General features: G+C 37.8%; 1 protein-coding gene across 1 annotated transcript; it reads right to left on the bottom strand.

Annotated features, from left to right (window-relative positions):
* Positions 1-25,398: 25,398 nt before the first annotated feature.
* TES (testin LIM domain protein) lies at positions 25,399-71,472 on the bottom strand. The gene is made up of 7 exons (XM_080818436.1): positions 71,278-71,472; positions 47,886-47,971; positions 35,936-36,188; positions 34,720-35,055; positions 33,000-33,215; positions 32,423-32,581; positions 25,399-26,677 (listed from the first exon to the last, which is right to left on the bottom strand). Exons 1-7 carry the CDS (start codon positions 71,302-71,304, stop codon positions 26,489-26,491), a joined length of 1,266 nt encoding a protein of 421 aa, XP_080674562.1. The 5' UTR covers positions 71,305-71,472; the 3' UTR covers positions 25,399-26,488.
* Positions 71,473-72,089: the final 617 nt, after the last annotated feature.

The following is a 72,089-nucleotide window of genomic DNA, read 5'->3' as shown; positions in this document are numbered from 1 at the left end:
TTCAGTTTTTCAGGGATGTTTTAAAAAAGAATACAAAAGAACAAATGCAAAATTAGGAATGAGTGTGAATATTTGCTAAGAAGGTGAAAAGAAATCAGAACTAATGACAAATTTTAAAAAGCTTACAAGCGCCCTAAACTTCACAGAATTATATGCCTCCCGCACCTCTGAAATACCTTTTTCCCTATGATTTTTGGCTGCATATTCTTCAGTCTCCTCTTCATATGCCAATGATTTAGAAATGCCATTTTCAATAGATATATTAGAAAGGAATTTCAATTTCTGCTTTGTCATGGTTAATTAAAATTTCTTTTATTATTAGTTTAGAAGTTCCTTCCACCTTTATGCTTCTTTATTGGAATGGCCATATACATTTTTAGAATTCTTATAAAATGTGGGAAAACCACTATTAAGTTTCTTTCATATATGAGCTCTTTCACATATGAGCTGTAAGATTTACAGTTTTCTGGTGCAGTGAGTTAATATTAAATACTCTTTTAATGGACAGTTTTTGTTGTCTGGGGAGACACCCCTGCAAGTGAGGGGGCTTGAAGTTTAATCTTCTTGATTTTGGAGTAATCCACTGTGACCTGCTAATGTTGGGAGAATTGGTTTATAATCTCTTGGAATATATCATCTGGGTCATCCAGTCCCTTGATTTGGGGTGCTAGAACTCTCAGCACCTAATCTATTGTTCTTAGCCTTTAGAACCTCAATTGAAACAGATACTTTAAGTGGTAATACATAATAATATATGGGACCTGAATAAGAGGATTATGTTATTTAAAAGACTGAATCAAACTGTACCCTACAGGTAGAGAATAAATATCTACCTTTAAAACCATGGGAATTATAAGACATTGTATGGGTCATAATATCTGACAACGATGTAATAAAACTAGAAAGTCATTATACAGAAATATTGAAAAGGTCAACCACTCATACACTTAAAGTTGTTTTTCTCAATAACTGTTGAACCATGAAGGAAATAAAAATTTATAGTTACTTAGAAAATTGTATTAATGAAAATCATTACATATAAAGATCTATGGGATAGTGTTAGAGTTGTAACTATAGACAAATTGATGATCTCTCTGATATGAGGAATTTGAGAGGCAGGGTGGGGACTAGGGGTTAGGAATAGGGTGGTTGGGTTATGGACATTGGGGAGGGTATGTGCTACGGTTAGTACTGTGAAATGTGTAAGCCTGACAATTCACAGACCTGTACCCCTGGGGCAAATAATACATTTTATGTTAATAAAAATAATTAAAAAGAAGACAAACTGAAATTATTAAATATTTTTATTATTAAACAAAGAGAATCAAAATCAATTGTCCATTAACTAACTAATTAATTAGTAGTGACTACCTCTCACAAGGATTTTTTTTTTTTCTAAACGTACATAAGCTTTGATATCTAGGCTTGTAAGGAATAATATAATCAAGCATACGTTAGCCTATTTATGTGGTGATATTGGTTCACAGAAGAAGACTGAACTAAAAGTTAGGAGAAGCTGAGGGTGAAATGTTTGTATTTTGAACTTACTTTATTAGACATTTCCTGCTTATGACTTAGTGAGCCTGGCACATGCTGTGTATCTGTAGTTAGTACAATAGGTTCCTAACTTCATTATGTTTGGCTTACTTTATACTGAAGTGTATATGGGATTGGGGAGTTTACAGTTGCAGAGGGAAATGTGTGAGCCCTTGGACACATGACATAAAACTTCTCATGGAAATGTTTGTAATAGTTCTTGGTAGAAACTTCAAGAAATATTAAGTTATAAGAATGTTGGTTGATTTCCCATGGCTATAATATCTTTTTTCCCCTAAGCTTTTATTTTAAATGGACTGGGGCACCTGGGTGATGGAGTCAGTTAAGTGACCAACTCATGATTTTGACTGAGGTTGTGATCTAATGGGTTGTGAGCTGGAGTCCCACGGGCTGCTGCTTAAGATTCTTGCCCTCTACCCCTCCTGTCACTGGTCCATGTGCAGGCATGCTCTCTCTCAAATAAATAAACAAATCTTAAAAAATAAAATAAAATGGATAGAGGCAACATAGAGACAGAAATATTGACTATCTTTTGTTTTTCTATTTGTGTTTTGCATATATTTTTAGTGCTTTTTTGTTGTTTTATAATCTTAAACAAAGGTCCTAGATGGGTTTTGCTCGCTCAGAGAAGAAAGCACCTCATATTTTAATTTGGGGGACTTTATTTACTCATCACAAAAATGTTTTCAATAATAATGACACTTTCTTTTAAATGTAGACACAGTGTGGGGTGCCTGGATGGCATGGTCAGTTAAGCGTCTGACTCTTGGTTTTGGCTCAGGTTGTGATCTCAGGGTCATAGAATCAAGCCTGGCATTTTTTCCACTGTCTGTCCTTTAAAAATTCAGGTTGTCTTTACCATAGCCAAAAAAGTTTTATTTAAAATATGTGTAGACACAAAGTTAACTTCTTACTCCCTTAACACTTAACTGGTTTTGCTCACTACTCTATAGATAACCCATAAAACTTCGCATAATTTACATGTTGAACAAAAGTTTAATAAATCTAGTGCTATTGTTTCTACTGTGCTCAAACAATTATTTCCATTTACTCAAAGACAGTAAACATCAGGCCCAAGACCTAGACTTTTGCATGAAGAGAATTTGGAGCTCCTTTTAATGCAACAACTAAATTTGAGATACTCCAGTTTAAAAAAAAAATAAACAAGATATGGTGAATTTTTATCAGAAATCCTCTCCTTCAGATATTCAAGAAATTTTGTTTTACCTTTGGTATCAGAGATGATATATTATCTTAGTGGGTTAATAACATTTCCTTCATGCAAATGTAACATTATTCCTATAAGTTAGCATCCTCTTACCTAAGAAATTTGGGGTCATGATTATGGCTTTATTTTTTTATTTTCTAAAAGATTTTATTTACTTATTTGAAGGAGAGAGAGAGAGAGAACGAGTGAGTGCATGAGCAGGGGGAGTGGCAGAGGGACAAGCAGATTCCCTGTGGAGTGAGGAGCCCTATACTGGGCTCCATCCCAGACTCCATCCTCAGATCATGACCTGAGCCAAAAACAGATGCTTAACCAACTGAGCCCCCAAGCACACCCCATCATTATGTTTTTAAAAATTCTTGATTTAAGGTGGCAATCTGGAAAAATAAAGCTACAACTTTTTTTTTTTTTAACAAACACTTCAACTCTGAAAAAGATGAAGGCTAAACAAAGAACAATACTGTTATGAGTCATGTATTTATAAAAAAGGAACTATAAAGTACTAGTGCACAGGCACATGTTGCCTAATTACACAGGAGGTTCATTTCAGGCTAGAGCAGGCAAATGGGCTCACTGTGCTGTTCCCAGATTGCCTCAGGGTACAGTTTCCTGTGTGACGTGGCAAGTGAGTGTGAATGAGACCCTTCCTCCAAGCCACCAGAGCACAGTGGGAACAGACTTCTTCGATCTGGACTGCAGAAGTAGAATGAAGTGGGTTCACAGCCTCTCCTCCCAACATGTAACCAAGAAAAAAAAAAGAAAGTTAAAATTCAGCAGCAGCTTAACAAGAAAATTTCTACACCTTCTCTCTATAAATTTGAAAAGTAGTTACCTTAGAGGAAGCTAGGGAGAGACAGAAAGCTTCTTTCAAAACATCATGTCACTCCTCCATGCAAAACCCTTCAGTGGCTTTCCATCTTCCTCAGTGTAAAAGCCCAAGTCCTTAAAATGTTTTCCTGACTTCTCTAGATCCTGGCTCCCACTACCCTTCTGATCTCATTGCCTACCAGTCTTGATGGCCTCCTCATTCTTCTTCAAACATGCCAATCACTTTTCCAGTGCTGGGCCTTTGCATTTATAGCTCCTTGGCCTGGAGAGCTCTTCCCTCAGATAGCATGGCTCATTTCTCTACTTTTTTCAAGTCTGTAGGTCGTATGTCACCTTACCAGAGGTCCTTTCAGACCACCCTATCCAAAATACTAAGCCTGTCACTTTCTATTATGCTTACTTCATTTCTCTTCATCATACTTATATCCCCTGGCTTATGTATGTTTTGTTATTTATTCATTGTTGTCTCATTCCCACTAGAAGGTAATCTTCATGGGGTAGGTACTTGGTCTATTTTGCTCACAGCTATAAACCAAAAAATGGATTTGGCAAAGAGTTGACTCAAAAAAATATGTTGAATGAGTGAATTCTGGTGCGAACGGAGTTCTAGCCATGCTTCTGTTCTGCAGAAGCAATCCTCTGTTAATAGTGTGAATCCACAATGTAATGACATTCTCACCAACTTCTTCCACAGGAAGAGAAATGGCCTGACCAGGCATCATTGGAAGGTCAAGAGAAAAATAATAGGAAATACTTTTGAATATATAAGCTCTCCTTGTATGATCTCAGAAAAGGCAAAAAGGGTCCCAAGAACCTGCTTGTTTGTAGGGATTCATGCTGAGGTGGATAGAGAAGGGGAAGATAAGAGAAGTGAGTAGATCCCTGGCTGAATGAAGTGAACTTTCCTATAGTTTCTTTAAAAGTATTTCAGAAGGAAATAAAATATGTGTCTTTGTTTGAACACTGCCTTTCCCCCCATCTATAGCCTCAAAATACAGAAAATAGAGAATGTTACATCTCAGAATTAGACTTAAAGTCATATCAAGACATAGGGAGGGTGGCTTTCAAATAGATTTACCACACAATATCTATTGTCATGTTAAGAAGGAATAAGATGGGGGTACCTGAGTGGCTCAGTGGGTTAAAGCCTCTGCTTTCAGCTCAGGTCATGATCCCAGGGTCCTGGGATGGAGCCCCTCATCAGGCTCTTTGCTCAACAGGGAGCCTGTGTCTCTGCCTGCCTCTCTGCCTACTTGTGATCTCTGTCTGTCAAATAAATAAATAAAATCTTTAAAAAAAAAAAAAAGAAGGAACAAGATGTAGAAATATGATCCATCAATCAGTAGCTAGATAGAGTTATATGTAAATGCGGACATGGCCTAGAAGAGACAAAATGAATAACTACATCTGGAGGAAAATGCCAGAGAATAGAAGACAACCTAATGTGAGTGCTCTGAGTTTATTAAAAACAGCAAAAAAGGAGGCGCCTGGGTGGATCAGTCGGTTAAGCATCTGACTCGTGATTTTGTCTCAGGTCATAATCTCATTCATGGGTCATGAGATCGAGCCTCAGGTTGTGAGATCAAGCCTTGCATAGGGCTCTGTGCTCAGCAGGGCATCTGCTTGGGATTTTCTCTCTCCCTCTGCCGCTACCCCATGCTCTCTTTCTCTCAAATAAATAAATAAATAAATCTTTAAAAAAAACAAAAAACAAAAAACTTGTAAAATTGTGAATTCGAAAAATAAATGTGAAATATAACAATAGGATGATATCAAGAGGGTGGTTACTAAGTAAGCAAATTATTAATACCAACACTACTGTTTAATAAAGTGGAAATAACAAAATACAAAATATATATGGCTGGAAATATAAATTCTTGTACATAGGAAAAATTTAGATAACCTCAATGCCCATAGGGATTTTAAAATTATAGAAATGATGATAAGGTGAGCAAATAAAATTCACTATGAGGATTCTAGAGGTCCCTAAAGTAGAAATGCCAACAGAAGGAATAGAATTTTATTAAAAAATGTAGGGGAAATTTCCTCTGAAATGAAGGAAGAATAAAGAATGTAGATCATTTAAAAAAATCAATACATAGCAACATAGGTATATATAATTGAAATAATTAAACTTTGAGGAAAAAGAAAATAATTCTTTAGACACCCAGAAAGCAAAGGAAGTCAATAAGAGCTGGGATTAAGATAGCTTTTGTCTTCTGTAGTAACATCCAATGCCAGGAAACAGAGGAATAATGACTGCAGAGTTATGGGATCAGAGATTTTAACCAGAAACATTATAATTTGCCAAAACATTATTCGTTTATAAAAGTCATCAGCAAATTTTCCAGCATAGGAGAATGCAGGGAATATAGAGTCCATGAGTTCTGGAAAAGCCTATTTGATCTCAACTTTTTTTCCACTTTTACTGAGATATAAATAAAATCATAAAATATTTAGTGTACATCGTGGTGATTTGATATACATATGCATTGTGAAAGAATTCCTCTAACCTAGCTAATTAATGTATCTATCACCTCACATACCTATTTCTTTAAATGGTGAGACCATTTAAATTCTGTCATAGCATATTTCAATTATACAATACATTGTTATCAACTGTAGTAATTATGTTACACATTAGATCATCAGATCTTATTTATTGATAGCACTTTTTTTTTTTCGAAGATTTTACTCATATGAGAGAGGGAATCAGAGAGCTCATTAGCGAGGGGAGGAGCAGAGGGAGAGGGAGAAGCAGACTCCCTGCTGAGCAGGGAGCTGGATTTGGGACTTGATTCCTAGACCTTGGGATTCTTACCTGAGCTGAAGGCAGACACTTAACCGACTGAGCCACCCAGGAGCCCCTTGAATGGTTTTGTGAAACTAAGTTTTGAAAAACTACCCAGATTTAAAGGAGGGAAAGGAGGTTCACTAATAAGACAGGAAGTACTTACTATCTCTCGATTTTCATTTGGACAGCTATTACCTTCTAATTTCTAAAACACACAGATTCTAAGGAAACAAAAAACAAAATAGGCTAAACTAACAACAATCTGGAAAATACAACACAGTCATTGGAACAATGGTTCTCAGGCAATTTTATCTGCAACTTTTCTTAAGTACTATATTTGTGTTATCATTCCTCTTTTCCCTACATTTTTGTTTTCCTTTTTTATTCACCTCCCTCAAATATCATAGCCTGGACCACTCTTTTATAAAGAAAGAATACTTTCAGTTTATTCCTCCATTACTACAGATTCTTGACTTCATAGATCTCAACAGGGATGCCTGGGTGGCTCAGTCGGTTAAATGTCTGACTTTGGCTCAGGTCATAATCTCAGGGTCCTGGGATCGAGTCCTGCATTGGGCTCCTTGGTTAGCAGGGAGCCTGCTTCACCCTCTGCCTGTCACTGCTCCCCCCTCTCTGTCTGACAAACTAACAAATATAATCTTAAAAAATAAATAAAATTAAAAAATATATATATATAGTATATATACATATATCAACAGAGACTGAGATAGGAGGCTTAAGAAGCCAAGGAATCCATTCTGCTCCTCTGCTTGACTTCAAGGCTGTCACCTTGAGCCATACCTCAGAGCACAGCTTTGTGGGTGCCATAATAGAGTACTAGGTGAGAGGAAGTCTTATAACTCATTTCATAAAAATTTGCTCATTTTACAGATAAGAAAAGTTAGGATCAGACTTTGTAAAAAGTGTCTTACACTGGGTGCAAACTGGAGTCCAGGACTGTGATTTTCAGGTCCAGTCAACTTCACCACCAAGTGCCATGCCAACTGTTTGGCATCCTGTTGGAGCACAACCAAATCCTATATTAGCCCCTGGTATTCAAGGTTGTTGTTCCTGTTTCTTTCTTTCTTAACATGGTTTCTCCATCTGCTGATTCTTTAGCTGTGGGGTCCTCAATCTCATCCACTGAGGAGCCAGCTACATTAAATAAAAATATGGCCATGAACCAATTGGCTAGCCCTACTCTTAGCCTAGCCCCTAAGGTGAATGACCTTGTCGGGTTTTATTCTCATTCTTTACCAGGGACATCAGTATCATTTCAGCTATTCTTAAGCAAATCTAATAATTCCAGAATGTAGGGGATCTCAGAGAATGACTGATTCTCTGGGGCATGTTTCTGTGTGCATGGCTTGTTCTTTTCAGTGACCTCCCTGTGAGTTTCTGGAATATGAAGACTGCTTTCTTTTGAAGAAACCACTGGCCTACATACTTCTAGTTCTTTAAAAAATTGTTACAAGGGACACTGCTGTAACCAGCAATATAAACTCTTGGACTGTTTCCTGGTTATCTTTCTGCCTGTTCTTTATCCACCAGCCTGAAAAGAGTGGTGAAATTTTGTGAGTTAGCTAAATAAACTGAATAAATGAACAAATAAGTACACTGAAAAATAAGCACTAAACTGTGAAGCCAATGCTTCCATAATAGACTTTCTGTTCAACGACTTCCATCAAAAATATCCTTTTTCTCCTAACCACTTCTCATTTCTAACACTCTAGCCTTCCCTTAAACCTTCCTTTCTTTCCTCTACTCTTCTCCTTTCCTTCTTCCCTCCCACTGCCACATTTCCTTCTTTTAATCCTCAAAAAAAAAAAAAAATTGAAATGTACTGATGCTGGATTGCTATCTAATGCTGGGTTGCTATCAGTTAACAATCATAAATAATACTTAGATGTAAATTTTGATATTTTGGTCAAATTTCCTCATGGTTATATATATATATTTTTTGTAGTATCAACATAAATATAGAAAAGCGACGAGTATATTAGTATGTGTGTTTGTGTATGTGTGACAGTGGCATATACAGAAACAAAGACAAAAAGAGGCAGAGACATTTCAGATGAATGTTATTTGGCAACATTAAAAAAAAAAAACACCCAAACATTTGGGTACACGTGGCCCTTTGAAGCTGACATTGTGGAAAGATACACCTTGTGAGTGCGTCTTCATAGCGTGCTCAGGACACCATGCTTCTTCCACTCAGCATTATACTGAATGTATGTTATTATGTTATACTATTAGGTTGTAACTCTCATTGCTAATGTATTCCACTGTGTGAATATAGCCATACTATTAGATTTCCGTTTATCTTTTGACCACCAATCTATGCTGGCTAGAGAGTTGGAAAGAATTTTCGTAACTAATTGATATCCTGCTTCTCTTGATCAGTTTCCTGATGTCTTCTGATCACTTATGACTGCTCTCTTTTTGAGGCTTATAGTCATTGTATTTCCATGAGGGCACTGCTGGCTCTGAGGCAAATCCAATCATAGTTCTCTTTTTGTTTTCCTTGCTCATTCTTTCCTGAATTCTTCTGCTACTGCATATATATATATATATACATATATATACATATATATATGTATATATATATATATATTCCATTTATCTATCTAATGTTTTATGTAACCCACACACACCTTTTTCATGCTTATCTCATATGCCAGTTATTCCCAATTTTTTTATATTGGGCAAAATGGGAGGTAATTTGGAGACATTTATATGCGACTTGTTGAAAAAAATTATATATGTTTATTTAAATAATTACAATAAAATACAACATGTTAATGAAGAAATTAAATATTGTCTTTATATAAAGATGACAAATATTTGCAGTTTTTTAAATGAGAAACTTATGTTTGCTTTGGTGAAAGAATCTGGTATTTTTGTGTCACATTTTATAACTCAAATGTCTATAAATTTCCTATTCAAGTCTTATTAATGATGCAAAGTCTTGATAATTACCATCAATGAGACACTTTTTTGGTGCAAGTGTTAGGAGTATTAAAACCATTAAAATATTGTAATAGTTTAAATTATATTTGAAAAATTAGCAATCTCTTTATTTCTCACTGACAACTGTAACATTGAAATTTCCTTTGCTAATGAGTCTAGATTTTTAATTCAATAGAATTTTTAAAATATCAAGTATTTGAGATAATGACAAAGCTCTATTTTTGGGACACTCCTACCTACACATCAGAGAAACAATCATACAGCCAGCACATCAATTGAAAACAGAAAGAAACATTCAATATATGGGAAGCTATAAAAGTGGGGCCACTATCTATCTCTTCCCAATATCCCATCTGGCCCTCTTCCTCCTCTTTCCTAACCCTCTACCAGGTTCACCTTAAGCTATTTGGCCTCTCTGACCCCAACTCCTCCGGCAGCCTCTTGGCCTCATAATGGGTTGATTTGTGGCTCCCCAACAGATACGTCCATATATTAATTCCTAGACCTGTAAATGTTACCTTATTTGGAGAGAGTCTTTGCGTACATGATTAATTTAAGGGTCTTGAGATGAAGTAATCATTCTGGATTGTTGGGATGGTCACTAGATCCAATGACAAATGCCTTTATAAGAAGCACACAGGAGAGATTTGACATGATGAGGAAGTAATGGGACCACAGAGGCACAAATTGCAGTGATGCAGCCACAAGGCCACCATCAAAGAATGCCAGCAACCCCTGGCCTTGCAAGCTGCCCAAGGGCTGAGACAGACAGGATAGTGTAGCATGGCCAGTGAGCCCTCTTGACACACTGTCTTTGGGGTGGCCAAATAGGGCTACTAGCATTCAACTCACCCTCTAGTAGTGATGCAGTTTCTTCTCACTAGGATTATTGACGATCTGTATTGGAAAGAACAATTGTTTTCTAGAAAATAGCCATAGTTTTGGTAGGAAAAAATATAGGTTTATGGTGGATCAGTACCAGGAAAATCACCCAGCAAAAAATATCCCTGACTTTTATTTTGAATTTTATTAAAGCACTCTTTGAGCATAAAGACCCTGAAGAGGTGGTAGATGGTGGTGGAAACCCTTCTATATTCGGGTTTAGAATTATCCTAAATTCATGTGTTAGTGCATTTGAACTTCACCTTTATTAGCTCTCTGACACATTACTTTTTGAGACATAACAAAAGTTTTGAGAAATTTTCTTCAGATCACTTCACATCACAGTTTGGTCTTTGCAGTTCCTTTGCACCGACCCTCTGTCTCTGCCTCCCCTGGCCCCCACCATGTGCTTCTCCTCAGGTAACACTCCTCCTGCCTCTCCTAATAGCCTTTGTGCCAACTTTTCTGAACTTTGTACTAGGAGGAGGGTATTTTCCCACAGTGGTCAATTGTTCCAGCTTATTGAAGAATTTTATAAAGAAAACACCAAAATAGGCCATTTGGTAATTTAAAATTAGTGATTGGTTAGCTTTTTGGGGTTCCTGCACTGCAGTGATCATCTTATAGATTCCACAGTTCTTGGGGCAGAGTGGTAGAGAGGAAAGTAGATTCCCTTCTTCAAGGCCAGAACATGGGAATGTTAAACAAACACAAGCAGAACATGAGGAGTGGCTAAGAGTGGCTTCATGGGGTGAGAGAAATGACAGCAGTCACAACAGCAGTGCAGAGGACATTCATTTCTAAAATTACCATTGTGTGAACACTGCTGGTGGAGTCCTCTCATCCCAAGGAATACTGTCTGAATTGTAGTTGAGAAGTACTAGTACTGACCCTTTGGACATAAGTAGCTTCTTGATAATATGAAGGATAAGCCCCTGGAGGAAGCTGGAACCTCTAGTCTCCCTGGCAAGTATTCATTCATGATTCATTTTACTTTGGCTAACTGATAAGACACAGAGTGTGACCACAGGTCTAAGTACAGTGTTCCATTTTACAGAGAGAAAAACAGGGCACAAAGATATTTAACAACTTGTCCAACATCACAGTTAATAAGTCACAGTGAGAATCAAACACAGGCAGTCTGGCTAGACAGTCTGTTTGATAAGATTTGATTAGCATTTAAGTCCAGGAAAGAGAGTGGAAGGATTGCTCTACTGTTATTTAAATAATTGCTCCAAGAAATGGAAAGACATTGTGCATAAGGTATTTACTTGTTAGCGTAAGTTGGTGAAGTAAGAAGGTATAATCATTTTATTGCCTTGTAACCAGAGAAAACTTTGGGTCATATGTACATTCTACATTTCTGAAACATTGTTTATTCTCTATAGTTTGTGAGTTTCATACATTTAGCTTTTAGGGCAAATTCTAAGCTTATAGCCACAAATTTTCCAGGTTTTCTAGTCATTTAAAATGGATAAATTTTGAATTCACCAGCCTTTTTTTCATTTAAGCTATTTGGGCATTTTATGAGATTAAGCAGAAAAAACGATTTGGTTAGCATATCTATTTTCTTTGAAATGAAATGAAAGAATTTGATAGCTGGTCTTAATTAATTTTGCCAGATAAGTGTATGTTGCTGAAAAGTAAGCCCATTTTCTTCAACTGAGTGTAAACAAGTGAAGAAATATGGTGGGAAATAGTGTTCTTATGTCTCTTCTGACTTTCAAAACACATTTGTCTTGTAACATTCTTTAGCTTTCTTCTCGGCTTTAAAGATGTGACCTTTCAGACTTTACATTTGTTCAACAGAATTGATGCAAGTCTTTGCAGCAACTGTGTGTCTCAACCATGCATCTTTCCACTTCAGCTCACCAAAAGATGGACTACTTTTATTACCTGAACAGGAAAACTGAGTCATCTAAAAGGGTCAAAAACCAAATTCTTTCCTAATCAGAGACCTCAGAGCCCGAACGTGTGCAACTTGGGTCCTATCCCTTTGGAGACAAACTTATGGGAATAAACTTTTCCATAGCAGAAAGACATCATGACTTTTCCGTATTGCACTCCAATTTCTTGAGAATGTGCTTGAAGAAGGATGTTGAACTAAACTCTAGATTTCTGTCTTCTATTTCAGATACATTCCATGCAGATTATGGCACAGTGTAGGGTATACTACTCAGCCTCCCACACACGATGATTCATACGGAAACCCCTTTTACTGGCTGCCAACAAATCAAGAGGTTGGGCTAACAGGGTTTGAGAGGGCACGGATTCCGCGTGAGCTGGGGCTGGGCAGGAACACAGTGTGCATTCCAGGTTGGCAGAAGTGCAGGGTTTACAATTGCAAGGGAAGGCAGAGTGCTGATGCTGAAAAACAGTCCAGGAGGCTAATAAATACTCAGTAAATGAGGCCCCAAAAGCACACAATCTCTCTCTCTCTTTCTCTCTGTCTCTCCACTTTCCTTCCTTGCTTTTTTTTCCTCTCTTATTTCCCTAATATGTTTTCAAAGCTGAGATGTTAACTGTAAAATTTCCAAAGTCCCGTATTCATTGTGTTACAGGCGAGCTGCTGTGTTATCCTTAGCTATGTCTGCAGATACATACTGATCCGCCCTTAAACTCGTAATGCTGAAGTGTGTGCTGGTTTGGATCGGCATTGCCATACAAGGCAGCTTTGAATTCCACATGGTAACCTTTTATTACTCTTTTTAAGTTTCCTAAGCACTGCCAAACGTCTTGAACTTTGTGGAATGATTATAAACTTTATAAACATAAACCTCTGATTCCACTTTGCAATCTGTAAAAGAATGCTGAAATTATATTCACAATGCACATTTCAAAACCAAAGACCTACAACACTATTTTGATTACTTCAAGCCTAGAAAACATTTATTGGTATCATTGGACAGTTGATAAATGGGCCTTGCAGCAGCTGTGCTGGTTTTCAGGAAGATATACAACCCAGAAACAAAGACTGGGCTGCAAAACTAGCCTGGGTGTCTGGATTGTTTGTACATGCCTCAGATATTTAGAAAGCTGCCCCTTTAAAATCTCCAAAACATTTGTTAGAAAACTTCATAATATAAGTATGTTTCCCTTGGCACCTCAGCAGGGCAGTTTTTGTTTTCGGCTCAAACTATGAGGGATTTGGTTCAGAAACAGAAAGGGTTTTGTCTTTAACAGGCTGACACGGGGCTGCTGCTGGTTGCGTGACCCAGAATCAATGTAGTGTGGAGCAAGTCTGTTCATGAGAGAACTTTCTTTACAAGAGGGGCTAAAGCAAATGTGCATGGAAGAAACCTCTGTGGAAGGGCAAACAAGCAAGAGAAAACTTTTTATGTGGTCCTGGTTTAGTTTATATGGAAGAGGAAAGACATGGAGTCAGTATGGCAATATGGGGAGGCTGGATGGACAAAGTTCAAATGCCAGTTCTTCCGCTTCCTAGTTTTGTGGCCCTGGTCAAATCACACAATCTCACTGTTCTCAGTTTCCCTATCTGTAAAATGATATGCTAAAAACTACCTCCAAGGGAGTGAGTACATATGTATAAAGCATTTAGAACAGTGACTAGCTCTGCTGTTCAAAAGAATAATAAGGCAACTTTAAAAAGAGAGTGACTAAGAATGAACTTTGTAAAACAATGTTTTGGCTAAAATTTGCTCTGCTGCTTACCCCAACACCCACACTTAGGAAAGGTTCTTCTAAAGCTATTAACTCTTCCCTTGGTAAAATGCAGATTAAGTACTCTGAAAAAGGCTCTGTGATCATTCCCCCAAAGACCTTTTGGCTGGAAATAAGTAATAGAAATTCCTGTGTTCATTCTATAAGAAACAAGAATTGAGACATGTACCCCTGGGGCAAATAATACATTATATGTTAATAAAAATTAAAAAATGTTAATCATAGCTAGACACTAGGAGAGGAAGCAACAGCAGCAGCAAGAATTGTCCTCAGCCTTCAGTAAGGATACTGAACCCTCCCCTGGGGTTAGCCTGATGTGCTTACCCTGTCTTACGCCACCATAGGGCAGAGGGGACTCCTTAATAAATATTAAATGGTGATGATGATTTCACAATAGTGCCTTACAGTTACCTCATAGATTTTGCAAAACAGCGCAGGGAATTTCCTGATACTGGAAAATAAGGGGTATAGTGCCATTTGGTAGAAAATGAGGTGCGGTATGGAAAATCAATTCTGAATGAAAAGTACTTTAAGTCACTGTGGTCCTATACGGTCCTCCAGCTTCTCTTCCCAGCCCCTATATACCTTTGTTAAGCAGGACTGCCAAAACTTTCACTTGTACCCTTACGATTCTTTTTTTTTTTCTTTTTATGATTTTATTTATTTGACAGAGAGAAATCACAAGTGGGCTGGGTGGGGAGGGACAGAGGTAGAGTGAGAAGCAGACTTCTCACTGAGCAAGGAGCCACCAGGCTGGGTCATGACCTGAGACAAAGGCAGACTCTTAACCAAATGAGCTGCCCAGGCGCCCCACAATTCACTCTTATATAAGCTTAAATACATTGAAGTTATGATCCCTAAATTGTATAAATTGCAATTCAAAGGAAGTAACTCATTTTTAAATGTGAGAAAAAAGAACTGTAAGAAATTAGGTGAATAAATGATTATGAATAGTATCACATACCACTGTTCTTTGATAATCTATAAGAATTGACAAACTTCCACGTTAATCTCCAGATTTTATCTCTACATTTATCACAATGGGTTAAACACCTATCTCCTATTTTTAGTATATGTGCTGCCAAAGCGATCACATACATATCTCCTTTATAAGATATAAGATTATGAACTTCTTGAGAGCAAGGCCTATGTCCTACATGGTTTTATACCCATAGTACTTGGGAGCTTGTGGATGATAATCAATCCCCTTTCAATCTTTCTTAAATAAATGATGTTTATTTCATAAAACTTGGAAAATGAACAAGCCCTTGTGTTCTAAATTCTTTCCCACTGAATTCTTAGCAGCATTAAAGGTGTTTCTCATCTTGGCAACTGGAGTGCTGAGGATTCCATTTGTCTAGCACAGGAATTCAAGAACTAAAGTCTACCAATAGGAATATAGGCCTTCCATTTTCTCCAGGACTGTTATACCAACCTCCAGAATGTTCTGTCTTGAAAACAGTACTCCCCATGTTTTCTGAGTCAGGATTATTATGAATGTTCCTTATGTTTATAAACTCTACAGGTAGAGTTTATAGACATGTTTATTAAGAATGCACATTTGTATAAATCTTTGAGCCAGGGAGAGGAAAGGCAGATAAAAGGATGAGTTAATATCTTCAGTAGCGTTTTTGTATAAACAACATTTTATAGTATATGGAGGAAATTTACATGTTTTGCAGGATTTCTCTTTTATGGATCAACTAATTCTGTTCAACATGACTTACAGATACTAGGGCCGAGTAATGAATTACCCTCAAATTTTGTGGCATAAAGCACCCATTCATTATATTCATGGCATCTATGGTTGGGAATGTGAACAGGACAGAGTGGGTTTAGCCTGTCTCTGCTGACATTGGGAGCTTTTGCTGGAAGACTTGAGGCTGGGGAATGGAATCATTAGAAGATTCATTCACTTATGTCTGGAAGTTGATGCTGGCATTGGGCAGGGAGCCTCGGTTCTTCTCCATATGGACTTCCCCACATGGAATCTCCAAGTGGGCTACTTTGAGCCTCCTCACAGTATAATAACTGGGCCCCATTCCTTGAGATAGGCTAGAGAGGTCATATTTGTGAGCTAGCCTAAGAAGGTACGCTTGCCACATTCTGTTCATCCGAGTAGTCACAAAGTCCTCCTCAGGCACAAAGGGAGGGGAGATAGATTCCAGATGGTAAGTGGCTAGGTCCTGGGAGAACATGTGAGACCACAAATATTACTAGGGCTATTTCTTTTTTTTTTTTTTTTTTTTTTTTTTTTTTTAATATTTTATTTATTTATCTGACAGACAGAGGTCACAAGTAGGCAGAGAGGCAGGCAGAGAGAGAGAAGGAGGAAGCAGGCTCCCCGCGGAGCAGAGAACCCGATGCGGGACTCGATCCCAGGACCCCGGGATCATGACCTGAGCCGAAGGCAGCGGCTCAACCCACTGAGCCACCCAGGCGTCCCGCTAGGGCTATTTCTGAAAATGCAATCTGCCACATAGGGATTGATAGTCCCATTTTATAGATGAGAAATTGAGACACAAACAGGTTAAGTAGTTGTTCAGAACTTTCAATGTCTACTGTACCAAACAGGAGTACCAAAACTACTAGTATATTTTTTAATTCTTCAGTAAAGAGAAGATATACTAAGCTTGTCTTAATTTTACCCTGGAAAAATAGTAACATGAAATTCATTTCAAAGTATCATTGACATATAGTCATGTTTCATAAGGAGACTAGGACCTTTTTTTATAAGTTAATATGAGATGCCAACATAACTTTTATTTATTGACTTCTTTACCTTTCTAGCCAGTGTTTCCTGAGGTTTAGATTTCAGGTTCCAAACTATACCCCTCTAACTGTCTCAAACTCAGTGTTTTCCAAAGCAAATTTATTTTTCTGTCAACCTGGCTCCTCCATAAGGAGACTTTTCCACTTCTGTCACTGCCGTTCTTCCACCTGGCAGGAATGGGGTTTTGGGGTTGTCTTGATTCCTCCTGTCCTTCAATCCCACTGTGACCAGGTATTTTAGACTCTGTTTTTGCAATGCTTCTATTTATCTATCCACTACTCTAGGTAAATAATGAAAATAACCTCTGTTATTAGAGAAGACATTCCAATATCTCAGTCACTTTAGGATCATTTCTGTTGTCTCCTTAATTTTCTGTTTACCTGTTTTTCTCCTCCATGAGACTATGAAGAATTGAGAGAAGTCTAATCTTATTCACCTCCTGTTTCCCAGTATCCCCAATATAACACTTGACCTAGTCAAGGTATGTTTGTAGAATTAGCAAATAATCTGCTTTATTTATCTGTATTACTTAGGAAAGGCAAACTCCCATGAAAAACAACACTAATTTCAGTGGCTTAAAACAGTAAATGCTTACTTCTTGTTCACATCATGTTCCAGTGCACAATAGTGTGGAGAAGAGGGTCTCCTTTATCTCTTTTATCTCTTGGCTCCACCATCTTCTAAGGAATCTTGAGTTTTAATGGCCAAACCTAGAGGGCTCTTGCTGGGAAATACAGTCCCACAGGAGATAAGTTTGGTTATCATCTAGCCAATGTCACACTATTCTTTCAACTATATTTTTATTTATAATAGTCATCTTGTAGATCTGCTGGTCCTACACCTCCTTATTTCCATTCTGTTCTCTGCCTCCTTCCTCCGCCAAATCTCATTTGGGGACATTTTTAACTTTTTTGTGTACATTGCATGACTCTGGCCTCTGGGCATAAAACTGGTTTGCCCAGTGAGAAACAATTGAGGTCAGACCTTCTTTTGGGGGAATTTGGAATCAGAACCTGGTAGCACTGTTAGGGAGGAAAAAAATTTTACTTTACCTTTCTGTGGTATGTGGCTGACAAATTGATATAAGACAGATTAATAGGGGAAAAACAAACTTAATTACAGATGTGCAGGAGCCTCATAAGATTATGAGACCCCAAGGGCAGCTGGGCAGTTGAGGTTTATATACCATCCAGACCTAAGAAGGGAGTAGGGAGTCTGAGACTTCAAAGAGGAGGAAGACAAATTATAGGAAGATGGGAAGAATAAATATTTTGGTAAACAAATGTTTGCCATACCATTCAGAGACAATGGGACACACTGAGGAATTTGCTTTCCAGATTATGCTGAGTTTAGCCCCAGTTTACCACACCTGGCCCATGTTCTAAATTCTTTTAGGCAGATCAGGGGAAGGTAGAGCTTTTCCCCCAAGTCTTTGGGTCTTGATTAACTTCAGCTCAAAGTAATCCACATGCCAAAGTGGCATATAAGGAGAGGCTCATTCTGAATCCCTTCAGCACTAAGCTCTAATAGTAATTACTTAGGCAGTGGTGTATAAATGATTCGTTTGGGAGAGTTCACAGCCTTCCCTCAATCCACTCAGACTATTGAAGAGGTCTCAGTTCTCACATGTCATGGTAAAGTCAATGCTTAGAATCTTAGAGCAATTAGAACCTCATTATAGCTATTATGCAGTCCCTTATTATCTAATATTTTTAATGGCTTTGACCTCCTCTTACTTTTTATATATTCTCTGCTCTTGAATCTTATTTTCCTCAGTTGGCCACATTAATTTTATGTGTTGGAATTCTTCCATTCTCTCTAGAACATAAAGCACCATGAGAACAAGGATTTTGTCTCATTCACTACTTTGTTGCCAGTGCGTGCAGCCATTCCAGGCATATAGTAGATGTTCAATAAATATTGACTGACTGTGAGTGAGTGTGTGAGTGCCTGAATGCATGAATGAAGCAACGGAAAGAAGTGGACATGGCAGAGTGCAAGAGAAGAGAAATTGGGTAAGATTGAGGCTTGGGGGACTTGTGGAGAGAGGGCAGATGGAGGTGTAAAGCAAGCAGGCAGGAGAGAAGAGCGAATTTTGTAAGTATTGCTGAGGGCAGTGTACTATGAACCCTGTTACCACTTTTATTTAAAAGTTCAGTGCTGTGGTGAGTGCTGTGAATTGTGTAAGACTGATGAATCACAGATCTGTACCCCTGAAACAAATAATATATTATATGTTAATAAAAATTTTGGGGGGTGCCTGCATGGCTCCGTGGGTTAAAGCCTCTGCCTTTGGCTCAGGTCATGATCCCGGGATCCTGGACTCGAGCCCCGCATCAGGCTCTCTGCTCAGCAGGGAGCCTGCCTCCCCGCCCCCCTCTGCCTGCCTCTCTGCCTACTTGTGATCTCTGTCTGTCAAATAAATAAATAAAATCTTTAAAAAGCCTTTTTTTAAAAAAGCACATACTAAATAAAAAATGCCATCTCATATGTTGAAAAAAATAAAAATTTTTCTTCATTCTAAATTAAAAAATAAAAAATAAAAATTCAATTAAAAATTTTTTTTAACTTACTGAGCTGTATTTCTTCTATTGATCCATTAAAAAAAAAAATTGACCAAATGAGTTCCATATCAACTGGTAAAATTCTTACCTGGTTTTCATGACTTATTCACATGTCACTTAATTCCTTTTGTTATTCACTATTTTGAAGGCATATATCATGTGTTAAGTGCTATATTGGGTTCCAGAAAAAAATATATAAATAGTATTATATTCCTGCACTCGATTAGGGCAATGATGTAGGTAAGCTAGTACTATAGATCGAAACCTTTGTGGGAGCACAGAGGATGGGTCACAAACTTAGTAGGGTATGAGAGTGTCATGGATCAGCTTCTTAGCGGTAGCTACCTATGTAGTCATGGATGAAAGAAGTTGCTAGCTTCAACGAACTAAGCATTTGGCTATGGCTAGATAACAATGTATATGTATGGACAGTTAGAAAAAGAGTCTGGATCACTGTTAGATTTTTAAATAGGAGAATAGAAATTCTATCTTTGTTTTATACTCTGGGAGAAAAATAGAGAATGAATCACAACAATGTTTCTCAAAGTTGTGGACCCAGGTATCAGCATCAGCATCACCTGGGAACTTTTTAGGAATGCAGATAATCAGGCCCCACCCAAGACCTACTGATTCAGAAACTCTGGGGAGTGGGGTCCAGTAATTTGTATTGAACAAACCCTCCTGGTGATTTTGCTGCATACTAAAGTTTGAGAACCACTGAGTGAGCACGAGTGTGAGAGTGTGAGACTATAGCAGGAAGACCTAATAAGAACTTAAAATATCCCTGGTGAGAAACAGTGAGGGCATCAACTACAGTGTTGGTTATGGTATTAGAGAGGCAGGCACAGACAGATTTAAATAAATGTTTCAGATGGTAAGATAAGTCAGCATGGTAGGAGAACCAAGGAATAAGATGTAAGGAGGGAGAGAGAGAGAGAGAGACTTTGATAGAGGAAGTAACAATGACCTGTGACTTGAAATGGATCAGAGAGAATGAGATGGAGGGGGGAGCAAGCCAAGCAAAAATCTAGTAACCAGTCATTGCAAGAACTTCATAGTATCTCTTGTTGTGACTTCACATCATCTCTGGCCACTCTCTGGCATCTGCCCAAATGATGCCCCTGTCTCATCTAACAAGCCAAAACAAACCCCAAGCTTCAGAACTAGACAGCTGTCCAGCAAGCCTATACCCTACGGCTAAAGAATCTTAACTCTAAATAATCATTCATCATAGTGGTCCATAGATTCTGAACTCTAAATAATTATTCACCATAGTGTTGAGTTGTTTGCCAATTCAACAGTCATTACCCCTCTTCCTTTATCAGTAATTTTGTTCTGAGTGACCATGTGCCCAACCCTCAGCGTATGAATTATGATGGGATAAGTCAACCATATCTATAGCTTCCCATTTTCTCTGAGCAGGTGACCAAGTTCTAGCTAAGAAATGGAAGGGTAGGAAGGTCTGTTGGGGGTTCCTGGGAAAGATGTTTCTCCGTGAGCAGAGAGAGTAAAATACCCTTTTGTCCCACCTCTGCTTTACACTTTGGGCGCTGTTATGTGAAGGACTGGCATTTGAATGAGAGGACAAACTTGAGAATGGAAGGCAATGCATATGGGATGGCAGAATACAGAGATTAGAAAGAGCTTGTTCTGAGCCTCATTTGGACTAGCCTATGTCTTGTCTTTAAGTACTTACAGCCAAAAACATTCCTAATTGATTACTCATTCTTCTCTAGCAAACTACCGGAACTAACCTTGGTATGTTTCTCAGCTCTGTTTACTCCAGGCATCTAGATTTTTTGGCCTCATTTGGAAATATGATATCATTCTGCTTTGTAAATCCCTTAATCTGGCCCTATCCCTTCCCACACTTCCTACTTGACGTCTGTGTCCTATGAATTCCAACTTCTGTGAACTGCAAACTCCCTGTACTCTCAGCTGCTGCCTCTCCTTGTTCCAACTGAGAACCAGTTATCCCTCAAGTTCTCTATTTCTCCAATAGAGACCAGTAATTTTTGCTCTCATACAGGCATTCCAGAGTGCCTGTGGTGTCAGTGTCTTCCTTGTTCTCTGTTGGCATTTCCACTAATTCCTTTTTTTTTTCCTAACAAAATCACAGCTCTTTGAAATGTGTATAGTAGATGGCCTCAGACTTTTTACCACCTATTTCTACCCTTAGTTGTCATCTTGAGTCAAATTCTAGGACACCTCATTTTATTTTTTGATAACTTTTGGCCTCTGGCTCATTCTTCTCTCAACCATTTTCCCTATTGTTATTCTTGGTGACTTCAACATATTTATAGATGTCTATCCTACCCTTGGGCCCATTATTTCCTAGACTCCTCACCTCCAATGATCTTTTCCTCCATCCTACTCAGCTGTAACTATGAGAAGAGAAACAATCAATGGGGTTTGGCCAGAAGGTCTCTAGACTCCTAAACCCAGCCCTCCTTTAAACTATACCATGATGCCTTCATAGTCAGTATTTTTTTTTTTAAGATTTTATTTTACATACGGCACAGAGAGAGAAATCACAAGAAGGCAGAGAGGCAGGCAGAGAGAGAGGAGGAAGCAGGCTCCCCGCTGTGCAGAGAGCCCGATGCGGGGCTCGATCCCAGAACCCTGAGATCATGACCTGAGCCGAAGGCAGAGGCTTAACCCACTGAGCCACCCAGGCGCCCCCACAGTCAGTATTTATAGGAGCATCAACTCTAATGTCACTGCTATTCGATAATAGCAGATTCTGGTAAAGGTAACTGGGTGCAAGTTGTTTTGTTATTGTCTGAAGGTCAAGATATTCTGGAGTGAAGTATCATTGAAGAAAAATCAATAGTAGCCTTCATAAATGTCAGCATAAAATGCTATTCAAAACAAGTATAAAAGGTTCATGATACCTTGTTTTGAGTGTTTCAAAATATATTATCAGATTAAATAGAAGTTACAATGACATGTTGTTCCCCATGAAGAGATAAAATAATTAGCTAAAGCTATTTAAATATCTGTTAATTATATGAAAAAAATTTCAATTAAGCAAGCATGTGTTTCAGGTTATGTGCTCAAAACACACCTCTATACCCCAGCACCGTGGGTCCTTTTCATATTTGCAAGTTTTCAGTGCAATCATCAAAGTTGTCATTGAGCATTTAAATCAGAAGAGGTCAGGTAGGGACAGAGCATATCTAGTAAGACTCTGTGGTAAAATGCTATTTTATGAAGACTTTGATGGAGTCATAAGTTTTCTGAGGAATTAAGTGAATGCCCAGAAGACAAGTTCAGATATGCCAGGGTATCCTGAGACAAAGGCTTAATACTGATCTTGGGTTATGGTGTCTCTTTGGTAACCATGGTGAAGCTGGATGAGCTTAAACACTGCATGTTGGAAATTCCTTACGAATGAGTCAATAATGAGTCTCTTGCCGGTAAAATCGGTCTGAAATACTTCAAAGTCAGATTTGGAAATCTATGCTTGAAGATTTCAGAGTTAAGAAGTCTCAGCTTGGGTTGATTAAAGAAGAAAACCCCTCAAAGGCCCTCACTTGAGGGGAAAAAAAAGATATTTTACAACAAATAGAAATGCTGGTGTGTCTCTTAAGCAACTCACATTTCTTAATGGGATCAAATAACTGAAATCCATTGATTTCTCAAAATTATTACTGTATCCAAGGGTTACAAGCAAAATTCTACTTAGAGATGAACAGGATGTGTCCGGTTTCTGTGAATGAGTTCATGATTAATCATTCTAACATGTCAGATTCTTCCAATAAGGATGATAAATGTATTATCTCACCTCAGTATTCTTCAACAACTGATGTGTCAAAATCTTTTGAACTTCCTGGGTCAGGAAAGAAACCTCTCTTTTCTCAAGAACCTACTGCAGAGTAGGGAATAAGAGAATCAGAAGTCCCCACAACACCTTTTAATATCCAAAATGGTGGCTTCTGCAGAAGGGAAAAATACTTCTCTTATTCTCTGCGGTCCTTTAGCATGGTTCATATTCTGGTATTCTCTTCCTCCCAATCTAGTTTCCAGAGTATCTCTACTGCTAACTGCATAGACATGGTTGTTAATACCTTCTATATTGACTACAGAAAGAATAAGCTGTATCTCTGAAAATAAGAACTGAAATGGAATTTGGGTGATAGAGATTTCCATTTACCCCTGAGAAATTAGGAAACAAAAACCTATTCTTCATTATCTACTTTTAAAGAAAAAGAATGCATGAATTCAGATAAAAACATTTATTACTTCCCTATCTTTTCTTATAGCATGGAGAGGATTTAACTTTGGTCTCTGTACCAAGTAAACCATTATTTAGAATTGACGACAATGCAGAATATAAAATGATAGTGGAGAGTGAGGGGTGAGCATATCCAAATGCTAGAGGGAAAATAAATCGTAGAGAATCTAGTAACCATCTTATTCTCTTGTTAGAGGACAAAGTATTTAAAAGACTTTTTGTTTAAAAAAGAACCTAATAAAAAATATTAAATTAAAATAAATTAAAAAATGGCACTCATTCTCTTGCATTACATAAATTTCATTACAGTTCATTTAATAATAAGTCACGGTAAAGAGTCGAACCCAGTGGCTCTGTGTTTCCCAGGCCAAAGTACTTTTATTCTTTTAGGAAATGCCTAACATACATGCAGTCAGTTATCTTGGGTAGTGAATGATGCATTTGGTCAATTTTCTTGGGCCTCTAACAATCTCCAGACAGCTTGATTCTACCTCAGCCCCAGGAATGTAGGTTGTGCAGGCAGACATGTAGAGTGGCCATGTTCATATGGAGGGGAATTGTTTCAGTTTATCCACACATAGCCATGCCTGGGAAAGTTAACTTGTTCAACTTTGTGGAAAAAATGCTACAGAAAGTATATTTGTTGCCATCTGAAGTAGAGCAAGCATAAAGTGATATTTATAGATAATGATGGATACTTGTGATATAAGCATTTAATACTCTATGCAGGATTAGATTATTTCTTCAAAGAAAGTGACATGTGTTCAAGATACTTTTTCATGGCTGAGGAAGGCATAATGCAGAAGGAATAAATGTGTCTACCTGTATGTTAGTGATAAGATGTGAGTGGTGAGAAGGGATATGGAATTTAGGAAAAGCACTATCAGCCAAACAATCATGAACTAGGGGCGGGGGGGAATCCAAAGCAAATTATTCTGTGTATGTGTCATAGAAAACCACTACTCCCACTATGACAGAAATACTTCAGACTGAAAAAAAGAAAAAAGAAAGAAAGAAAGAAAGAAAGGAAGGAAGAAAGAAAGAAAATCTCTTGTGATCTGCTAAATTAGGAAGAATTAATCTCCTACTATACCACATCTTTTTCACACTAAGTAGCCAGAAAAAATTGTTAGAAAACCAAAAAAACAATTCAAGTGTAAGAGTAATAATTGTTAGATTCACCTCGAAAGGATATAGCTTACCCAAACTTCAGTTAAAATGACACATTTCTGGGCGTCTGGGTGGCTCAGTGGGTTAAAGCCTCTGCCTTCAGCTCAGGTCCTGATCTCAGGGTCCTGGGATGGAGTCCCGCATCGGGCTCTCTGCTGGGTGGGGAGCCTGCTCCCCCTCCCCACGCCCCCCCCACCTGCCTCTGCCTACTTGTGATCTCTCTCTGTGTGTCAAATAAATAAATAAAATCTTTTTTAAAAAAATGACACTATTTCTTTTCTGAAAGATGGAACTTGTGCATGAATCGAAAACTTAAATTTGTTGTTTGCTTGATTTATTTAAGAGTCATAAAAGGGGCACCTGGATAGCTCAGTTGGTTAAACTTCTGACTCTTGAATTCAACCCAGATCATGATCTTAGGGTCTTAAGATCTAGCTTTGTGGGGGGCTCTGCGTTGAGTGTGGAGCCTTCTTGAGATTCTTCTTCTACCCCTCCCTGATCGTATGCTCTCTCTCTCAAAAAAATTTTTTTTCATAAAATGTATCCCTTCATCATAATGAAAAGCTTAGTTTCCTGTCTTGTGAGAAACAGCCTTTATTTTTGTTTAAGGCTTTATCTGTGGAGATGACGCCCCCTGCTGTGACAAAGCTAAACTGCAGACTGATTTTTTTTTCCTCTAAGGGAAAGGATATGAAGAATAAAGGCACAATTGTTGAGGTGAAAGAGACTTTATTTTGAATATACATATCATTCATTCAGTTTCATCTTTATAGTGCATAGTATATATGGAAGTATATATGGAAAAATAAACATAGAAATATCTAAAGATGGAAGTATACAGGCAAAGAAGACATTCGATATATACCCTTGAACAGGTTTAGAAGCACCATACAACAGTATCCATTAGAAAAGAGTAAATTCATGCAAAAAAAAAATATATATATATATCCAAACCATGGTAGGCAAGTGCAATCAGTACAAGTTATAGTTTCTTGGGTACAAAAGGTATACATGTTCTTTGGATTGGAAATGTAAGTGAATGGCTTGGCTTTTATGTCCAAGCCAGAAATCATCTATAGAAGGAAAAAGTGGATGCCACGTGTGACAATAAAGTATTTAAGGCCACAGATGGAGGTCATGAGCTTACAAAGAGAATGCTGCGAGGTAGGGCAAGTTAAAAAAAAAAAAAAAAAGGATAGAGAAATGCAATAAAGCCACCTCTGCCTAAATGAGAAAAGAGCAAATGCAAAAGCATTAGAATGATAACAGCCCTCTGTACTCTGCTGCGTTTCTCTTTTCTTTGTCAAAAGAATTCACTGAGTATCACTACAAAGTTCAATGAATAAGATAAGGCAATAAACGCAGAACCTTGGCATTAGGGCAAGTTTAATTTCCTTTCATTTTACATTAGAGGGGGAAAAGAATATAGAACTAGCAATGTGCATCTTTCCATTCAGCACACTAATTTTTAAGTGTTCGTAAATACTGTTTGTTTGGCACAAGGGGATAGGCGTATGAAGATTAATTAAACCCAGGCTTCCACCTCCAAGATTTTACATGAGGAAAGCTAAGGAAAGATAAAATTCCTTACTGTTTTAAAAATCAAGTGCTTAAAGGGCAGGTTTTAAAAATTGAGATGAAAAAAAATTTGATAAGGAAAAACAGCAAAGAAAGGTATTGAACAAAATCTCCTGGTTTCCTTTACAGTTTCTTTTTTTCCATTTATTTTTCCAAATTGCATTTTACAGTAGAAATGCAGACCATTTAGGATAGCTATGGCTCAATACTGCTTGGTACTTTCCTCTTAAGACATCATCTTCTTACACTCCACTGAACAGAAAACCATCCCTTCTACTGGCATGAACTTCTGCCCAATGAGACACTTGCTGCAGCACGAACACAAAAAGCACTCTGTGGACGCATGCCAGCTGAAATTGTTATAGGTCACCCGCTGCACTTCAGGGTCGATGGCATTGTGGCACCCTTGACATACCTGTTAAGTTGATTACACAGATAACAGAAGAGGATGAGAGATCAAACTCATGGTAACATTTTCATGTTAGAACAATGTCTTTCTTTCAGATGGTAAATTAAACTGAGAATGACCACCTCAAAAATATGTAACTAAGATAGACCTTCTAGTTAACTTTTTAGCCAACCACTGTTAATGGATGTCTATAAAGAATGGATGTCTCTGAGAAATAACAGGTAAAGACCAACCAGGTGATTTGGTGCTTATAAGATATCTCCATGGTGTTTGAGGCAGAAAGTCTTGATGGTGAGTTTCAGAGCAGTTTCATTCTAGAGTATTCTACTTTACTAATTATAGAGAAGTTTTATGATTTTCCCTATAAATCCAAATGCTGGTGAAGATGTGGAACAACAAGAACTCTCATTTGTTATTGGTGGGAATGCAAAACGTACAGCCACTTTGGGAGACAGTTTAGCAGTTTTTTAGAAAACTAAACATACTTTCATCATACAGTCCAAAATGATGCTCCTTGGCATTTACCTAAAGGAGCTGAAAACTTATGCCCACAAAAACTTGCACATTGATATTTATAGAATCTTTATTTGTAATTGCCAAAATCTGGAAGCAACTAAGATGTCCTTCAGTAAGTAAAGAGATAAATACACTGTGGTAATCGAGACAATGGGATATTAACCAGTGCTAAAAAAGATAGAGCTATCAAACCATGAAAAGACATGGAGGAATTTTAAATGCACATTGCTAAGAAAAAGAAGCCAATCTTTTAAAAAAGCAACATACTGTATGATTCCAACCATATGACATTCTGGCAAAGGCAAAACTATGGAGAAAATAAAAAGATTAGTGGTTGCCAGGGGTAGGATAGGGGGATTGGAGAGAAGACCAGGTAGAGAGCACAGAGGACATTTAGGGCAGTGAAAATATTCTCTACAAATTTTATTATGATGGGTATATGTCATTTGCCCAGGCTATACTTTTGTCCAAACCCACAGAATGTGAAACACCGAGGATGAACCCTGAGGTGAACTATGGACTCTGGGTGATTATGAAATGTGAATGTAGATTAATCCTTGGTAAAAAATGTATCATTCAGGTGAGTGATGTTACAGTGAATGAGATAATATATGTTTAAGTGTAGGGGTTATGTGGGAAATTGCTGTCTCTTCCTCTTTTGTTGTAAACCTAACACTGCTCTTAAAAAAATAGTCTTTAAAAAAAAGATTTCGGGACACCTGGGTGGCTCAGTTGGTTAAGCGGCTGCCTTTGGCTCAGGTCATGATCCCAGGGTACTGGGATCGAGTCCCACATTGGGCTCCTTGCTCAGCAGGGAGCCTGCTTCTCCCTCTGCCTCTGCCTGCGACTCTGTCTGCTGTGCTCACTCTCTCTGACAAATAAATAAATAAAATCTTTAAAAAAAAAAAAAAGATTTTCCTCACTCATTAGAGCTTTGAAGTATAATTTTACTAGTCTTACTTCTGACACATGAGATTATTAACATCACTGGTTTCTAGAGAGTATGAAATGAAAATCATGTTCAAAATAATTAAGGATGCAATTTAAAATACTGCCAGTGTTTGAGAATAATTAGTTTGCACTAAAAATTGTAGTTAATTGACTTCTTTTCTAAGTCATAATTTATGTATAATCAAATATTGTAAAACATTAATACTTATATTCTCTGTGGAATTCAGTGTATGTTATGTACAAATAAATACATGGCATGCACATACATCCACATCCACAACACACATAATTTTCTTCTTTAGCTGAACATCCATATGAAGAAAATAAATGAATAACCCTCAATATTTTAAGAGAAAACAAAACTACCCTATTGAGACTTCCAAAACACTAGATAGTTCATAGGTTTTCTTGTTTGTGCATATTCTGAATGAATGGGACTATCTAAAGTTTTTAAGTATTTTATAACAAGTAAAGAAAGCAACAGATTGTCCTGCATTACATAGAAGTATCTAATCTTCAGCACCTTTGGTTTCTTAATGTGAATCCTTCAGAGAAAAGGGCAAGTCATTCAGCCTGAGCCTCCTTACTTGAAAAGACCTTAAAACATGGCAGCTACTCAGTGGGGAAAACTGGTTTAGGTTGTGAAGTGAGGCCTTGTTACAAATACCCACTTCAAACGTGCAATATAGTTTCTATGCTTTTTTTTTTTTTTAAAGGTTTTGTTTATTTTGAGAGAAAGAGAGAGGCAGAAGGAGATGGGGGTAGAGATTCTTGAGGCTGGCATGGAGCCTGACATGGGCTTGATCCCACAACCTGACATCATGATCTGAGCAGAAATCAAGAGTTGGACACTCAACCGACTAAGCCACCCAGGTGCCCTGACTTTCCATACTTTTTAGTGCTACACGGCTTCTAATTACAGAGATTATAGCTATTTAATTCCCATGTTATGTCAACCTAGTGTTTCCTGAGAAGCAAGAGAGATATTCTCTTTCCATGATCAATATGTGGCTATTCCTGAATACAACAAAAATGGGTGTTTTAATTACAAGTGAGCTCTTAATTTGTAGCTGTATCATGCAAGCAATTGCTTTTGCATATATTCATATTTTGTAGACTTATATTTAGAACATTGCCCTTTGCAGTTTTCTATCTTTCATATTAATTTTTCAATATTTTAAACTTGTTTGTGTAACATAGAAGCATCTCACAATTTTTTTTAGAAAAAATTGCTTTTAGACCATGCTTTTAGACCATGACCTATCTTCTTTATCTCAGCCCTCTAACAATACTTGTGGATCTTTTCATATCTTTTGAAATTCATATTTTTATTTGTGATTTTAAAAAAGAGATAACTGGGGCACCTGGGGGGCTCGGTTGGTTAAGCGACTGCCTTCCTGCCTGGAATCCCGGGATCGAGTCCTGCATTGGGTTCCCAGCTCCATGAGGAGTCTGCTTCTCCCTCTGACCTTCTCCCCTGTCATTCTCTCTCTCACTCTCTATCAAATAAATAAATAAAATCTTAAAAAAAATAAAAAAATAAAAAAGAGATAACTACTATTCAATTATATATAAAATTAAGGAAATTGCTTAGGCTAAAAAAAAACTAATGAACACACTGAATGGTATAGGAATTTAGGCTTTGTGGTTTCATATAATTTAGTTTTTCTAATAATTTGTCATTCATCCCAAATTCTGACATAGAGTCCCAGCTAAAACCTACTGCCCCTAATTCTTTATAAATCTGAAAGTTGCCTAGGCCTCATTGAGTGTCTGGGAGATGATGTGCTTTACCACTTTCTGCCTGGCATTTGATTTTTTGGGGTTCTTGAACTTATAGTATTTCAATTTGTTCTGATTTCCTTCAATTTCTCCTATTTCTTTTAGTTTATTTGTATACACAATGTGAAAAAAACAAAACAAAACATTAACAACACTTATTGTAATGACCTCTCTGGCAAGAGGTTCCTATGAAGTCTCAGAGATGTGAATTCAGGGGATGGCCATTTGAGACCAGAATTCCAGAGACCATTCAGAGACAAACTAAGTGTATTTCCCACTATCCTCTTTCAAAGTTAATTTTTTTCCCACAGAAATGCCCTGTTTTGAATTGAGTTCTTGCCTTCAGGTCCACAGACAATTTGTTTGTTTGAAGATTAAAATATCTAAGCAGACTGATGCCCTGAACTAGACAATCTTCAAAATTTTGCATCATTTAGTATGTGGAAGGGATAGCTCATTTTATCATCAGCTGGTTGTGCAGGCAATGGAAAGAGCTGTTCATTTTAATTTTATACAAAGGGCAATAGTACATCTTACTGAGAAAGTAAACTTTCTAAAAGAAATCATAACACATTATAAAGCTAAATGATTTACAAATTTTCTCTCTGTGTTTTCATAATATCTCTGGTTATTCCTCTCTGTTGGTTAGTTACAACCTAAGAAAGAGAAGCTTGTAACAGTTACATAAAGCAGCTTCATCTGTTTAAGGCTTTATTCAGTATTTACTGAGTATCTACTGTGCTGTCTTGTGTTGGAATTAGAAAACACAGCAGACAAAATTCCCTGCCTACATGGAATTTGCATCCTAGTCCTTGAGACCAAGGTCACACACCCCTATAGTAAAATATACATTATGATAACAATTTACCTTTAAAGAAACTGTAGCAATAATATTCAGGGAAGCAGTTTTTAGCTAAATTATGTACCAGGTCACATGGTGATTCATAATCCTTTTCCCAGGTATAAGGAGGCCCATGTTGATCCAAAGCAAATGAGAAATATTAGAGGACAAAGAAGTCACTTGAACATTTCCTAAGGGCAGACATTGAGGGCATGGAAATAAAAAGGCAAGCTCTGTCCATCAGCTGCTTATAGTCTAGTCTGAGGAGACAGAACGGTGGTATTAATTACACACAGATGTGCTCCGCTGGAGCACAGAGAGGCTTCTTACCCAGAGAAAAAGGGGTAGAGCTTAGGACCAAAAAAATTAAGAAAGGTATTCTAAGAAAAGCCTCCACTGAGTCTGAGCAGGTGAGATAGGGAATGGGGAGAGTGCAACAGATGAAGGAGTTAAGGTGAGTAGAAGACCCAGAATGGTCCAAAAACTAGAAAATGGGTAACTTGTTGAATATGATTTGGACTGGGTAACTAGTAGAAGAGGCTGAACAGGCAAGGAGGGGTTGGATCTGGTAAACAAAGGCTTAATGATTACACTTGCATTTCAGAAAGATTACCTTCCATCATTATGGAAGGTGATTTTGGACAAGATGAAGAATGGAAGTGGGGAGACCAAACTTGAGGTCACTATAATAATCCAAATGACAAAAAGTAAAGGTCTGACATAGAGTATAGTTGTAACTGTGAGGATCTGAGATTTACGGATGAGGCAGAATTGATAGAAAATGACGAATTATACTCAGAGAGTTGATAAAGGTTGAAAACTGGCACTGGCATAAAACTCATTACGTTATTCCCACAGTACCACACTCCTAGAATGATATAAATACAACATTGTATTCCTTAGCCAGAAGCCTGCTTTATGTGATAGCTCTGAGGAACTTTAATACATATTTTCCTGCTTATAAAGAAGTAGATGTCTATCATTTTAATATCCCTTGGATTAAGAGCTTTACTATATATGGTCAACTTTCTTTATCTATCCTTTATCTAAATTGCTTATCTCTTGGCTTTCGTGCAATAGCAGCTCTGTGTAAGCAGGGTAGAGCCAAGAAAAAAATATACTCTCACATTAACTATTTGAAAATTTGGCTGATACAAATAAATCTAAATATGTAGGTCAAATTTTGTTATAGTCAATCAATTCAATGAGGGTTTAAGAAACAGGCATTGTACAATGTCCAGGTTAAAAAGAGAAAATGAAGCCACAGTTGGGGGCCCTAGGAACATGGAACAGAAACCAAAAACATTCAAACACAGCTAAAGAACACAAACAGCTCCTAAAAATCTTAATGTAAATGGACTCTGATCTGTATGATGAGAACCAATCAGTCTCATTTCCATTAAAGAACTTTTTTTAGTGGGGATTTGATGACTAAGTAGCACTTATAATCTATAGTGTAAACTGCACAGATAGAAATCTTGAGGTGGCTCACAGTCAATGCGTGTTATTGTTTTTTAATTACCTGGATTTTAAGACCCTATAGCGGAATCACAGGTTTCTTACTTAACCGCATTCCTTTCTGTTTCTCATTGGCTTAGATAAAGGCATAGTGTCAAGTCCTAAAGCAGGTCAAGGCACCCATACCCCAGAACGCTTCTTACCACAGCATGATTCTTCACATAGCAGGGCTTGCACACGGGCTTGTCATTGACCATCACATATATTTCCCCAGCTAGGATGTTGTCACAGTCAAAGCAGCAGAAATGTTTCAAATGCCAATTCTGGTTTTCTGCTTGGGTGTACTCATTGCTGAATATCAACTGGGAAGAGGGCAAAAATAAGAGGAATCACGTATTTTCCTTTTTGCTACAAATGACAAAGCTAGGTTCTGTAGACCAGTAAGGGATTTAGATCCACAAGTAAAAATTCAACCCACTTTCCAGATCTCAAAGTCTGAAAATAACTTAATCCTTAAACTCAGGTTATTATTTCCTTCAGTCCAAATCAGTCTTCTATGTTCCTGGACAGTCTTTCATTAGTCAACACAGCTAACACAGACACCCCGAATGACTGAGTTAAAAGTTGTTTTCCCACTCAACTCCTCTGCATGTAAATAAAGAGACTGATGCTTGGCTAATTCATGTGGACTTTCTGCCAAGAATGGCCTGGTGAAGATGGTTAGGGGACTCTATGGGGGCACCAGAGGGAGCCCATCTGTAGGAGCCGCAGGGAACACACCTCATCGCAGCCAGCACACCGTGGTTTCTCACTGTCACAGTAATGTCTGCCACAGTACAGCTTCCCATTCTTCCAGAAATAAATCATGTCAACCAGGAGCTCGTGGCAGGTACTGCAGACGAAACAAGCTGGGTGCCACAGTTTATCATAGCCGGCCCTTTCAGCGTAGATGGCTGGGTCACCCTCTTTCATACTCTGTTTGCAGCAGTAGCAGGACTGAAAGGAAAGCCATCCAAAACAATAAGTCATTGTAAGACTGGCATTTCTCATCATCAGTGTCATAGGGATTCAGAGAAACAACTTCCAAGAGAAAAAATTCCTACTAAAATTAGTAATTTGTCCACAGGGAAAATAAGATGTCAGCATTTCCGGGAAATGGGATTTCTTGGCTTTCTCCAGGCTCTTCAAACCTAATTCTTGTGCCTTGCTGGTAAAGGAGCACTGTTTCCTGAATTATCACTTACAGAAAAAGGGCAACAATATTTTCACCCCAACTTTTTTTTTTTTAAAGATTTTATTCATTTATTTGACAGAGAGAGATCACAAGTAGGCAGAGAGGCAGGCAGAGAGAGAGAGAGGGAAGCAGGCTCCCTGCTGAGCAGAGAGCCTGATGCGGGACTCGATCCCAGGACCCTGAGATCATGATCTGAGCTGAAGGCAGCGGCTTAACCCACTGAGCCACCCAGGCGCCCCCACCCCAACTTTTAAGTGGTTCTCCCAAAATCATTAACTTAGAGCTTATTGGTATCTTCTCTCTCTCTCTCTCTCTCTCTCTTTTTTTAAACATGACTAAGCCTTATTGGTTAATGTGCTAATTGTATCTATGAGAAATATATTACACTAAATTTAGCCCTTATGTTTTGTTCATGTGTATCACAATTCTCTTTTAATTTCAAGGCATAAGAAAAAGACTTCAATTTCCCTCCTAAGAGAGATTTTTAAAAAGTAAGATTGATTATATAGCTGACCCTCCAACAACACAGGGCTTAGGGGTGCTGACCCCACACATAATCAGAAAGCTATGTATAAATTTGACTTCCTCAAAACTCAACTACTAATAGTCTACTACTGATTTGAAGCCTTACCAATAACATAGTTCATTAACACATATTTTGTATGTTTTATGTATTACATACTGAATTCTTACAATAGAGTAAGCTAGGAAAAATTATTATTAAGAAAATCAAATGGAAGAGAAAATACATTTATAGGACTATACTGTATTGATAAAAAAAATCTGTGTATAAGTGGATCTACACAGTTCAAACCCGTGTTTTTCAGGGTCAACTGTATATCCATATAAATTTGAATTATGAATTTTAGGCATGTTCTCACAAGCAAAACTGAATTAACCTAATCATACATTATTCTTGTTTATGGGAAGAGATAAACAATTAACACCAAAATTATGTTTGGAAACAGATTCTAGAGGAGCATGTTGTATTCCAGCATGACACCAATGCTAACTCCTATGTATACATAAAACTCACAATTACCCTTGGCAACAGAGAATCAGAAAATTGGCGTTAGATAGAGGTTTCAAATGTGATGATTTGCTAAAATAAACCTAAAATGAATTTTAATTTATTTCCTTCACTTACTCCTTTTGGAAACTGAGGAATGCCACCCCTCCCCCACACCCCGTAAAAAATATTCAAAGAATGGGAAAGAACCTGTAGAAACAGACCAGTTGGGCCAACACTAGGAGCTCTGTACTTACATACTGAGTTCTTCTGTGTTCGGCTGATTTGTCTTCCATGGCCCCCACAGCTGCTGTGGTGCTTCTATCCCCGCTAGGGATGTACATTCGGTTGGGGCCTTGAGCATCCATCTCACGGGGAAGTTTGACATCTCCTACTCCCAGAGCTTCGCTCTTATATTTCTTCACAAACTGTTCCATCTCCTTTACCTCTTTGGGAGACAACTCATGACACTTTGAAGGGTCCTGGTCGTGTGCAGGGAGCTGCTTTGCCAGCTGTTTCTTTCGGTACTGTGCCCCCTCTGAGCCTGCCACTGGCTGCTTCTCCTTGGGCAGCATCTGCATGTACTGCCTAGCCTGAACCACAAGGAGACCAGTGTTAACTGGGAGATGCCTTGGTCATCAGACAAGCAATATTTTATAACACACACCAGAAGCAAATTAAGAAAGAAGGGGGTTTTATCCATTTATAACAGTCTTTATAATATAAATATCGTGAGATGTTAACATAATCAAAAAAGGTATTGTAAATAGATTTAAGTTCAGTAAAAATAAATACATTTTTCTCCATGAAATTAAACCTTTGTTGTCATTGTATAAGAAGATTTTGGTTACTAATGTTTACTTGTGCTATATATACAAATGTATAATTACAAGAGAACACAAATTTTTAGCAGGCATGGTTAAATGTTTAGAATTGCCTATGGATCAAGAACATTTTTATCATTATATTAAAAAAGATATCATAAGATTCACTTGAATGATTTAACTAGTCTTCTTAAAAGACTTCCAAATGTTGTATTTGGTTGTTATAACAGTAAAAGGAGTTTGACACAAAATTACCTTTTTTTTCTTTACATAGTAAAGTATACTGTTAAAGATTTTTTGAGTTTTTTAAAAAATGACAAATTCTATTCTTTCAGATAGTCCTTGCTATATTAAGAGATACCTCTCAAGTATAAGCTAGAAGTTACTAGATATATACAAAACATGTTTTTCATCTAATTATTAAAATTGTCAGACAATTCCCTCAAAAAGGTTAACATACCTGAGTAGTCAGGAAAATTCTATGAGGTATCTAATTTTACTTTAAAAAACCAATAAGAGTTGGAAGTCAAAGTAATGGGAACCCCAGAAAAATAACAGACTTGATGTTGATTAGGTCACCAAAGGGACTGCCTTAAAAAAGTAGTCCCTGTAATTTAACAAACAGACTGCCCTTCCCCTTATTATTTACCAATGCCTGATTCTGGACAGGAGGAGCCCATTCATAGGTAACTGTATTGATGGAGACATTCTTCTTGGCAGCAACTGGATTCGTCAGTATCATAACATTACGTTTATACATGGGAATTCCATCTGATTTTAGCTTTGCAATCAGGGTGGTATATTTGGTGTCTTCAAAAAGTTTTCCCACTTTTCGATCCTCTTCATTGCTCAAGAGGACATCATGTTCTTCTTGGCCACACTTGCAGTTACGACATATTTTTCTATAATTTTGGAAATAAATTGGCAATAACTAATTATACCTAGTAAATAAGTAAGCATACTCATACATTTATAGTTTATAAAATACTTTTATACATGTTCTATATAATGGTATGGAAAGGCAAGCTATTGGGCAGGGATGATTCCAAGAAGCTATCCATAAATTTAAGCAAGGAAACAAAAAAAGTACCTTCACATTATAAGACTTCAAAAAGTTAGTTGTTTTTTATTTTTTAAGATTGTATTTATTTATTTGACAGAGAGAGAGAGAGAGAGAGAGATCACAAGTAGGCAGAGAGGCAGAGAGAGAGGGGGAGGCAGGCTCCCCACTGAGCAGAGAGCCAGATGTGGGTCTCGATCCCAGGACCCTGAGATCATGACCTGAGCCGAAGGCAGAAGCTTAACCCACTGAACTCCCCAGGTGCCCAAAAAGTTAGTTTTTAATTAAAAAGTGTACACTCAAGGGGGCATATCTGACCAAAGCCTCATCTGGTATTCCTCATTTTCTTAAATCAATAAGTAAATAGAATCACCAAAACACTATTACAGCAAGTTTCATATTTTATTGCACGGTAAAATTTCATAGCCATTACCTAAGTTTTTTGTTTTGGGATTTTTTTCTAAGTGAAAGGGAGGCTGACATAACTTTTCTGATCAAGGACTATAAAGCTATATGCAGCATTAGCTTTCCTCATTTCCTTTCCTGTCCCCTTGCTAATTTCCTTTCCTTTTCTTTCCCATGTCCTGTTTTCTTTCTCTTTCTTTCCTTTCCCTTTATTCCTTCAAACATTCACTGACCACTTACTATGTGCTCTCATATGTATAAAAAACCAGACAGATGAAAGTCTCTGGAGTTTCAGAGGAATGAAATGAAAGATACCACTAGATGAAAGCTACTGCTCTCTTTCTCCAATCTGGTCCAGCAGGTAATCATTCTTTCATGCAACTTACATGAACATCCATGTGCTTAACTTATATATAGCACTTAGCTAAGCTTATAGCAATGAACTTAGATTGATACACCCTACAACTGCATTTGTGATAGATAAGTACAGCATACTTTGAGAGGTCTAGTTTTTACTTAGAACTGGTGAGGAAGGGCTCCATAGAAATATTACTCCACAAGAAACTAACATTTAGGTTGAGATCTGAAGGATAATGAAACAAATATGGAGTGTGTGTGTGTGTGTGTGTGTGTGTGTGTGTGTGTGTATTTGAGATGGGATAAAGAAAGGAGAAGAAAAGCCTCCGAACACTGGGTAGAAAGTGTATTTGTGATGGTCCTGAATTAGGAAAGAGCTTGTGCCCTTAGGTCCCATAATCAGAGAAGGCTGGCATGGCTGCAGTGAGGTAAATAAATGGGGAGTGACAAGGTTGGAGAGGTAGGCAGGCATAAGATCATGCAGGAACTTGTAGGACACATTAAAAGATTTGGCTTTTACTATTAGAATAAGCAAGAGGCACTGAAGGCTTTTAGGTAATGGACTAACATGATTAGATCTATGATTAGATCTATCATTCTCAAAAACTGTACCACCTATTATATGAGAAGGGATTAGGGGTAGACATAATTAAAAGGAGTGAGACCAATTCAATTAACATGTCAATAGTGCATCCAGTTTGCATCCTACTACTGCTTTACAAGTGGAATTTATATTTTGGATGGTTATTGTTGTGGTCTAGGTATGATGTATTAGCTTAGACTACAGTATTTAACAGTGGAGATGGAAAAAAAAAAAAGAAGAACAGATCTCCTCAAAGGTAAAACTGACTAAACTTTGTGGTTGATTTGGACGTAGTGATGCTAAAAGGAAGGCCCAATCTGTGAGAAAATGAACCCAGGTTTCCAGGATGAGTAAGTTGGTGGAAGGAATATAACTATGAAAGAACAGATCTGAGATAGTTAGGAGGGGGGAAGCTGATCAAAGCTCTCCAAAATTCAACTATTGAAAAGTTCGAAATGTCTACAAAACAGGGTAAAGATATCAAGTAGATTGTAGGATATGTAGATCTGGTGTTAAAAACTGTAGCCTGTTAGAAAATATAAATTTGGGAGTCAGGGAGTGACACATTTGCATATAAAGTAAACAGATCACTTTCACTTCCTAGGCAAGAGTACAGGGAAAAGGTGGGGACTCAGGAAGGAGTCTGGCAGAGAAGCAAAAGCTGGAAAAGGTGACTGAGGAAAACAGAGAAGTTGAGAGACTTTGTGGTGTTAAAAACATAAGCTGGAAGTAAACACAGGGCAATGGTAGTATATAAATCAGAGGGAGGAGTCTGAGAATTTAAAAAAATTTGTAATATCCTTACATTGTTCAGGAAGATATCGAAGATACAGATTAACACTTGATGTTGTTAAGCATGCATATTAAGTTAACTAGATAACTAAAAAAGGACATATTACTATAATTTCTAAACTTAGAAAATGGAAGGGTGATATAAGATGCAAGTAATTAAACAGAAGGCAATAAAAGGAGAAAAAAGAAACGTAGAAGATTAGGACATGTAGAAAGCACAAATTAAGATGGTTAACATAATCCAAATATACCAACAGTCACAGTAAATGGACTCAATGCTCCAGTTAAAAGACAAAGGATTTCAGACTGAATAATACAACAAAATCGGACTCTATGCTACTTGGAAGAGACACTTAAAATTTAAGGACAAAGAAAGGATGAAAGCATAAGGATGCAAAAAGATAGATCAGGCAAATTCCAACAAAAAGTAAATTAGATAGTTATATTAATATCATATACTTTAGACTTTAATGCTCTTTAATGAGTATTAAAGAGAATCACTACATAGTGACAGAAGTTTAAAATCACCTCTATGATGTAACAAGTATAAAATTAATATAGTTTAATAACCTATTCAAAATATATAAGCAAAAATAACAGAACTTTAAGAAATAAACTCATTATAATAACACTAAAAAATTAGAAATAAAGATTTGAATAACGCACTAATCCTGATCAAGTAGATACATAAAAAATATCCTATCCAGTGACTGGAGAGCACTTCTTTTTGTGAACAGTTGAAACACTTCAGGAAACTGAACACATACTGAGAGACCAAGTCTCAAGAAATGCCCAAGGAATCACCATCAACCACATTATCTGATCAGAATATAAGTATGTTAGAAATCAACAGCAAAAAAAGAAATCAGAGAAGGAGACAAACCACAAGAGACTCTGGACTCCAGGAAACAAACTGGGGGTTACAGAAGGGAGGAGGGTGGGGGGATGGGGTAGCCGGGTGATGGGTATTAAGGAGGGTATGTGATGAGCATGGGGTGTTATATGCAACTAATGAATCACTGATTAAAAACCAATGATGTGCTATAAGTTGGCTAACTGAACATAATTTGAAAAAAAAAAGTAATTAGAAAGTACTTTTGAAAGACTCCTTCAAAATTCAATATTGAAACAATCACAATAGAAATTAAAACAAATGACATTTTAAGGAAAAAAGAAAACAAAACTATTACTTCTTGAAATGCAGAACACAACTGAGGGGGTGCTTAGGAGAAAAGGCATAGCTAATATGCTCAAGCTGGAAGGACAAAAGAATAAAATTAGTAAGTTTAACTCAAGAAATTAGGAAAAACAAAGAATAAGCCTAAAGAACATGGAAGGTAATAAAAATAGCAGAAACTAATAAAACAAGTATTTGCTTCTTATAAGATACAGGGGAAAAAAAGAAAAGCATTCCATACATTTTAACATCTCTTCTGACTGCATTTTGCTTAGTAGTTTTAGCTCCAGAAGGAAAACAGACAGAATTTTAGGAAGGGTTTCTGGGAAAAAGTCCACACTAAACATACATCATATTTAGTGCATTTGTTTCATCAAGAAAGCAATCTTGCCATCACTTCACTCATACAGTCCTGTGGGTACTAATCAGAGCAGTAAGAAAAATCAAAGAAAGTGAAGTTATAAGGATTCATCAGAAAGGAGGAAATTAAACCGCTATTAATCACAGATACTATGACTGATCATATAGAAATGCATTAACATCAGTAAGAGTTTAATAAGTTTTCTGGATTTAAAATAAAATTGGATTTCTCTATACCACTTAAGTTAGGAAAAAAACAACTAAAAATTCTTAAATGAATCTCTTTGCCAAATAAATTATTAAATGATTATAGATTTTTGTGTTTTGTTTTCTTAAGGTGAGGTATCAAACTAAAAATATTAGATTTGACTTGTGCAGTCCAGAGACAGAGTCAGAGATATAGGGGGTGGGGAGGCAAACTAATTTCCTTGTGCACACATTGGTTAGAAATCTTTATTTGGTAAGAATGTGCTGAAGAGTTTTATTCTAGTTCAGCTATAAAAGACTCTTAAATCTGGTTATCTCATACTCCCACCCAGTGGAAAGGAGCATCTTATTCTACTACAGTATGTTCTTTATTCTTGTTCTTCAGTTAACAAAAACAATATAATCATCCATAAAACTATCACACTGCTTTTGGTCCAAGTTTAAAATCATACCTTCCTGAGAAGACTTTAGTTCTTTAGGGGTGGGAATTTAGTTCTTAATATAGATAAATAGATCCTTATATGGCTGTGAACTATGGCATGCATCCTAATAATTAGCAAAGTGGTTGACTAAAGAAGGGAGTAATAAAGTCACAAGGATATGTGATGAAGGATGTGGACTTCCTCTGGAAATGTTTATTATCCAGTTCTACTCCAGAAGAACATGTGCACCGTAAAATAAGGGGAGTTAGATTTTAGAATTTGAAAGACAAAAAAATATGTGAAATAAAGTCTGGTGGCTTCTAAAGCATGAACTATAACAAACTATAGAATAAATAAGTTCTATTTACTATGAAAGCATTATATATATGAAAAGGTGTATTAGCCAATGATATAAGAGCCATCTCTATACTTTTTCTTATTATTTGTTCTGGCTATTCTTGGAAGGTTTACGTTCTGAGAATATCCATCTTCCCCATCCATTCCTTCACCCATCCACATACCCTTATTAAGTAGGTAAAATCAGGTTAAAACAATATACCAATAGCAGCAGTGATGAGGGGAAAAAGAGGTTTTCAGTTTTCTCAGTGGGGAAAACCCATGATTGATTCATGATAGCTTTCAAAGTCACACACACATTATAAACCTCATCTGCATCCTTGCGGCAGCACGGTGTCTGCAGTAATAGAGCATTTGGCAGGAACAGGACTGAGGGGTGGAATGGTTCTTTCAGTTTGAGTTGTCATCACTAAGCAGCTGGAGTGACCACATCCCTTTGGGACCCCTTACCAAACCACAGTTCAAGAAAGAGACCTATAAAATCTGGGCCAGGTGTCAAGAGCTATCCATTATAGAAGTCTATGCTATTTACTAGTTCAAAAAATTATTTTAAATAATATGGGGGGGATTAGTCTACAGTGTTTTACATTTGAATCAACTATTTAAATTGGAAATTTTTATTTTTACAAATCTCTCTTAAGAACTTTTATTTATTTATTTTTTTGGTTTTATTTTTAATGTATTTATTCATTTAAGAGAGAACACACATCAGCAGGGGAGGGACAGAGGGACAGAATCTCCAGTAGACTGCGCTGAGCGTGGAGCCCAATGTGGGGCTTGATCTCACAACCCCAAGATCATGACCTGAGGGAAAATCAAGAGTCTGACACTTAACCAACTGAGCCACCCAAGCGCCCTCTTTTAAGAACTTTTAAAGTCATTAGGAAGATATCCAGTAAGTTTACCTAAAGGAAAATTTTGTTGAGAAATCAGGGGAGAAAAGGATATCATTATCTTGGTACCCAAGAAAAGGTCTGAGACTGAGTAGGACATTTATTACAGAATTATCTTCAACCTAAAATCATCCAGATCTTATTCTTTGTAAGAAAATGAAGAATTTAAAAAAATTGGTTTTATGCCAACCTAAAACAAAACAAAAATGCCATGGGTGAGCACAGTAGTACCCATGTGCTGGGGCAATGTTTGTAAGGTTTGTTTAATATCTTTCCTCAGATGCTTCACCTGTAACTTTTGATGATTTATGCAGACAAATAGTTTGTTTACTACATTTATATGAGCTATACCAATTTGATAACAATTTTTGAAGGAGTTATAAGTCAGTCACCACACTTAGCACAGTTGCCAAATCTCTAAATCTTCTAACCTATCCTTCCTATAGAGCACTACTCAAATTCTCCATAGGATGTTAATAAAAGTTAGATTGGGGAAGAAAGAAGGGAAGTGAATTCAGAATTAAGTTTATTTAAAAGAGTCTTTTTTATAACCTTTTAAAGAAAGATGCAAATGTAATCTGATAGACCAGGAAGCTCTAAGGTATGGGGGAGTAGGGTTATTTGTACTAAAAAGTTCTTTGTACAAAAAGTTTAGGGTGTTAACACATACACATGAAAAGGTTAATATGCATGACAAATTAGAACTGTATACTCACATTTTTATATTTCAACTTTGGATTTCTTGAGTTAAATCCAGGAGATATACCAAAATTTAGCAAAAGCACTGTCTCAGAAAAATACAGAGATTTACAGTTTCAAGCTGAAAGCAGGCAAGATACTATTTTTCATCCCCCATACCCCCCAAAGGGAAATTATTTTTGTATCACTCTTTGTAAAAAATATTATTTTTACAAGGCAAGTAGTAACAACTGGAGTGCTTTGACATGCTGCCAGCATCCACAGAGATTTAAAGGTATGGTCACGGCACAGCTACAAACCATATTTTAAAAGGGTTGGAAGCTGCCGTTTTATAACAAGGATATACTTATATGGACTTAAGCATGGGCCTCTGTTACAGGATTCCATGCAAGGATTAATCCATTTATGGTGGGAAATTTTTAGTTTTCAGCCAGCCCTAAACCAATCAAATTCTCTGGACAGATGTGTGCTATATTCAAGTAACACTTTTCTTATAAAATGCCACTATCTCAATAGAAGGATTTATCAAAGATAAAAGACTCATTCTATTACTTACATGATGAATAACTATTATTCTAATGATATTACTATACTTTCAAAATGAAACGAATGACTATAAATTCAAAATCTTGGGTTTGTGTCCTAACATCTCATAAATATTTTTTAGCTCTAGATATTACTTGGAAGTGTGTCCAGAAGACAGCAGTTCTTATTGAGTAAATATCAGGCATCCTCACCCTTTTATTTTTCTCTAGTCTTGTCATTACTGATGCAGTGAAGAAAGAGAGAGCTCACAGTTAAAGCATCATTGTTCACAAAGACGTATATGTCACAAAAGCACCACACTGTAGAGAAGACAGCCTGATGCAGCCCCCAAAGGTCACTGATCACGAGCATAGGAACATGGGTTTTAGTTTGTGTTCTGCCTTGTAGAAGGTGGTGTGATGAGGAAGGTTTTGGCAAAAAATTTGGGTCCAAATTCCAGCTCTGCTGTCTATTAGCCATGGCTCTGGTAAGTCATTTAATTTCCCTAAATCTTTGATTTCTCATATATAAAATGGAATACTATCACTTACTTCAAAGGGTATTATGAAGATTAGTTACAATCAGGGACATAAAATGCTGCGGTAAGCAGAATTCTAAGATGGCCCCTCTGACCTGTACCCTCTGGTGTTACCCCCCATGATTATGTTACTATATATGACAAAGGGAGATTATCCAGGTGTACCAAATCTAATCACATGAGCCCTTTGAAAACAAATTTTCTCTGGCTGGGCACAGAAGAGGAAGCCCGAGAGATTTAAGGCCCAGAAAGGATTCTAAGCGCTGTTAGTGACTTTGAAGACAGAGGTGGCCTTGTGCCAAGGAATGTGGGTCGCTCCTAGAAGCTGGGAACAGCCCCTGACTGACAGCCAGCAAAGAGACAGGGACAACCTACAACCACAGGAAATGAAGGAAATGAATTCTACCAACATCACAAATGAGTCTAGAAGCAAATTCTGACCCCACTTTCCAGATTAGAGCCCAACCTGGCCAAAACCTGCTTTCAACCTTTTGAAATCCTAAGCAGAGAATCCAGCTAAGACTGCCTTGATTTCTTGCCTAGAGCATAAATGGAATCCATTAATAAGTGTTGTTTTAACCTGCTAAATTTGTAGTAATTTTGTTATGCAGCAATAGAAAATGATTACAAGTGCTTATTAGTGTGTGACACATAAGAAATTTCATAAGCTATATTTCTTATTAATATCTAATAGGCTCAGACAAGTCATTTTAACTTCCTTGGGTTTTAGGTCTTTAATCTAAAAAATAAGGTCTGACTAGCTAAGTTCCAAGTTCCCACTCTAAACTTCCATAAGTCTAAGAATTCATTTTTAGATGAATTCTCATTAATTCACTTTCTACAACTGTTGTAACACACCTTGAACAGGCAATCATGCCTGCTGGATCTCTTCCTTTCACTCTCCAGATCCATTCTGCACCCTTCTGCACAGTACCCTGAGCCATGCTCTAGGAGGCTGTCCCCAGCATTGGAAGATACCAGCAGGAAATCTGAGTGATGAAGAACAGTGAGGTCTAAGGATTTATTTCCTGGCTTCCTACACGTGTACAAGGTGCTCAGGCCAAAAATGACCCCTTACTTTACTTGGGGATATGCAGAAGCAGGGAAGAAGGTGCCAAGGACTGAAATGTGCCACCCCAATCCCCTGATTCGTATGTTGAGGCCCTAACCCCTAGTGTGATGTATTTGTAGATACAGCTTTTGGGAGGTAAATTTAAATGAGGTCATAAGAGTAGGGCCCTAATCTGATAGGATTGGTGGTTTTGTAAGAAGATGAAGAGAGAAATCTCTCCATGTGCATGCACAGAGACACGTGAGGACACGGAGAGAAGGTGGCTGTCTGCAGCAAGAAGAGGTTTCTCACAGAACCCAGCCATGCTCGGATACTGAACTTCTTGCACTTTCAGCCTCCAGAACTAGAAGACACTATGTCTCTGTTGTTTCAGCCACCCAGTCTACAGGATTTTGCTATGGGAGCCTGAGCTGACCTAGACAGGGAGTAAGGAAGGGTTCTCAGAGGTAATGCTTGATCTGAGACTTGAAGAATAGGAGGGACTTTTTGTTTCATGATGGTAAGATGTAGGGTCTTTCCAGCTAAAAGAAACATACACACATACACAAAAAAAAACCTATAAGAATTTCAGGGAACAGCATGTAGCTCAGCAGCTGATGCACAGAATGCTTAGAAGGGAAGCAGGAGAGGAGACTACACAAGCAAGCAGGAGTTGAGGTTTGAGGTCAAAGATTTTGCCTAAAGGATCAAGCCCAGTGGGAAAGCAATGAAAGTTCTTAAGCTATTGGGAAGTACACAGTTGTATCCGTTTTCAAGACCATTCTATGGCTGCATGGAAGTCAGATTGCTAAAAAGTGCAGAATAATTTAGCTCTGATTTTTATAATGTGCCCCATGAAGCCCTAAGGGTCCTAGAAGTCAACGGTTACCATGAAGATGGAAGAGGAAGCTCAGTGGACAGGATCCTAGGGCTCTACGTCTACTTTAATCACAGCAGTTCTATGGCCCTGGACCAGACCTAGACTGTTCATTACACTGAGGACAACTGGCCTGGCATATTTTACTTCAATGACTGTACTAAAAATGGCTCATCTGGAGGTCAAAGGCACCTGCCCTCTAGCCTTCCAGTTATGGAGAAAAAGTCAGGGAATTATCAAGAATTTTAAGAGAGAAATGTGTCTGGATTCATGCCAGGAATAAGACAGAACTACTAAGTAATATCTTCTGGACAAACCGTATAAAACTCAAGTGAGGTTGGAGACTGTGGCAGAACCTTAGTCTATTAGGGCTCCTAACAGATTCTCAGAGAATACCAAGGTAAGTAAATGGAAAAATTAAAATTAAAAAGTGATTTTCATGCTACAGAAGTCAGCTCTTCTCTGACATTTTTATCTCAAAGTCTCAGATTATAGTCTGGATAGACTAGAAGAGAAGAGAAAAGAATACAGTCTGCAATAGAAAAATCATACAGCACAAACAAGAATTACTCCAAACTAACCTTCTGCTTTAGAGAAAAGATGCTATCACTTAGGAATGCTACCACTTAGGAATGAGCTTTAAAAATGTCATTAGCAGTTTTTGGCAACTGTAGTCAACATAAAAAAAAAATTTTTGATTGTACAGTAAGAATCATGCCCAGCAGAGGGCAGTGCGGCTCTCTACACAGCCCACAAGTAAATGGTGTGCACCTTATGAGCTCAAGTATTCTAATCCATGCAATCTATTTTGTGTCTAGTGACTTTACCTTTCAAAACCATAACAGACATGCTGCCTAACTGCTATTTCCCTTGAAAAGGGGGCACAGGGAAGAGCCATGAAAGTCTTGTAGTTAAAAACCCTGTTGTTAAAAACCTCCCTGGAAAATTTTAGCTCCCTACAAATAAAGACCTGTACCATCAATTCTTGGCAAGCTGAGGTTTCTGTTGCCTTCACTATTTATTTATTTATTTATTTATTTATTTTTAAAAGATTTTATTTATTTATTTGAAAGACAGAGATCACAGTAGGCAGAGAGGCAGGCAGAGAGAGAGAGGGAAAGAAGCAGGCTCCCGCTGAGCAGAGAGCCCAATGAGGGGCTCGATTCCAGAACCCTGGGATCATGACCTGAGCCAAAGGCAGAGGCTTTAACTTACTGAGCCACCCAGGCATCCCTGCATTCGCTACTTAAAACTGTCTTTGTTTCCTAAAACTTGCTAAATGAACTAACTTTAAAAAGAGCCTAATATCTCAAATTTTGTTTACATTCTCCTTTATTTACATTGTATACAGTCCCAATAGCAGATTAAATTTTTTATTCTAGAGTTTTCTATGGAAATATGCAGTACAGAAGTGGTTCTCAAGTTATTTATTCTAATAAGGCATCTGCCATCCTAATAATGTATAGTTGATGACTAACTTTTTATCCTCGTCCTAATGATGTATAGTTGATGACTTTTTTCTTCTAACAATAACATGCTGATTCTAACTTTGAACAGATTTATAAACTACTATTACAGTCCTTGACAGCCACTGATGAACAACACTTATATTCTTTATAAGAACAGGTTTAAAATAGTAATTTTTAGATTTATATGACCTACTATCACTTTAAAATATGTAAATAAGGTCTACACAAAATTCACATTTTTGTTTTCAAAAATTCACATTTTTGATCCACTAACATTTGTCTGCCATGTATGTGCACTTGATTCAAGCTAAGACCATGGAAATGAATTATTTTTTTAATTTAAGTGTTTCAAAGTTTCTCAGTAGTAAATTTATAGCTGAAAATTTCAAAGAGCCCTTAGGTTCAAGTCTACATCCACATGAATGCTTAATTAAGCATATTTATTGTTTGTTGCAAATATACAGATAAGATGTGCAAAGTTACCAGTTTTTAAGAAAAGAATAATAATTAAAATAAACAGTGACAGATTACCATAAACTTATTTGCCACTCAGAAAAGAGACATATTCAGTAATCTAAACTCATAGAAAATCTGAAGGACAGCAAATAAACAATTCCAAATATAGTTACTATGATCTAATTAGCTCAGTCACACTTAATGATAGGAAGACAAAATAGATTTTTTTTAAATTTATTTCTTAGAAAAGACTATGACAGATCTACCTCTTAGCAACCATGCTAGAGAATTTGCAAGAGATCTGTACTTCCTGAGGAAGCAGTGTCAAAGAGCAGAAATTATTCATGTGGTTGTAGTTTTTAGAACATTACCTCCAGAAGTGTAGTTCGAATCCTTCACATTTTTCTTTGCATTTTAAACAGGGGGCTCCAAATCCTTGCTCATGACCTAAGCCCATCTGTTAAGGAGAAAACAATGTGTATTATAATAGTTTTTAAAAATCTTATAAATTCAATAAATTCCACTTACCACTCCTATTGCTATAATTTCAAACAAATCTTTTATGAATATCACATTATTTGGTTAATGATGACACTTAGATACGGATATGGGGACTATAAATACCTACACAACATACCTTTAATTCTTACTGGCTTTTTCATGAAAAGCACCAGAATACAATTGTGTAGAAGACTATAAATACTGTAAGTTGCAAAGAAGTCATAAATTTATCTCTTTGGCTACTACATGCCCTGTATACAATAGGAACAGGAAGCAAAGAGCCAGAGCTCGGAAAGCAAGTCTGCCCCCAATTAACATATTTTGCAGCAAACAAGGAATATGAAAAAGGTTTTAGGAATTATGATTAAAATAATATTATTTCATTTTATTATTTACTATTGATTTATTTTATTAATATATGACCAATTTTATCATTTATAATATCACATTTATTATATTCAAAATATTATTTATTATAAGTATAATAATAATAGCAACAAGCATACATTGAATACCAGAAATAGAAGTAAGCACGTACCTAAATCTTAAAAAATCTCATAAAATGCTTATAAAGTAGGCAATATTATTCTCTATTTTAGAGATGACAACTGAAATTCAGAGAGGTTACAGAACTTGTTTAAGCTCAAAGTGTAAATAAATGGTAGAGAAGTGATCTGGGTCCAGGTCTTTCTGACTCTGAAGCCTGTGCTTTTATGCCTAGGGTGGGAATAGAAGGGATGTACTATTGCCCTTATTATAGCAAACTATTTTTTAATTGTATTAAACAATAATTCTTGGGAACTTGCTGAGACATGACTTAATAAACAGAAAAGGAGAAGGTGCAGATAAGGGAAGGACACAAGAAGGTCATGAAAGCTCTTTTACCCAACTATTGATATTAGAGTAAAAAAGACCAGCCCACTTTACATCAGCACATTGGCAAATCACCAGTGACCAGGTCACTCTGTATTTTAAATATCACATCAGTGACTGCTGACAAATTTGTTACCACCTAGTGCCTGGAGTAAGAGTTCAAGTTGTGTTTTTGCTATGCAATCCAAACCACACTGTTACTTGTTCCTTGAAAGATCAGTCTGACCATGCCCTCAAGTTTAGATGAAGCCCTTCCTTTTTTTCTGAAGAAAATGACCACAGCCTCTTACCATAACTAAGGTGTACTCAGCTGCTCAGGGGAAACGACATTAATTTTAAGTCAGGTCATCTCAAGCCTACTCTCTAAAGGTGATAAAAATCTGTCCAGTACTAACTAAACTTCATCACTTTTGCCATGTCCCCATTACCAATCTTAAAAAGATTTTGAAGTTGTATGCTTTAATACTAGGTGACACTTTCTCTTGCTTGCTTGCTCGTTTTCTTGCCTTTTTTTAGGGAATCAAATTGTTTCCTTGTCACTGATGATCACAGCTCACAGTACAGAAATAGAGTGGTTTAAGCAAAAGAGAGAGAAACCCATTATTTGAATTTTCTTTTCTTTTTTAAGAATCTATTTATTTATTTGAGAGAGAGAGAGAGAACATGAAGGTGGTGTTAGCCAGATGCCGGACTCGATCCCCGCACCCGGGCATCATGACCTGAGCTGAAGGCAGACACTTAATTGACTGAGCCACCCAGGCACCCCTGAGTTTTCTGGTCTTTATAAGGAATGTGATTAAAGAGTTTTCTCCATTACGAAATCCAGACTAAAATGAATGGCAAATCTAAAAAAGGGTACTCTTTTTTAAGCTCTTTCTAATTTTCCATTACAGGAAAGTTAACAATCCTGAATTCATCAGGTGTATGGATTTCCTTCACAGGGTATTTCATGTATTCCTACCAAACTCTGATCCCAAATAAAAATTAAGATGACATTATTAAGGCTTAATCACATAGTTTAGCTTAAATCAGCTGCTTCTAAACTCTCTTGTATATAATTCACAGTAAGAAATACGTTTTATCTCATAACTGAGATATGCACACACACATGAAATTAAATGTCCACAAATTCCTACCTGCTTTCCAATCTGAATCACCCGGACTGAGCAACTCCGGCCTTAATAAAATACTACAAGCACACTGGAAAAATAGCACCTCATTCTCTAATTCTGAATGGAACTTGGAAGCTTAGCTAATATAACTAGAACCCCAATTAGTCAGCAGAGGTTTTACACTAAGGCCCAGTGCTGTTCATTGCCAACTTAGAAAGTCAGCATTGGAAAGGGGCAAATTGTTTCTTTTCTACCTGCTTTTTATCTTTTTACAATAGTGATCAGTTTACCTATAGAATTATTAAAACTGGTGATGTTTCATGAACGTATCTTCTAAAGTGGCCCACATATTCTTATTGCTAGACAGGTCTAGGCATCCCCCGGATGTAAGAGGTCAGGAAACTCAAATCAAGAGGAGGGCGGTTGATGGCACAGCCAGTCAACAGCTTGCTAACCTAACACTCCTTGTCAGGTCGGTACTCCACTGCACTGCGGGTGGACCTCCGCAGAGCATCGGGTGCAAGCCCTTCAGTTTTCCAAAGATTCCCTGGCCCATTTCTGCTTCAAGGAAAAGGACTACAAGCCTCTAAATGCAGATGACTGAGAGTTTTAGAATGGGAACGTACAAATGTGTCAGGAAGGCTGGGGAGGCTCTTTTGAACAAATGATGCTTGAACTGAGCTGAAAGGATGAGCAGCACCTGACTCGGCAGAGGGAAAAGCACATTTAAGGCAGAGGGGACACCTGATGTCAAGGTCTGTGACAGAAGAGGGCATTGTTAGAGCTGGGACACCTTAGGGCACTCGAAAGGTGATCAAATCAGACTTGCAGCAGGCTGGAGTGGGCTTTTTTTTTTTTTCTTTCTCCTTTTCTTTTCCTTCTCCCAAGGAAGAAATAATATTCTGAGGATGAGACTGGTAAGGAACAAGCACTAGAGGAAAGCCATGCAGGCAATGGAGGGGATGGGTGGGGACTGGGGGAGCAAGAGCACCCCTCAAGCTTGGCTAGCTGTGCACAGAGCCCCCTCTGTGGAGACCAGGAACCTGGCTCTGAACAAAGCAGTCATTTGAGGAGAGGGCTCTGCAGCCTACCCCAGAGAGTTCAGAAAGCACTGCTCCAGGGTCCCGCACGCCACTGTCCCGCCCCCCCACCCCCACCCCCGGTTTGAGCCTGAAAGGCCAATGAAATCTCTATCTAGGTTCCTTGGTCCAGTACAGGTTATGACTACCTGAAGAGAGTGGCCCTCCCACCTTTCCAAACACATACACTTTCATTTTCCCCAGATGCTCAGACACAAGGAGGGAGGCGAATCTGAAAATATCACAGAGAAGGAACGAGTAAATGAAAGAGAGTGGAATGAGATCACGGCAATATGATACACTCTCCTGCCATAATTCAATGAAAGCAGTTCTAATTAAAAATAACATACAAATGAAAAAGACACCTAGCTTTCAAAACCATTGTTCATAGCTAAAGGGATTAGAGAGAGTTTCAGACTGGAAATAAAGTTGTTTTCCTAGAGGAATTTCATTAAATTATTTTATAGCTATTAAGTATTTAACTATAAAACTTGAACTTCCTTGAAATCCAGCAATAAAGATCTCCAACCTATGCCACTTCTTGGGTGAGACCTTCTTCATGTTCTGACTCTCTTTATCAACCTCTGTTAGGATAAAAAGGCACAATGCCACTAGTAACAAAGATACATGGTTCATACTCTAGTGTTTTCCCTAGTGTTTGCCCAGGCCCACACCTAGAATGCAATGTGTTCTCTAATCCTGTTAATTCCGATTAATATGAGAAAACTGCACCAGGGCGGACATATCTCTACTGGTGTGAGGCAAACTTCTGTTTCTGTTTCTACCAGAACTTTGGCATTTAGGCATCTGCTATCCTTCCCTTCACAAGTCAAACATATTTCAGATGAAGGAAAGTGTGCTCATCCTACTCAATAACAAAATGAGTTTCCGAGCCAGAGCTGCCCCAGGCACAGTTTCTCGGGTCCTATTCCCAGGCCTCTTTGGGCAGAGGTCACAGGAGCTGGGATTCCCCCAACTCTTCCAAATCTTAGTCCAACGGTCTGGAACTCCATTATCCTCAGCCAGTTTCTCTCCCTCCTTCACTTTTGTGTTCAGGATTCCTGGAAGCGCAGGATCCCGGATTCTTCTCCCTATATCTCTTCCATCTCCTTTATCCTCAGCACAGGCTGCACCTTCTGGTTAGCATCCTTGTGTCCTCAAGGGCCCTGGCTGCGACTCTTAGATATCCAGATCATATAGGTTAGATTCTGCCCAGGCATCTGGGCTTGAGAATTCTTGGGGAGGGGTAAGAACAGGGAAGGCGTTATTTAATGATACCCGGGATGTGTGCAGGGGAATGTGGGAGGGAGTGGTGAAGGGGAGGGGGCACCCAGAAAGTACTGGCTCCTCGGCTAAGGCAAGTGAAGCTAAATGAAGTCCAGATCCCTGGACTAATACAAACACCAAGATATGTGTGCTCACATGTAATAACATGTTGTGAGAATTAGCTATGCCAGGTATTAAGGAAATGATCAAGATCTACATGGCTAACCAGAGAACTGAAAATGCAAAAGGACTGAAGGGAGTCAGGAAAACTGTGATCTGGTCCTAAGGTGTCACTGCCAAGTCCAGTGATTTCAGAAGTCATTTTTCTTCTCTGAGCTTCTTCGTGTAGACAATGAAGGAACTGAGTTAGATCAATTCTAACAAACTTTTAATTCTAAAATTATGACTGAAAATCAGATTTCAGATTAACTTGATCTGAATTTGTTATTCGGCATGGTTTTCTGCTCAACATTTAAACACTAAATAGACAATAGTCATTTGAGAAAGCTGACAGATTATTGGCTCCTATAGGTCAGAATCATTTGGAATTCAGTCTGGAAGAGTAGTTTATAAAGGAAACAAAAAATTTAAGTTCTGAGGGATAAGACACAGTTCTGTTGCATGTAATTATTTTAGCAGCAAATGTGATATGGTATTCCCTGCAGAGTCAACACTTGGTGCGTTAAAAACACATGTTTTTCATAAGCACACAGGTCCCAAAGCTCTCTACTTACTTCATGTAATTTTAGTAACACTTTCTGGCCAGTATCAATACAAGGATATAACAGATTAATTTCTCTTCAGTGTCCAAAAGAGCAAATCCTTTGGGTTGACTATATTTGGAAAAACTACAGTCAGGCTTTGGGAATACCTATCAAAGTTCTTTCAGAAAATAAAAATGACTCTATAGTATTTATCCTGAAATACTAGTCTTAGACAAATAAGATTTTAAAAATATCCTTAACTAGGGGCGCCTGGGTGGCTCAGTGGGTTAAAGCCTCTGCTTTTGGCTCGGGTCATGATCCCAGGGTCCTGGGATCGAGCCCCGCGTCGGGCTCTCTGCTCCTCAGGGAGCCTGCTTCCTCTCTCTCTGCCTGCCTCTCTGCCTGCTTGTTATCTCTGTCAAATTAAAAAAAAAAAAAAATGTCCTTAACTAAAGGTTCCAGATCCTGAACTTACATTACCATGATTTATGCCTCAAAACATCCCTTGTCCCCTGCTTATTCTAGGGTAAAAAATAGGAATGGAATCAATTTCACCATATTCATAATTTCAGGTAACCAGATAGGTTGGCAACATTTCAAGTGACCCTGCTGACCAGGAAAGAGTATTGTATGTCAGATACTTTAAAGAAAAAAGAAAGAAGGGTAGGGAACATCTGGTATTTCAAACATGGTCTGAATTGATTTGGAGATAATTTGAGTCTGGAAGATATTATGCAGTATTCAGGGTGAGATCATCTGATTCATGCTGTTTTCATAACCAAATATCCCTCTGGAGCAAAGAATCATATGTGGTTACTAAACAAGCAAGTGTTACTGAGACTTCTTTAATCATTTTGGAATGAAGCAGACCTAGGTAGATTATAGGAAATATACATATCTTCTCTTTCTCTCTGTACATGTGCATGTTATTTACCTACTTATCACATATGCAGACATACATATATTCATATTACAGTCTTAAAGAAGCATTTTAGATCTCGTTCAAAAAAATGAATATTCTGAACAAAGGAACAACATTTCCAAAAAAATAATTTCTCTCAGCACATGGCTCTTTTAAAAACCGGGTGTGATCTGGGAAGTTCCCCCAACCTGAATCTATTTGATTCATTGGTGACACAAAAATTTAAATTGTTTTAGAATTTTTGTTCATTGGCTGCTTCCCAATCCCTACCAAGATTTGCAGTACCCACCCCCAACCCCCAGAAAAAGATTAGGTTACACAGAAAACCAGACTTAAATATAAAAACAGAGGCATCCTTCAACTTTTGGGTAGTTTGGTAAATTTCTTAGATGAAAATACAAAGAAATACTTTATGATTAAGAGCTACTATTAATCATTTCTAGCAAAATTGCTATATCTTTTTTTTTTTTTTTTTTTTTGCTTGCAAGAACAAAAACTTTCCATCTCTCATTTAAGTTCGACATACTTAAAAGGAATAAGGAAGAAAAAGTTGTCACCACTCACTTGGTTGTACAAGCTGGGGCCCAGAGTCGTCCTTGTCCCTGTCTAGCCATGCTTACTATGCTCCAAGTCTTGCTGGTCTCTCCTCTAAATACTCCACGTTTATTCCCCTCACCGCCACTCCACTGCTCAGTTTCACACTTCTATCATGTCAACCTGGGACCACTCTCCTCAATGATCACTCCCTTTGATGGTGTCTTACTGCCACTCTCAAAATTATTTTAATAAAATCTAAAGGTGATTACAACATTCCCCTTGTTAGATGCTTTTACTTAGTTCAATGAATTCCACAAGTCTTAACATGGCAGAGAAGGTTGTTTTCAATCCACACCTCTCTCTTGTTTCTTCTACTCTCTTCCTCACAAAGCTCTGCTTCCCAAAGGAGCTTCTCCCCTTTGTTGGATCTCATTCCTTCTCCTCCCTCTAGCAAAATCCTACTTTGTGCATACCCAACTCAAACATCAGTTACTATGCGATGCCCTTCTTGGACTATTCTCAGCCAAGTACTATAGTCCCATCAGTCTATTACTTAGTCCTTTTTTACTGTGCTATGACTGTTTAACCTCAGTTTACCCCATTAGATTACAAGTTTCTCGTTCATATTTGAATCCTCATGCTTGCCACAGGGCCCAAACTTGACAGAAATGCCAGAAAGTTTTATTTAATATTTGCCTTAATTATCTAATGACCTTTAACATAGTACTTTTATCTCACAAGTTCACATAGTACTTTTACCCCAGGAAATCCCATTGGATTTCAAAAAAGAGAGAGAGAAAAAAAAAAAAGCAGCTCTCGTAGGGCTAGTTATTGCCCAGCATGGTTCTAAGATGGATCATCTCATTTTATCCTTGCAACAACCCTATGAAAGTCTCTGAGATACTCTTAATTATCATCTGCATTTTCATCCAGATGAAGAAACCAAAGCAGAGAATTTTTAATTTGTCCCAGGTTAATTAACTTAACTTAATTTTTAAGTTGCATTGCAGAATGCCTATTCTTTACCATTAGTGCCTAAATGTAGGTCATGAACATGGAAAGATCCTGGGTTAGATAACTACTTAGTAAGTTAGTTTTTTAAAAATAGAAATAAATAGAATATTTAACTTGAGACCAAGGATTATAGCTCAAGAATAGAATAATCAATTAAGGGTCTTTAGTTATAAGATACGACTTATACAGAAGCAATTGGGAATAAAACTCTTCACTGTAGATTCTAGGATTCATTTCCATATTCCTTCAGTTTTTCAGTGCCGTAAGTGCAAAGCCAGAGCTCTACATGAATCTGTATCATAAAATTCACTGTGAGCCAAATGGACCGACATTTTTATTCACACACAGTAGTAAACCATCACATAGATTATTGTGTTAGGGAAGAAAAGGAAACAAGTGATCTCTTTCAACCTAAATAGTTTATACTAAATTATATTCTGGAGGTACTGTGTCACTCTTCCTGGAACTTTAACAAATTAAGTAGATAACTCCCACTCAATCTGTCCCTACATTTTTTTAAGGCAGTACCAGAATCAGGTAAGCAACATACGGACTGTCACCAAGGCAACTTGTCTACTTCAGTCTGAGATGTAATCAGGTGACAGCAGATCTTCTAAGACATCTATACAATTTCAATAAATATGATAACTTTTTGACAAAGATCAGAAGTAGATCCTGCTGCTTTTTTTCTAGTTCCGATAGGATACCTTGAAACATTTCTAACTACACTTTTTCTTCATGAGCAGTGGTGGTTGTGATGGTGGAGCTAAAAGTACCTCACCACCATTTGTTAAGGTGTTAGCACTGCCAGGCATAGCACATATACCATCCCATTCAGTTCTCCAGACAAGCTATGGCAAAGTGTTTTCTTTCCTGTTTCACAAAGAAGGGAAGTAGGACTTGGACAGATTGAGTAATTTGTCCAAGGCTGCCCAACTAGCAAGTGGCAGAACTGAGACTTGAATCTTAGCAATTATAACTCCAAGTCCTGAGCTCTTTACTCCAAAGCCATCATTTTTCCTTCTCCAAAATGAGAGTTTGAAGATAAATAATAATTTAAATAAGTAATATTTCTCATCTGTAACTTCTCTGGAACATTTGGTTTTGATCTGAAAAACTGTCTATTCCTCACTAGCCGGGAGCTCCTCCTTCCTGGACAAATGTGAGACTGGTTATAAGGAACCTGAACGTCTGCACACCAGCTGCACTAACACTGAAGGCCCTGAGGTGATTATTCACACATGCAGAAGGGCCTGCAAAAGAATGGGGTGCAAGTCAAGGAAAGTCTCCAGGGTCCTGACACAAAATAGGTCTCTTCCAAAGTTATATCAAGAGAAAAAGTGTTTTAAGAGAAACAATGAATCCAAAATATATTTATATCACCCCCTGGAAAAAATAAAATAAATAAAACAATGAAATACAGATGAACAAATTAAATCTCAAAGTTGGAAGATGCTTATTCAAACTATGTAGACTTAACATTGGTACTGAAAATTATTTGCTATGTTATATATCTATTATCTATATATATAGATAACAGATATATATAGATAATAGATATATAACATAGCAAATAATTCTTATATACATATAGAATATATATGTATATATTCTATATATCTATGTATCTATATCTATATATATTCTATATAATGTATATATAGATAACAGATATATATAGATAATAGATATGTAACAGCAAATAATTCTATATATACATATAGAATATATATGTATATATTCTATATATCTATATCTATCTATATATCTATATCTAATCTATTCTATATAATATATATGTAGATAACAGATATATATATATATATATGACCTACATACACATTATATAGAAGATACCATATAGTGGCCAAGGGTAATATAATGAGGTAAAAATTGAAATAATACTTTTCATTTTTTTCAAATCACTAAATTTCTAGATTTATAATGTTAAATGTCTGTATTGGTTACAAATTACCCCCAAAACTCAGGGCCTGAAATAAACATTATGATCTCACAGTTTCTGTGAGTCAGGCCATCTGGGAGGGGCTTAATGAGGTGAACTGGCTCAGGGCCTCTTGCCACATTGCAATCAGGGGTCAGCTAGGGATGCAGTCACATCACAAGGCCCAAATGGGGCCAAGACCCACTTTCAAGCACCCAAGAATGAGAGCATCCAAGACAGAAGCTCTGGCCTTTAATCTTGGAAGGGATATATAATCATTTCTGCCATGTTATACTTTTTGGTAGCAATTGACCAGGTTCAGCTGATACTCAAGGGGAGAGAAATGCACAGGGGTATGAATTCATGTGGTTGTGAATCAAATGGGAGCCATCTTAGAAGCTGCCTTGGGGCACCTGGATGGCTCGGTTGAGTCAGTTAAGCATCAGACCCTTGGTTTTGGCTCAGGTCATGATCTCGGGGTCCTGAGATTAAGCCCTGCACTGGGCTCTGTGCTCAGTGTGGAGTCTGTTTGAGGTTCTCTCTCTCCCACTCCCCCTGCTTCCTTTGCCCCTCCCCTGCTCTCTCTCAACTAAACAAATCTTAAAAAGAAAATAAAAAGCTGTCTCTACAATCTTTTCTGTTTTGATTTTAAATCCAAAGACAAGTGATTTATGATGAGACAGACATATTACAAAGGGAGGGGATATAGGGTGTGCTTATCTACCACTCATCTTTATTTTTTTTCCATTTCAAATGTTTAAGTGTCTCTTTACCCAAATGGGCATAGTGAACAGAACTTTGCCCCTTCCTTATAAATATTTTTATTCCTCTCGATTTGTTAGCTGCTCAGTCAGGTGCAGGGAACAATCTTCCAGAAGATAGGGTAGAATATGATTTTTAGTCTCTAAGTCTTATTTTCCATTGATCTCAGCACATATACATACTTTTGGTAATACATATATACATACACATACTGCTTGTGTTTTAGAACACAATCATAAATTGGAATATAAAATGTCAAGTTTGAATAGCAAGAAATTTTCAGAAATCTATTTAAGAGAAAAATTTTACTATTTTTATACTATTTATATATATATTTATGTTATATCCTTAATAAATACATTAAAAATAAAAAAAAGATTTATATAAACTTTATTCTATTACATAAATTTATTTGATGATAGAGTTAAGGAAAAAAAATTAGAGCACTTCTTTGTGATGTCAGAATGCAAATTACTTGATTCCAATTAGGCAGTAGTTATAGTCAGGAGTTCCTAACTGTACTGCTTACCTCTTCAAAGCCTAATGTAACCTTAGAGTATTACGAGGGAAAAAATAACTTAGAAAAATCTACACTTATTTTAGGTAAGCAAATGATTAAAAATGTATTGTGTGTTCAGTTTATACTAGTTCCTTATAAACATTTTTCAAACTGACTACTATCAAATTATTTTTATACTATTGCTTAAAAGAAGTTGCTTGAAATGTTCACTAATAGAATACCTCCTCGCAGACTCTATTCAAAGAAGGCATTATCCTCAATCTGTTACTTTGAGAAGGACAATCCAGGCTATAACAATGTCACAATAACAGGTTATGACTGCTACTGAAATGATTTCTTACTTAGGATCGGCTGAGCTCTGGCTCCATGGAAGGACACTGCAGTGGCATGTGCTTTTATACACAGCCCTCAAAACCTCCCAATTATTAGCTATAAAAGGGATTTTTAAAACCTGATTCCAAAAGGCATCTGTAGTAGCCCCTTAAAAGAATTTTTATAACAAGCAATCCTAATTTGGTCTTGTGTCACTACCTCAACAGCTGACACTAAAAAGTGTATCCCACACATGGCTGTATCTTCAGAGGCTCTTATTAATACTCTGTATATCCTAAAACTTGAGTGTTGCCATCATTTTTGCCAGGGCTAAGGGCTATAATATTATTTCTTTAGGAGTAACTTATTATAACAGATGAATGAGGGTGTGGGGAAGGTAACTATATACTTGTTTTACTTATTGCCCTTAACTGCTTATCTAATCAGAACACATACAGGAAGAGAGCAGAACAGGTGTGCTTTTGCAGAGCAGAGAATGAAGGGAAAGGCTTGAGGCTCTGGCTGAGCCATCGAGGAGGCTGCCCATGGGAACAAGAGGGTCCAAAGGAACCTGGAGAGTCAAGCCCAATGGAGAGAAGGCATAGAAAAGGAGAGGGGTAGGGAGGATAAAAAGCACAAAAAGACAGTCTTCTCATTTTCTACTTTAGCCCAGAATTGGCGTTCAGGGACATTTAGAAAAAAAAAAAAACAAAGTCCAATAGCACAGACAGGGGTCTTGGAAACTGCATGTTGTCACAAAATTCTTGATGATATATTCAGGTGCCTGTTAAAGGGTTTGAAGTTCTATGCAGAATTTTCTTCCTTCTAGGTTGAATTTCTTGATAGTGATCACGATTCATCTATTTATTGTCTATGTGCAAGCACCACCACACTTCGTGCTTTAAAATGTCCATTTCAATTATCCTTATACCCCTGAGAGATCAATAATTGTAACCCATTTTCTGATCAAGATCCCAAGGTTTAGAGTGTTAAATAACTTTGCCAAATTCACCCAGCTTGTAAGTGTCAGGGCAAAGAAATGAACCCAGGATTCTAAAGCTGATAACTGCTGCAATTCAGCTTCTCCAAACATTTACTTATTGATGTCAAAGTCTAGTTACCTAAACAAAACTGATCAGGGAACATTAACAGCATTAATAATTAACACTCATTAAGCACTTGCTAACTGTGCTGTTTACATGCATTGCTTTGTTTAATGACAAAATTACCCAATAAGGAAGTATTTTCCATGTTTTATAGATAAGCTCTCTGAGGCTAATAAAGCTAAGAAACTTGTCGAGATTTCTAGGGGTGTATCAAACCAGAATTCAAACCTCTGTCTGGAGCCATCAAAGTCTGTTCTGCAGCCTCTAAAGTCTCTAACTGTGCTCCACCAGAGTGGGCAACAGTGGACCACAGGATGATCCTATCCTCTGGGTTGACTTCATCTGGTCCATGAGAAAGTAGCAACAAATAACATCTCTATTGTTTTCACCTGTGACATCTTAAAAGCAATATGGATATTAAGCCATCAAAATCTGTCTTGCCTGACTTTACCTTTAATTTCTCCCAATTTCTCTTGGGTTAATTTTCTGTTCTGCTACCAATGGCACAGACTAACACATAGCAACATTTGAATATTTGTGAAACCTACTTTCAATTTGTTGCAGTAACAGAATTTGTAACTCCTCTTAGAAATCTTTGGCAACTTGCCATTCCCCAGAAAAATGAGCCCTACATTTATTTACATGGAGATCACATGACTTAGGTGGAGTGAATTTGAAGAGGTCTGAGTCTAAAAGCTAAAAGAAGAATGCCCAGAATGAGAAAAGGATCCTCTAAAAATCAAGAAAGGGATACTGCAAGGTTAATTTTCTTTTATAATTTTTCAAAAGAGCTTTTGAAATATCAGTAGTCTGGGATACTGTGTAGAATATCTTCTCAGAATAGACTCTGATACATGAGAGATCTTCAGGAAATTATAATTCAGCCCACAAAATTCAACAGTCCCACTTTGGCATGTGTGCTAGATTGAAGTAATGATCCCAATTCTTCATTGTTAGGTAGCGGTATTAAACATTCACACCCCTTATTATGCTTAGTGAAATAAGTCAATCAGAGAAAGACAATTATCATATGATCTCCCTGATATGAGGAAGTTGAGAGGCAACAAGGGGTTTGGGGGTAGGAAAAGAATAAATGAAACAAGATGGGATCGGGAGGGAGACAAACCATAAGAGACTCTTAATCTCACAAAACAAACTGAGGGTTGCCGGGGGGGGGGGGGGGGAGGGTAGAGAGAGGGTGGTGGGGTTATGGACATTGAGAAAGGTATGTGCTATGAAGTGTGTAAACCTGGCGATTCACAAACCTGTACCTCTGGGGCTAATAATACATTAAATGTTAATTTAAAAAATTATAAAAAAAAAATTCACACCCTTGCCATAGCCTCACAGTCACCAAAATGGACCTCTCCTCTCTTTGACTTGAGTTTGGATACATGGCTATTGGGGAATAGCAGAGGTTTAAAATGTGTTTCTACAGTTGGGCATGCCCTCTACCACTCCAGCCTTTACTTCGGGGATCCCATGACCTAAAGAGGATGAAAGATATATGGAGTCAAAGTGATCCCAACCGACAACCTGGAACCAAACCCAGCCTAAACAAATAAGACCCAAGTGTGAGATTTCCACCTCTACTTCAAGAGATGATACAGTGTAATAAATAAGAATCAGGGTTAGGATGGAGAAACAGATCTTTAACAGCAAGCTCAGTAACACTCTTCCACAATTTGAGCCTGTAACTGAGGAAAATCAGAAATTACTGCAGATCATCTACCTGGGCTTTATTTTAGAAGAGTCAAACTGAATATGTTAATGGGGTAAATAACAAAGGTTTACTGACTTTTCCCTTTTCACTGACTCTTCTCTTGGTTCATGCTATTCATTCTTCCTGCAGTGCCTTCTTTGCCTAATGAAACCCTCTTTACCCAGTAGGAGTTAGTTTGAATGTCGTTTCCTCCATAGAACACTCCCAAATCCATCCAAGTTAATTACTGCTGCTTTGGAGAATTCATAATAGTTGTCGGTATTCCTGTGATTGCAGTGCTACTCAAAAATGCGGCAGTCTCGGGGCGCCCGGGTGGCTCAGTGGGTTAAAGCCTCTGCCTTCGGCTCAGGTCATGATTCCAGGGTCCTGGGATCGAGCCCCACATCAGGCTCTCTGCACAGCAGGGAGCCTGCTTCCTCCTCTCTCTCTGCCTGCCTCTCTGCCTACTTGTGATCTCTGTCTGTCAAATAAATAAATAAATAAACCTTAAAAAATAAATAAAATAAATTTTAAAAAATGCGGCAGTCTGTGAACTACTGGTTATTAGTCTGTGATGAGACATATAAAGAAACTGAGAGTAAGCTATGAGGGATTATTAGCAATTTGACAGTAATTTTATGGCGATGCAGTTAATTTTTTAACTGGCCTCGTCTCTGTCTTTTTTTCTTTTAGCAATTCATTTTTATTGTTTTTTTTTTAAATACTGGCCAATGAAAGATTCAAAATTTAAAAAAAAAAATGGTTCCTCACCACAGCTATTTTGAGCAATCCTATGTTATAGCACTTACATCATTCTATCCAGCACTACAGTTAACTTACATATCTGCCCTACATATCTGTTCAGTTTGTCTGTCTGCCTTCTTTTACCGACCAAAGCTGACATCACAGCATTTTGGGGATACACACTCAACAAGTGGCATTGATAGAAATGGAGTTTTTGTAATCGTACATTTTAAACTGCCCTTTAATATTCTCTATGAAGAACAGAGGGTAACTTTGTTTTGTTTAACCCCCAATTACTTTTATTGTAGGCTTATACCTCATGAAGGAAGAAATATTCTTTACCATTACTTTGTGACTCACTCTATGAAGACTTTCAGAGGTTATACTCAAAGAAACAAAAATCCACCTGACTTATGCAAGATCGTTTTGCAATGAAACATGCTATTACTTTATCTTCAAACAAAGCAAGGGCAAGTTCACTGTGGCTGCAGACTTATTAAGGGACTCAGCACCAAAGCATTTGTGGGGGCTCTCAGCCTCTTTTTTGCTAGGCCTGCTCCTTAGGTAAGAAGCTATCCAACAGACCACCTGAAACCTCTTTTACAGTTTTGCACAGTGGTCAGAATGTCAAAATAATAAACACAGGCTGAATCATTTGTGATTTGAGAATGATCCAGCATTTCAGAGATTAAATATATTTGTTAGCAGCAGACTTGTTGTCATGTGGCAGGTGAGATGTCAGCAGTCCTCAGTGCCTGGCTTCTCAAATACAGCTTCCCTTCATGCCTTGCTCAAACCCAAGAAGCCCTGCATTCTTAGTAGACTACCCAAGGACCAGACAAACTGGGAATCTTAAACTATGCTCTTTTCCTTTTTAGAATATAACCAAAATAAAAGCAGCAATACCTGGAATGAACTGATTTTTATAGCTATTTACTTCTCAGTGTGGCAGAAACAAAGTACTTCCATAGCATGTTCTCAAAATATACCTCATGAATTTCTTCTGGTTCTTTTTTTTTATCACCTTCTGTTCTTTCCTAATATTTTTGTCATAGGCAATGGGTAGTGATTATAGTAGTTGATTGAGAAAGAAAGAAGAGAGAAGCAATTAAGAAGTCATTTTAGGGGCACAGCATGAATTTACATTCGAAAATTATAGTCATGCATACTCTTATCTCTCTAATTCCCTATTATTTATGTAGGGAGTTAAGTAAATTGGATACTTAGGGAAAAAAAAACAGGTGAAACAATTCTAAATATGACTGGAGCTCTTTTATAGGAAAGTCAAAGACTGGAGCTGGATAACAGAAAAGCATAACCTCTACATTTAATCCTCTAATAACAATGCTTAAGACAAATTTTAATACATGGTCATTTACCCAAAGAGCAGGTGTGAACTTACCAGTTACCAAGTTATTTTTCCTTAAAAATCCTGAAAATCTATGAAGTTTGATACCTGTTTTCAATTTGGATAGTCTGTTTCCCTCTCCTCGAAAAAGTTGATTTCATAATTCGTAATTTATATAATGTTCCCTGAATCTCACCACCTTGTAAATAGCAAAATAATTTCCTATAGGTACTATATATTAATGATCCAATGAGCAGATTTTAAAAAATCAGTTTCATGGCAGTAGTTACCAAACAAAGACTAGTAATGACTGTAAACAGAAAACGTAATCCAGAAATGCCTGGGTGGCTCAGTTGGTGAAGCAGTTGCCTTCAGTTTAGGTCATGATCCCAGAGTCCTGGGATGGAATTCCACATTAGGCTCCTTGCTCAGCTGGGAGCCTGCTTCTCCCTCTGCCTGCTGCTCCCCCTGCTTGTGCACTCTCTCTCTCTCTCTCTGACAAATAAATAAATAAATAAAATCTTTAAAAAAAAACCAAAAACCCACAATCCAGTAATGACTCTTGTAGGGCATTTCTAACTAGGAAGAAGACTTAGTTTGTGTAACTTTACAGGTGTAATGTAACTAATTATAGCCTTATCCATTTATGAGCTTTTTCACATTCTAATATGTAAATGCTGCTTTCTCATTCCTTTTACATTTGCCAATAAGATAAATAATAATTCCTAATTACAAAGTTTGCCAAACCAGGAACCAATACTATGAATTACTACTAAAAATGCCCCTTCTCTGTGTTAGAATTCTAGTGTATTGCTGACCAGTAAGTAGTATTTTATTATATTATATTCCATTATATTATATTATATTATATTATATTATATTATATTAATGGGTATAATCCCAGTTGTGCTTTTGATCATTTATTTTGATATTTACTTTTTTGCTCTATCATTCCTTTTAAGAGTGTAAATTCTATGACACAAGGTACCTTACCTTTTCTGCTCATACTACACTCACGAAGTCTAGAACAGTGCTTGGCACATGAAGTACTCATAATTTTTAAATAAATTATCTTAATTTGGGAAAGAACTTTTAAAGACAATAAAAACTCCATTATTTTTTCATTTTCTTGTAATTAAATACTAAGAAAAGTGATATATCACACCTAGGCTTATCTGACCTATGCTAATGGAGCAGTTTATTATGCATTTGAAACTTCATACTATACATTTAAAATAAAATAAACTTAATGTCTTCAAATACTTTACAAATCTTATAAAGGTGAATTAAGTAAAAACAAGTTGCAAAGAGTTAAAATTTATTAAAAATTATTTAATTTATAGGTTTCCTCATGAAATTCACAGAACTGCATAACATTATACACTATACTATTTTATTAAAATCACACATATTTCTATATTCTTGCCTTATGTGATTTCTAAGCACTGTGGAACATTATGACACTTGGTAATTTATCAAAGTCAAAAAGAGTCACAGGGTCTGAAGAAACCTTAGAAATCACTTGATTCCCCTATTGATTTTTATAGATATGGAAACTGAGAACTAAAGTGGCCAACATCACAGACACTAGAGTAGACGAGGATCCACTAACTCAGCTCAGAATGATGTCACTGACATCATACTGATAAATGGAAATGAGAAAGCTGATATACTACAGATCTCTCCATTCATGACAGGTCTTTACATATACTGGGTGCTTACTGACATTTTCTGGTTTTGGAGCACACTGTGATATGGTTTGTAAAAAAAAAAAAAACTTATATTCAAATTAGCGTGGGGCCAAACTGTTTTCCTACTTATAGTTCTCAGAACAAAGAACATCGGAAGTAGTTCTCTTGTCAATTTATCATTTTCTTCCTACTAAGTAGGCCTTTCAGAGTAACCCTTGTTGCTCTCTGATGGCCCTTGAGGTTAATTCCATGTTCACAATGCTGGTATAATCCCAGAGCTCAGGGAGAGCCTCGTGAAATAGTTGATCATTTTGGTGTTTGCCATTGCTTCTTAATAGATGTTCTTGTATCAAGAATGGGAAATTTAAAACAATAATGATGACAACAACAACAACAAAACAGTTCTCCTCCCAGCACTGATTAATTTTTTTTTTTTTTTTAACTCCTCTATTCTTTGCTATCTGGTCTGCTGGTCCAGTGGCACTCTGAGCACTTTGCTGCTGGGGGAAAGAAAGGTTTAGCCTATCAAGCGATGTATGGATAAAGCTTTCTATCAGCTCAGCTTCAGCAGGTAGATGGACTCTTCTACAGCCCAACCCATAAGTGCTTCGATACAGTTCCAGTTGTCACCGATACCCCCAAGCACAGAGCCAAATGCTGGGTCGCTATTGTTCAAGGACCATATTTAGTAGCCAGGAGGCAGCATTACCGTTGCTCCTAACAAAAGCTGGAATGTTGGAAGAATCCTAAAGGCTATGGTCCAGAATATTATTGGAGCTTATAAAATTTCTTTGCCTGTAAAAGTATCTGAGAAGGACTTTTTCACAATATGTTTATTTTATTTAGACTTTGTGACTGTTCAAAGAACGTCTATGGCAACTTACACTAAAGGGTAAATATACAACATTGACAAAACATAAATAAAATACAGAAAACCAGGGTGGTAATTTTATTGGAATAGAAACCACTTCTTCCAAATAATTCCTTAAAACAAAAAATCTGAAATGCTCTTTTGCTTATTTCTTTTTTTATATTAGGGTAATTTATTTAACATATATTTAGCAAACAAGGCAAAGATGTAAGAGGACTCAGGGGCTAGAAGATAGGATGGAGAAGAATGGTTCTGAAGACTATGGCTCAAGATCACAGTTAGGTTAGTCTGAAACTGCCTAAGCCTGCTTCTTTTGTCTTAAAATGAGGCTAAGGTCTACTTCATAGGATTGCTTTGGACAGCAAACAAAACTATGAAAGTATAAATAGGAAAGGAATTCACTGTTCAAGAAGCTTGAAATCTAGGTAAGAAGAAATCATAATCTAGAGGAAGAAAGGAATGAATGTCCGAAGAGTTACAGATTACACACTTTGCGAATTCAGAAGAAAGAGATACTGCTTCTAGCTAGGAACGAGAAGAAAGATTTTCTGGAGGACAGGGCATGGTGGGGAGGAGGGGAGTATCTTGAAGGATGAGTAATATTTAGTATTGTAGATGAGAAAGCGAAGTCAAGGAGTGAGGTGATGGTACGCGGTAATAGCCAGCAGAGAGATAAATCCCCAATTCTACTTCATAGGAGAGCATAAAGGAACAAAATCAATAGAAAACCTACTACAGTTCTATTCAAACCAATATTCAGGGCAAGTTAGAGAAAGTGACTTTTCATATCCAATTAATGTAATGAATCACCCCATGGGTTAGCAGAGATAAAAGCCCAGCTGAGGACCACTTCACTTTCTTCTGTACTTGTTCTGAGAGACAGAGTAACTGCCTCTAAGGCAGAACCCTGGCAGTACCTTGCCCTCCCATTACCCCCAGCTTTGCCAATGATTCTCGCAGCAAGAATGGCTTCAAGCCGAGAATCCAACTGTAGATTTGAACATCCAGGTCACCATTTACTTGCCTTTTCTGCTTCAATCAAGGGCCACCTAAGAGAAAAGTCTCGTTCTAATTCCTAATGGAAATAATCTTTGTGGTTCAGTACTCTTGCCAACTGCAGTCACGTGGTTTCACTATGTTTCTCTGGCTAATGACAGAAGCTTTTAAAACAAGTTTGGATGCTGAGAAAGGGGATTTTTTTGTGACCTGTAATTGTAAAAGTGCATCTCATCTTTTTAAAATAAAATTAAAGAAACAAGGAAGAGAGTCCTGGGAAAAATATGTAAGGCGTTAGGAAGGATCAAAAGACAAAGGTTAGAAAGGAGGCAAGAAATGAATAAGAAGTAAACTTAAAGGCTCTGCAGCAATTCCAGGCAGCCTAAGGGAAATTATGGGACTTCTCCTCCTCTCTGGTATGTTTTTAAAGGGAAAAAAGTGATTCTCATGGGAGAGTAACACAGAAAGGAAAGAGGAAAACAGCTGGCTGTGGGCCATGATTTACCATTCACCACAAAATGAGACTCTGTTTCTGCTTCTGAAAGGCCATTGTTTTTTCCAAGCAGACATGGCCTCTATTATACAAAGTCAATTATAATGAAGAGACATAAAACATAAGGAAGAGATCTAGACAAATAACTCAGAAGACAGGGCACAGACATAAAAGTCACATTCCACTCTAAAATATTAAAACAAAAACTCTGTATAACCAAACTAGCTTCACATCCTAGCAACAGCTCACTTGCTTCAAACAAAACAAAATATAGCAAAATTTAATTATAAAAATCCCTTGTTTTTATAATGGTGGGTTTTAACTCATAATTACTCCAAATCTGTGCAAATGATGTAGACACCCAAGTTCTCCTTTTATAAACCAAGAATCCTATAATAGTATCATCTGCCTAAGTTGTTATGGAATAAGAACAACCTTTAATTCTTTTTACACAAAATATTAATGGGAAAAAAAGGTAACATTTTTCATTTGCCTGGGGAAAATTCATCATGAAATCAAGAGTATAAGGGTTTTAGAAGGAAAAAAATGCCACATATCTTAAAACTGACGTCAAAACAGTTTTATTTAAATGGTTGTGTCTCTGTTCCAACTTCCATCCTGGCTTTTTTAAAGGTACATTCAAACTATTGCTTTACTTGTATACCCAAGCCAAAAAGAAGGGAGACTTGAAAATTAGCCTACCAAAATAAGGTGAGAAGGCTCTGCTAATAGATCAGAGATAAAAATCTTACAATGTTTCCTTCTTCCAATGTGTTAGAAAACATTTTCCAAAAGGAATGCAAGTTTCTTTTTCAGATCACGGCTAAAACTGTAAAATCTATTCCTGGAATCTCCAAACATTTTGTACAGGGAAACTTTTTGTCAAACCCATATAACATCAAGCCTGTCGAGGATGCTACAAAGGCACAGAAAGGATTATGGTTGGCAGTCAAATTGGACATTTTCTTGGGATCCTTTAGTAGTTTCCAAATTATTGGTTGAGGACTCTGCCCTGAGAATCAGTAATGATGACAAGGTAGTGAAACAAGCATTTGTTACTGTCATGGGATTGTAAGAGCTTTAAATTTATAGAATCCTATTTCTCTGGGGTAGAGGAAGGACAGAAGGAGGATTAAAGAAAAGGATAAGATTCTTGGATGAAAAGATAGCCTTTTAAACTAAAGGGGAGATGAAAGAGAAAAATTATACCATATATCAAGGGCATTTCAAAAATCATAATCCACATTTTAAAACTAAGGAAATCGTTTATAAATAATGTCTCAATTTTTCCCTTGTAAGGATATTAATTCTTAACTTTGGACTTTCTCCCTCAGAATTACCTTTTTTGTCTCAAATAATTTCAAATCACTTTTAGATGTTGACCCCTTCCCCTTAAGTGCATTTCCTTTTTCAGAGCAGTTTTATGTTCACAGCAAAATTAAGCACAAGGTATGGAGTTCCCATATAACTCCCTGCCCCCTATCTCCCACATATCCTCCCACAGTATCAACATCCCACACCAAAGTGGTACCTTTGTTACAACTGATGAGACCACACTGACACATCATTATCCCCCAAAGTCCAGAGTTTATTTTAGGGCTCATTCTTGGTATTGTCCATTCTATGCAATTGTACAAATATATACTGACATGTAGCTGCCATCGTAGGTAGCACACAGAATATTTTTACTGCCCTAAAAAATCGTCTGTGCTTCACCTATTCATCCTTTCCTCCCCCAAAGGGTGCTGACTCTTAAAAAGTAGTTTTTGCTTTATAAGCACAGTCAAGACTTCCCAAATTTTAGACAGGTATTAAGTAGCTCTTACCCACTTGAAAAAATAAGCAGTTTTCAGCAACAGAAGGCTAACTAGGCAGCAAACAAAATGCTTTCCTAGTGGCAAGCAAGATTAACAAATGTTGTGTCATTTAAAAGGTCAAGAATAAGAAACCAAAAGGGAAGAGAATAGAATACAATAACATTACTCTTATAATTTACATTATGTTTTCCTGTCCTTAGATTCCCTTTTGAGTGCCAGTTCTACTCATATGTGATAAACTGCTTTTCTACTGCAAGTTTTTATATTTCAGCAGCTTCCTAACCTAATATTTTACATTCATCTACATTTTCAAAAATCCAATTCTGGGCATGAAACAGAATGTTTAAGTCAAGAACTCTGTCTTTAGCAGATCTTTAGCAGATGAAATAATAGCAACATTGGGAACCATAGTGGACAAAAGAAGAAAATTAGGTTCTATTTTTTCCTCCTTTTTCTCTCTCTAAAACTCCCTTCTCTATTTGATAAGGGACAGCTAGCTTAAATTTACCGCAAAGTAAACAGGAGCAATTCCCCGGAATGAGACCTTTCACAAAGAATGTTACACTGGAATGTGACATCAGCATTCCTTCTGAGTCACAGTCTGGTGCCCACCCCTTTCTCCCAAGAGACTTGAGGCTCCCATAATCAGGGAGCAGCTCAGGTAGGGCCGTGGGTCCTGAAGCCCCAAGGGGAGGCAGAGGGAGCACGGGGGCTGGGGGCACAGCCAGGCGGGAAACGTCCCTGGCGTTAAACCACTAGTGACTATTGCCCCTTTGGGGCTAGCTGCCGAAGAGGAAGAACGTTTTCTCTGAGAGATAAAGCACTAAGAGGGAGGCAGTGCGTGGAACGTCAATAATGACTGACAAAAAATTTAAAAAAAAAAAAAGTAAGAAAAGAAAAAAGAAAAAAATCATTTTCACGTTATCACCAGCCGCGAATGCGAAGGAAGTGCATTAAATCAGCGCTCACTTTGAGAGGCAGAGCAGCCAGGGTGGGAGGGGAGGTCTGAGCTGTCAAAGTCACATCACTGCTCCTAAACCACAAAGGCTTAATAAAGTTGAACTTCCTGAGACAGGAAGAAGAAGTGTCACGATCTCGCCCGAACTCGCCCTGCCCTCATCCTTTTCTTCTGGGGAGGCATAGGCGCCGCTGAAACATACTGAGGAAAGTTTCAAACACCTCCAACCGTTGGACGTGGTTAGACGGGGAGAAATGTCCCGCGCCCGTTCTCGCTCTCGCGCCCGCCTCTCCCCCGCACCCGGATTTCAGGAGTTAGGCGGGCTGCCAGGCATCTCGGCTACCGGCAGAGGCGGGTACCTGGCCCGGGGGTACCGGAGACCCGGGCCGGGCTCGCGCCGGCCGTCCCCGTGCGCCCCACCCGCCGCCCGCAGCCAGAGGGCGGTGTCCCGCGCAGGTGAGGCGGCTGCTGCCCGCCGCCCGCGCCCTCCTACCTTTTTCACTTTGGCCTCCAGGTCCATGTTTGTGTGTCAAAGGAGTTCCTCCTCCCGTCCAGGATCTCACGCCCAGGATCGCCTGGCCTCCGGCTTCGCTGCGGGTACTGGGGGAGGACCTGCGGGGACTCCAGCGCCGCTGCCGGAGCCACTAGCCGGCGCCGTCAAACTTCCGCCTCCCCGTCCGCCGCAGCCAGCCTGCTGGGGGGACCCGGGAACAAAGAGGCCCAGGCAGCCAATGGCAGCGGGGCAGCGCCGGCCAGCCGCCAATCACCGAGCGCCGCACGCACCTTCGCGGCCCGAGCTGGTCGCAGGCAAGGTGAGGGGCGGAGTCGCATTCCGGTAGCCCTGACCTGGTCTCTTTCGATGCACTGTGCGTCTGCAGATCCTCTCCAGAAGAAACTGAGGCCCACCCAGGCTCCAGCTGAAGATGAGGAAGACCCCTTTCCATTCTGGCAGCTCGTACCTGTGTTTGCCTGGGACCTTAGATATGTGTCCTGGGGAGTACTTATCTCACTGCTTAGCTTCTTGGTTTATTTTCAGAGCAAAGAGAAAGACTTGAGATTGTGGAGACTGTTTGGGATTTCTATGATGGTCATTGCACCCCAGTTTCACTACTGAGTTGTAGAGGTGGCCGTTTCCCAAATGCTTTTCTCCATAATCCCAAGCACTGGCGAAGAACCTCATTCACAGACTTAATGTCTATAAACAAGATTATACATATTTTCTGAGCATTCAGTTGTTCAAAAAGGGCGATGATGTGAATCACTTCAGACAGATTGTGTCATTCCTTTGGAAGTAGGGGCTTGTCC

Source organism: Martes martes, assembly GCF_963455335.1.
Source record: "Martes martes genome assembly, chromosome: 11".
In the NCBI taxonomy this organism is placed as follows: Eukaryota; Metazoa; Chordata; class Mammalia; order Carnivora; family Mustelidae; genus Martes; species Martes martes.
This window is presented reverse-complemented; position numbering and strand designations above follow the sequence as displayed.

What these genes read in the sequence shown, in the direction of transcription:
- TES (XM_080818436.1), bottom strand. Translation starts at nt 71,304, where the DNA reads ATGGACCTGGAGGCCAAAGTGAAAAAG. An exon ending in TGGAGGCCAAAGTGAAAAAG is followed by an intron (nt 47,972 to 71,277) that starts GTAGGAGGGCGC and finishes TCTCCTTAACAG; the next exon opens with ATGGGCTTAGGTCATGAGCA. An exon ending in CTGTCCAGAATCAGGCATTG is followed by an intron (nt 35,056 to 35,935) that starts GTAAATAATAAG and finishes CTTGTGGTTCAG; the next exon opens with GCTAGGCAGTACATGCAGAT.